Source organism: Haliotis rubra, unplaced genomic scaffold, assembly GCF_003918875.1.
Source record: "Haliotis rubra isolate DU_JTF1 unplaced genomic scaffold, ASM391887v1 Scf822, whole genome shotgun sequence".
NCBI lineage: Eukaryota > Metazoa > Mollusca > Gastropoda > Lepetellida > Haliotidae > Haliotis > Haliotis rubra.
Genome location: NW_025767549.1, coordinates 388,155 through 460,243, shown reverse-complemented (window position 1 = coordinate 460,243; position 72,089 = coordinate 388,155). Strand labels below are relative to the sequence as shown.

At 39.1% G+C, this 72,089-nt stretch overlaps 2 protein-coding genes across 2 annotated transcripts; both read right to left on the bottom strand.

Moving 5' to 3' along the window:
* Positions 1-24,951: 24,951 nt before the first annotated feature.
* Positions 24,952-30,672, bottom strand: LOC124262131 (chorion peroxidase-like). The gene is made up of 10 exons (XM_046696588.1): positions 30,610-30,672; positions 30,282-30,312; positions 28,443-28,557; positions 28,147-28,280; positions 27,615-27,788; positions 26,656-26,751; positions 26,429-26,521; positions 25,606-26,269; positions 25,319-25,488; positions 24,952-25,061 (listed from the first exon to the last, which is right to left on the bottom strand). The coding sequence occupies exons 1-10, from the start codon at positions 30,670-30,672 to the stop codon at positions 24,952-24,954; spliced, it is 1,650 nt and encodes a 549-aa protein (XP_046552544.1).
* Positions 30,673-38,805: 8,133 nt separating this feature from the next.
* Positions 38,806-43,460, bottom strand: LOC124262130 (chorion peroxidase-like). Its single transcript, XM_046696587.1, has 10 exons — positions 43,398-43,460; positions 43,086-43,116; positions 42,167-42,281; positions 41,913-42,046; positions 41,375-41,548; positions 40,410-40,505; positions 40,184-40,276; positions 39,365-40,028; positions 39,196-39,259; positions 38,806-38,832 (listed from the first exon to the last, which is right to left on the bottom strand). The coding sequence occupies exons 1-10, from the start codon at positions 43,458-43,460 to the stop codon at positions 38,806-38,808; spliced, it is 1,461 nt and encodes a 486-aa protein (XP_046552543.1).
* Between the last annotated feature and the right edge of the window lie 28,629 nt (positions 43,461-72,089).

Here is a 72,089-nt window from a genome sequence, read left to right as displayed (position 1 = left end):
CAAGACAAAGCCGAAGAATTTAATGGGGATAAACAATGGAATAAAATGGAAATGGAATGGACGGACAAGGAGACATGGAAGGAACAGGCCGGGAGCCTAATGGAATGGAATGGAAGAACGGAAGGAAAGGAAGAAAGTAGGTATTCCGGACGAATGGAAACCCCATCCCCAGTATTCGGTCTGAAAGTCTGGAATGAATGGAATGAAGGGAATGGAATGGAGTATGGACGAATAGGAAATGCATGGACAGGAAATGACAAGTAAATGGAACATGGACGGGAAGAAGGGTGAAGGAACAAATGGACCATTTGAACTGAATGGAAGCCTGAAACAATAAGAAATTAACTGAATTAGGTGCTTCTTTCTCCTCCTTTTCTCCTTCTTGTTCTTTTTTCTTCTCATCATCAAATTGTTTTGATGGAGGCATCTTCTAGAGTTAGTGACTTCTAGAAATGAAACATACAACTTCTATGGATACAACTTCTTTATGTAATGGTAAAGCTGTACTGATGTAGATCTTACATCGTTAGTTTTTGAGTTTGATAACGATGTAAGAATCTACATCGTAAACGCCGCTTTATGCAATAAATATAAGAAGGTTGTCATCCATAAAGTTGTATGTTTCATTTCTTCTCATCATCGTTATCATCATCATGATTATTGAATGTCTGTAGAAATCAGTATGTATCATGTCTATAGTTGCTTTAAAATACCACGCCTGTCCAAACCAGGAGTTGATTATTTAACCCATGTAACCTATTTTCCTTACAGGTTAACAACATAGAAGCCGTCATTAAGCAACGTGAGTATACTGTTCAAATGATTAAATCAAATCACTGCAAGCAATAATGAAAGACGGTATAGAACTATTTTAGTTGCCTGTACTTGGATATTCCAAAGGTAAATAATTCATTCATATACATGTATCATGCCAATTTTTACCTAATATCAAACTGGATAACTTCGATATACTGTGGATTATTTGCAACCATAATCTTCCCAAATATAAAGTTCTTTCATGTACAGACTTCATATTTCGTTATATCAAGCTGCTTGAATTATTTAATTACTCTGCAGTCAGGGCGAGGTACAATCAGATCTGGCTGGGATTGACCATAACACCAAAACGATTCACTGAACAAGAGACGAACTTCACCATCGACATCGGGTGACGAGCAAGGAAACAATAAATGGCCAAACGTCAGACAGAGAAAACAGTCTAATGGATATCAAGCGAAGGATTTTGAATGGTAAGAAGTTTCATTGTTTTAAAGAAGGGCTTCCAACAGTGTTTCCGCAATCATAATTCATAACTGACTGAATCTGATCATACAGTTGCCATTGTCAGGAACATCTAACCGGTTTCTACCTTGATTAAAGGAACGGCATAAGCATAGAGTCTCTATTTTTGCCCCGGATTTTGCGAATACCTTTAGATATCTTTAAAAACAGTGTAAGCTGTCAGTAAAAGGCTTTTCATATTTGACGTAAAGTGTGACTGATGTATGTTCAAATTCTGTTTTAAAGTATTTCGATGATACACCTCTTGAAACATCATTAGAAATTTAAGAAAGCAAACAGTTCAGATAACGTTAAATGACACTGACATTGTCCCATTCAGCTGACCCTGAGCTAATGCCTTTACCTTGATGTAGGTGATGATGAAGACAACAATTATGTTGTTTGTACACTGGCTGACGCCGCCGAGACGTCTCAGATCTCCTTGGAAGACATCAGCAAGTCCAAGTATCAAGAGAAGCCCATCATCAGGTCAGCTACGTGGCTATAAGATTTCAACTTCAGACAACTTCATTTGAAGGCTGAGTGTTTAATGTATTTGATTATTACCAGTTATTATTAGCCTTGACAATGCCATCTTCTTTCACAGAGTGCGCTTCACCGCCTGCCAACCAGGGCCCGCTACCGGACAATGGACGGAAGATGCAACAATGCTCGCTGGCAAACCTGGGGATCAACCAACCAGCCATTCAGGAGATTTCTTGATCCTGCTTATGATGATGGTAATGTTCCGGTAGCCTTGAAATTAAAAAGTTGCTAATAACCAAGGTAATTCATTATCCAACATTGAGGGTTTCTGTTGTATTAACCGTTCCTGGCAATGATTGGACTTTTCAAGTGGACAATCAGTTATTCCCGTTATTAGTATTGTAACTGACTACACGTTTTGCAGGCAAGTTTGTTCCTCGACTGAGGGGGCGTTGATGGTCATCCCTCCCAGTCCACGTGCTGTCAGTGTGGCCGTACATCCGGGTACTGACAGTCCTTCTGACGACAGCACAGTGATGGTGATGCAGTGGGGACAGTTCCTGGACCACGACCTCACCGGAACTCCCTCTCCACGCAGGTAGGGGGCAGGTGTCTACTATTCAGTATCCAAAAGATTGATTGCGAAGAATCCTCGTTGCTAAGAAAGATCAGTCAAGATCGTATTAAACTGGAGACTTCACGTTGTCCAGAAAGGTCGCGAAGGAAACTAAGATATTGAAATCAGACAAAATATTGTTCTATTTAGTTTTGTCCCCGCAGATTTCCACATCTTTCGATGCTCACCTTAATCTTTGCATTTGTTTTACTGATCTATATATTCTTTCAAGGTGATGTTCAAACTAAATGCTGCGATGGTCACTCACCTGGTCAGATGCATTCTGACGTAAGCAATGGGTAAGCATTTAACATTCTGTATTTTCCATACTTAATTCACGTTTACTTGGTTTTTATGTAAACAGAAATACCTCCTCGTTCCTGGAAACAGGAAGCTTTTTTCTAATTCTTTGTGATTCTGTTTGGGTAAACAGAAAAAAACTGATCCTCAAACCGCAAACGTCGCTTTAGTAAAAGTAAAATTATAATGAACTGTACGATTCTGATTATATAAGAAAGATGTGAAAATAACATCTAAGACTTATCCTAACATTTTTTGATTAGAACAAGAAAATTTCAGTCCTTTCACTCTTCCATATTCCAGGGGTCCTTGTTTCCCAATCACCATGCCATCCAATGAACTTCATTTCCAAAGGAACTGCATGGAGTTCAAAAGATCAGCTCCAGCACCCGGAACGAGTGAGTATATAAAGACTAAGATGTGGATATTACCCAGGCTGTGGATATTACCTAGGCTGTGATTATTACCTTAATATTGGATTGTACTACCATCAAAATCTCTCAAACACACAGGGTCAAGTAACAAACAACCCGAAAGCGGCACTGTATGATAATACCTATGTTTTGCTTGAAATCATGACACTTCCAGATACTCGGGAACAGTTGAACCTACTGACGGCGTTCGTGGACGCCTCTAACGTGTACGGCCTTAGTGAGGATCAGCTCAGTCATCTCAGGAACGGACGTAAGTCAAACAGTATCCTGAACCATATACTCATTGATGGAAAACCAAACAAACAGTAGAATGATCAATTTTGACAGAAGACCCTCGAAAATTAATTGGTGCACACAAATAAATGTCGTCATTCAACGTTTCAGCCTACATGAAAACCAAGGAGATAACCTGTTACCAGAATCAAACCATGGCAACTGCCAAACAGGCAATAGCAACGAATGGTGTTTTGAAGCGGGTGAGTACAAATGATTAACTCAAAACCGTTGTAGCATTCTCAGAGTCTGTTCATAATATTTTGCGCATGTGAATGACCGTAACTACTTTTGAATGATGAAGATTATAGGTTTCATAACATCATGACAACCTGTTTGTAATTTCATCTTCAGGTGACGACCGTGTGAATGTGTTTCCGGGTCTGTCCGTGCTACACACCGTGTTCGTTAGGGAACACAACCGTCTGGTCAAAGAACTTGCTGATGTCATGCCATCGACCACCCCAGATGATGTCCTGTTTGAAGAGGCCAGAAAGATCGTGTCAGCCATCATGCAACAAATCACCTACCGCGAGTGGCTGCCCATTATTGTAGGTAGAGACCTTTGGCCATGAGGAAGTACAGACTGACCCCTGGCTACAGCTTCAGGTACAACTTCACCCAGAACCCCACCATCTACAACGTCTTTGCCTCGGCCGCCTTCAGATACGGCCACTCCACCATTCCACGTTTCTTGACCTTGGGAGATCGACGTGTACCCATAGAACAACTTTTCAACAGACCTTCTGAAGTCATCAGAGATCTGGACACCGTGCTCGAGGCTCTCCTGAAGGACAGACGTCAAGAGGTTAACCGCTTCATCAACAGTGGTTTAACTGAGCACTTGTTTGAGACGTCTGAGAATAAGGGCTTCGACATCGTGTCCTTGAACATTCAGAGAGGTCGCGACCATGGTCTGCCTTCCTACAACAGCTTCCGCAAGGCATGTCGGCTACCGGAAGTGACGTCATTTGCAGACAGTGTATTTGGTAAAGCGGGAGCTGCTTTAAGAAGTGTATACAGGTATGTGTTTATCCAGTGACTGTGATATGGGTTTCTGACTTATTGTAACAGATCTATGAAATACATTTACACTAACCATTCCCTGTCATTTCTCGACCAACTTGAGTCTGTTCTTGCTTCAGATCCCCGGATGACATCGATGTCTTCACCGGTGCAGTAGCTGAAGAACACGTGTCTGACGGGGCAGTGGGCCCTCTACTGGCTTGTCTCATTGGTCAACAGTTTAATGATCTTAAATATGGCGACTCATTCTGGTTTGAAACATCACATCCCCAAAAGGCTTTTACACCAGGTACAATCTTGTCTGTGTTTACACTTGGTAAAATGCATGTCTTGGTAAAATGCATGTCAACATATGTGTAGATTGAAATATTTCATATACATTTAAGATGAATGCACCATACTGTTTTTTAAAGTTTGTTGGTGTGATTTCGTAAATCTAGACATCAAACAGTAGGTATGGCTCGCTGACGAAAGTGTGTAAAGTGATACTATCTGTTTCTCTGCACATGTACAGAAATTTATCAACTGCATCTGCTATTTCAGGTCAACTGTCTGAAATCCGACGAATGAGCTTTGCCAAAATTCTTTGTCGGAATTCGGGTCTGAGGTCCATCCAAAGAGATCCTTTTAAAGTTGACACACAAGACAGGTAGGCAGTGAAGATATTTATTTTTCCTTTTAATTAATTAATCACCTCAGTCAGAATACATTATAGTATCAGTATATAATTTCCTAATTTCATGCATTGATTAGAATGACATACATTTACGCGATATGTCATGAACTTTGAACTTTACTTAATTTAGGCTGATTCATTTCTGTTTGTTTTAGCAACCCCTTGGTGCCATGCAACGACCTTCCAACAATTGACTTAACAAACTGGCGGTGATGAGAAGATGTTTGGCCTCACCTCAGGTTGAACAAAACAGCAAGACTTCAAACATAACATTACCTTATTGAGATTTGTACACCCAGACTACTAGTTCTGGTTTGTAAGATGCACTCACTGAATAAGTTACAGTTTTAGCATTGTTGTTTGTTCATTATACTAAATATGTCATTCCAGTACATTGCGGTAACGCCTTTCACAAATAATGCTAAACCTGTTAACAGAATTCTCAGAGACATTTATAATAAGTTTTAATGTCTCAATCGTCATGAGTTGGTAACCAGTTAAGAGAACCATTAGTGTTAATGTTTAATCATGATGTACAATAAGTCATGTTATGAAGGAATAATGGCAGAATGAATATCTATGACGTTGTAAGACTTGCATTACTATCGTAGATATATGTAAGGCGACGTTGTTTTGTTATCTTGAGGTCTTGTATAGCGTTGTATAATTGTATAATACGTTGTCGTGTCCATATCGACTCTCGCTATGTGTGATCATGTGTACATTTCATACATTATGTTTAGTTAAACAATGTTGATAAATACTTGCGTTCCAACATGTAATAGATTCTAATATATTGGTTGATTTTACTTGTTGTTTCTTAATAAACACGTTCTCTCTTGCATTTATGTGTCATGGTTTCTTCTATGTATGCATGTATAAAAACTTATACATTACACTGGTCATGCCCTCTTTTCAACGACCCCTTCAGCTATACTTGGTGTATTCTTGCGAGCTTGTTCACAATATTTGTTCACAATGCAAAAACGACTTTATTGATTGTGAAAAATATATTTTGTGTGTTTACACAATCCCTTTCAATACTGGTTTCGTTGCAGCAAATACTACTTCGGCCTTTAGGCTAAAGGCTAAACAGCCAACCTGCTAAATTTTAGCCTGCGCCAACAACAACCCAACAGCCTCACAAATCGGAAATACTGCGTTGTGCTATTCGCACATCATTATATTAAGGATGATATCCTATGCAGTTCGTCCGTCTCAACGGTACCTGTTTACTGACGAAAGAAAGTCATCAAATCTCAAAAGCGTCGCCTCTTGTTTACAGTTTTCAAACTTGTCCGCCAATATGTACACTTCCGGTCACGTGGCACTATTTCTTAAACTGGATAAAGACAGGCGGAACACGAGTCGATTTGTGCGCAGTTTATATAGACTAACGCCCAGTTTATCCCAGTCGAAAAAGAAATGACAACGAAAGGCATGTTATATTTTCCTTTACCGTCTTACCTAATACCAGGGATAATCTACAACACCGTATATATTCTCCCTGTTAATACTAACAGAAAATGCCAAGAGGCAAAAGAGAGGGGAAAATATGTACCGGTAAATGAAATAAATATAACACCAATAGTAGAGAATGACAGACGAAGGCAAATAAAGGGAGTGGGTCTCATTTTAGTAATATATTTCATTTCTAATTTACGATTGAAAAAAATGGGAGATATATCGGAGTCAGTCAATGTTGATATGATAATTATGAATGTTTTGAGAGGGCATCACCGCTTGCACTTCCTTATGACCATATTTGTTTGTACAGTAATCTCTCTTGAAAGATGATTGGTGTATGGCGTGAAATTTGCATGTGTACGATTTTCATTAAAAAAAAAAATGAAAAAAGAAAATACAAAAAAATACACAAAAACAGAAAAAATATAATAAATAATAAAAACGGCTAGAAACCAACGCTAACAACTGTGCGATGCAAGATGATCGTCAGAATTAATGGTCTATAGTGATTTCTCGACCTTCTAAACCGTCGAAATCAAGAATGACACCCCATACACGTGTATGTATATGGGACTACTGTGTTGTGCCCGTGAATCCCATGCGTTGTGTTTGAGGTTGGTGATAAAGTGAAATGGTGGTGCGTTCATAAGATGTCTGTCTTTGAAAAGTTTGTTAACACTTACACTTACTATCCAAATCGAAAGTTCAGGTTCCCCTACATTTTTTTGGAAGAGTATATAATACCCAACGTTTACAATTGAGGTGTTTTTCTCAGCATATGTTTAAAAATCCATATTATTTATTTCAGGTCCTTGGAATCTACTCAGAATATCTGCATATAAAGATATGTACCCTGCAATACACTTATACAATGCATATTGTATGGACGACTTACCTTAAAATAATGTGTATAGACTCACTGCTTACATACAAAAATGTGTAGTATAGTCTCATATAATATGTCGTCGGATAAAGAGAGGTTGAATAGAATTGTTTATATACAGAAAACACTCAATACTCGGGAGTTCCACAAGGCCGGACTATCTGCTGACACAGAAAGAGGATTATGAGTTTATGGGACATACACAAACACACCTCCTCATGGAATGGCACCCCTGAAGCGATCACATCTGTACTTCATATGAAAATCATAACTGTATACATGTACACATCCTGCACTCGGGTAAACATGCACCTCTGTAACAAAACTTATTCGTTTTAACAAACTAGCCAGAAGGGATTCCGGGTGGGAGTTAGTAGCCTACCCCAAACAGCCCATGGTGGTAGTAAGAGGTAGAGCTTGGTCCGACTCGGCGACGTCGCTGAAGGTTTGTCTACGTATCCCGACGGATGAATCTTTGCTCATAATATTGATCACTTGACTGTCTGAGCCTGACTTAATTATTTACAAACATATTTTACACTGTTTTACTTATGTTTATACAGATTATATATCGATTGGCAAATTGTATACATTACATAATATTATATGCAGATCGTGAAACAAACTATTTCCCATTTCAACATCGCGTTGGATTGTCTGTCCAAGAGTCGATTGTTAACAAACCGCTGTCATGTATCTGAAACCATTGCTGAGTACGGCAAAACTGACTTATATCACAGTGAATAATCAAGGTGCGCGCACGCGCATGCACGCACACACACAAATGCACGCGTCAGCACCTAAACGCACGCACGCACGCACACACACACACACGCACACGCACTCACACACACACACACACACATACCAGCACCTAAAGGCACACAGGCACAGACACAGGCGCGCGGGCGCGCACGCACGCACACACACACACACATACACATGTACATGCACTCACACACACACACACACACACACACACACACACATGTACATGCACTCACTCAGGGACACCGTAAACATTTACTGTAAACTATTTTATTCAGATTAAAAGTAGAGGATTCTGTCCCACGTTGATCCATGATGAAATCAGCGTTGCTAACCTGAAGAAGGAACAAAATGTTTTTGTGTTAGAAAAGCAAATATTTGACAGAAGGGATGCGCATTTCTTTTTGCTGAAGCAATATGACAAAATTATTCTTTTGCTATATTCAATTCCATTATACCTGCCACATTCCTATTGCTTACAACTTCTAGAATGCCTCTCAAACAGTTCAAATGATGATGTCATATACAATGTTGGCCTATAGTTATATCATATGCAGAAATTGATTAACTCCAGGATGTAGAGCTGCAACTTTTAACTGCCCTCTCATTAAATACATTGTCATCTGATTGCATTATGGACCGAAGGCCTCTACTGAATAAACACTGTCTGTCTGTCTACAACAATACTTCTGTGTTCGTTTCTCTAGCAGTCACCACGGTCAAGATACACACATACAGCACCCCTTTCATTGGGCCTTTCATTGTATCCGCTACAGCCCAGTACACGGTGGGAATGTCTGATAAACAAAAGAATATGATCTCCCACATACATATTTAAACTCCTGAAGTAAGTCAACACATAATCCTTTATAATACACTACCAGTTGTGGTCATACTCTGGCGGTCAGATGTACATACATGAATGAGTAGCCTTGCTCCAAGGCTGTACTGAAGGCTAAGCCCATGGATATATAGTAATTCTATTGTTTAAAGAGGCAAGTCTAGATAAGCGGACATCTGAGGCCTAGGACGCCAGACTGTTGGAGTTTTATTCATATTTTTTTAAACAATTTACTATTAATTATTACCTTAGAGACTTGTGCAAGTCTAACCAATGAGCTAAAAGTGTCAATTGAGGCTAATTTATCCGCCATTGATGTTAGTGTAGTGTTCACACGCTGATAACACGAAACTTGGTGATCTGATTGCAATCTGGCGTTATTCAGGATGGTGTCGGTCAGGTATAGCAGAAATCGCCATTAGTGAAGTGCGCCTCCGCGAAGTAGGCCTGAGGCAGGAAGCGTGATTTCAAAACTTGTTTATGACGTAACTGCAAGCAGATGAAGACATTGATACCAGTGATAAGATAGTAAATGTATTTAATTGTCTGTAATTGAGACACCCGTAACCTTAATCTGTCAGCCAGACAGTTTGATGTTCTTGAGGGTAAATGTGTGTGATCAGAACAAATCGTGTTTTAAATTCGTGAACTGTGGCTAAAACAGTAGTAAGACATTTCTTTCTGAGTATTCAGATACCCAAACTGCTTAAATCGCAATTTTTATAACGGCAATTTGATTAATTATATTACATCACCAGCGTACATGGAGAAATGCAAATAACTAACTGTCTGCACATACACTGACCTAAAATATTGATGTCGATTCTTGACGTCTTTAACGCATTCATTCAAACTGTTGACAAGAGATTCATTCACTTAAATTTATATGTATACTGTTATTCCGGTCTCGTCCATTTCTGCGAATTGGCTGCTCAGGGTGAATATTCCGCTACTTGTTGTTGCCAAGCCTGATCGTATTCTTTTCATCTTGGGGCAGTGGAGAAGCCTAGTGGTTGAAGCGTTCGCTCCTCATGCTGTAGACCCGGGTTCGGTACCCCACATGGGTACAATGTGTGAAGCCGATTTCTGGTGTCCCCCGACGTGATATTGCTGGAATATTGTTAAAATCGGCTTAAAACTAAACTCACTCACTCACTCACACTTTTCAACCTATGGCTATATTCGCTGTTGACCTCGTTGTCTTTGATATTAACACCCTTGTATGGATGCCCCACATGAAAAGTAGTTTGTAGTTGTACCCACCGAAAAGTGGAAATCTCATCATTATAACTATTAATTGCTTGATTAAAGAATCACACTCACACACGCACGCTCACACACACACACACACACACACACACACACACACACACACACACACACTTAGTCTCTCTCTCACACACGAATACATACACACAAACAGACACACACACACGAATACACATAAACAAACGGACACACACACACGAATACACATAAACAAACGGACACACACACGACTACACATAAACAAACGCGCTGACACACACAAACGGGCACACAAGCACTGACAGGGGGATACATACATACCTACACACACGCGCGCGCACACACACATACAAAAACCCAAAAAAAACCAACAACAACAAAACAAAACGGATACGGACACACACAGAGATGGGTTTTTCGTGGTTTTTAAAAAAATCATATATGCATTGCAGTGTCACTTTTATGTAGCCTCTAAATGATTATTTCACACACCGTGATGACTTGATTTGACGGTAGTCACTCACTTTCTATTGATCAATGAACACGATGTGATGCCGTCCGTAGACCTGATTGTTACCTAATTATACCGGACTGGGCTGCCTCTCATGATCACCCATGACGGGGTTTATACTGTTAATCACTAATCTGGGATTATTTCATCGAATGGTGTTACTTTAGGGCGTGTCGTCATCAATTGTAATCGCTCTAAAGTGTTCTAAAATATTAGTAATGAGACAATTGGTAATCCGCTTTTCATCAGGAGTTGTTCTTGACTTGCAGGTGTTACAAATATAAATATATTGAAGTTGTTACAAGGTTTTATGCCTGGAAGATATTCCAGTCCAAGCAATAAGTGCAATAATACAAACAAATAATGTTTATCATAGATGATATAATAAAATGTCAGTCAAACAGTTCTTACAATTTCCAGTTTCCACTACCACTATCTAAAAGGTCCCCAAATCCCAAATAGTTTATAGACAAGAACAGCAACTACTACTACTACTACTACTACTACTACTACTACTACTACTACTACTACTACTACTACTACTACTACTACTACTACTGCTGCTGCTACTACTACTGCTACTACTACTACTTCTGTGGCAACCGTCATAAATATATTCTAATTGTAGCCAACTGCACACCTGAATTAATTCGGGAACGTATGGTATAAGTCGAAATAGGGAATTCATCATTTTTGTCACTGATGCATCAAATTTGGAATGTTGTAACACCATCTAAGCAAGAGTGGCATGAAGCTCTTTGAACCCTGATAAAGAGAGCACGCTTGATTGGGGATCAACCAAAAGTTGTGAAATGCAAACACCAAAGGCTGGAGCTGTTGGGATATTGCTGGACACAGAAGGGAGGTTTACTATTGGAAAGTTGAAATCACCTCTTTTGTCATACAGCCTTGTGGAGAGTCACCCCTTTTGTCATACAGCCTTGTGGAGAGTTTTTTTTGTTTTTGTCACTCTGAGTCTGTGTGCATACATCTAAATATGAAACAGGTGAAGCGGTCTCACTTGTCTTCTTTTGATTATGCCATTTGCTGGAATACTTTCTGCTCGAATCAGTTATAACCATTTAACTATGAGATATCTCTCAACGATGCATACCTCCTCAAGCGAATCAGATAACCAGCTGTCTTGCTATTGATGTTTACACAGGACACAAATAACCATGGCGGTAAAGACGCTGCTCCGGGATAATCAGCCTGCATCGACACAAAATGGTTAGCTCCCCCTATGTAGATATGTCGGATTATGCCCACCAGGGGTCGGTCGAACATATGGTAATCTTAATCCAGGAATATGAGTATATATAGAAGGCCCATATTATGGTGTATCAGACATTCCCACTGTGTACTGGTAGAAGCAGAAACGATGAAAGTGGTGTTGTTTGTGTGTATCTTGACGGTGGTGTCTGCCGGGGAGGCGGACACGGAGGTAAGCTGGTTCTTCTCTTCTTCTTCTTCATCTTCCCTGTTGTGTTTCCTTCTTCTTCTCCTTCTTGCTCTTCTGTTCGTTCTTGTTCTTTTTTCTCATCATCATTATCATCATCATGATGCGATTCTTCAATGTGTGTAGAAATCAGTATGTATTCATCATGGTATAGATTCTGGTTCTAAAGTTGCCTTCTCTCGTCACGTTCAACGTTCGTTACAGGTGGATATCTTGCTTTTTAAAAACACCACTTCTGTTTTATCCGAGATTATTTCACCCATGCAACCTATTTCCTTACAGGTTAACAACAAAGAAGCCGTCATTAAGCAACGTGAGTATACTGTTCAAAATGATAAAGGAATTCTTGGCAAGCAATGGTGAAAGATGGTATAAAACTATCTTAGTTCCCTGTCCTTTGGTATTTAAAGGTAAAAAAAATCATTCATAAATATGTCAACATTTTTACTTAATGTCATACTGACTGCTTCAATATATTTATAGATATTTTGTAACCATAATCTTCCCAAATATAACATGTGTTAATGTACAGATATAATATTTTGTGATATTAAGCATGGAGCAAATTATCTTCCCTTCAGTAATTTCAGTAGAATCAGATCTGGCTGGAATGGACCATGAGCCTCACACGACCATGGAACATGAGAGACGAACTTCACCATCGACTTTGAGTGAGCAGCAAGGAAACGTTAATGGCCAAACGTCAGACAGGGAAAATAGAAAAAGTTTCATTCTTTTACATTGAGGGCTTCCAACAGAGTTTCAGTGTTCATAATTTGACTCAGGGTTAACAGACGAATCAGATCATGGTCAGGAACAACTAATTACAGTCGACCATAAGAACAGTCTCTGTTCTTATGTAAGAAAGAATAAAATGCTTCAGACAGTCATTCTTTTAAAACCCGTGAAGGCCCGGGTTAGAATTGATCTTCAGTGACCCATCCTTGTCGTAAGAGACTAACGCGATCGGGTGGCCAGGCTCGCTGACTGGGTTGACACATGTCATCGTATCCCAATTGCGTAGATCGATGTTCATGCTGTTGATCCCTGGATTGTCTGGTCCATACTCGATTATTTACAGACCACCGCCATGTAGCTGGAATATTGCTGAGTGCGGCGTAAAACTAAACTCACTCACTCATTCTTTTAAAACACTATAACCTATTCCAGGAATGCAGTTGCTGGTGATCTATAGCCCATTTTTACAATGTATTGTTGTTTAATAATCTATTCTTCTAAATGCTATCAACTAGTTTTAACTTATACCTATGATGCTCCAGTACTCAACTGTCCATCGATGACAGATTTCTAAATCCTAATATATTAAGTATATATTCAAATTCTCGTAACGATATGCCTGAAAAATTGCCGATGTGACGTTAAATGTTAACATCAGAGTGACGAATTCTGTCTATTTTTAGAAGTATTTCACATACGCCTCTTGAAACATCATCAGAAAGTTTAGAATAGCAACAGTTCAGATATAATTGAAGGACACTGGCATTGTCCCTGTGAGCTGGCAATGAGCTAATGCCTTTACCTTGATGTAGGTGATGATGAAGACAACAATTATATTGTTTGTACACTGGCTGACGCCGCCGAGACGTCTCAGATCTCATTGGAAGACATCAGCAAGTCCAAGTATCAAGAGAAGCACATCATCAGGTCAGCTACATGGCTTCCGCTACTATCACTTTTAGATTTCAACTTCAGACAACTTCATTTGAAAGTTTAATGTATTTGGTACCAGTTATTATTAGCCTTGACAATGCCCCCTACTTTAACAGACGGCGCTCCACCGCCTGCCAACCAGGAGCCCGCTACCGGACAATGGACGGAAGATGCAACAATGCTCGTTGGCCAAACTGGGGATCAACCAACCAGCCATTCAGGAGATTTCTTGATCCTGCTTATGATGATGGTAATGTACAAGTTGTCTTTGATGTCCTATATTTTATGTGTAAGAACTTAAAGTTGACTGATTCATGCTAAAAACCAAGGTAATTCATTACGAAACCTGACAATCTGACCCCATAATGACGAGTTTCAGTTGTTTTAACCATTCCTGGCAATAACTGGACTTTTTCATGCGGACATTCAGCCATTCCGTTATTAGTATCATAACTGACTTCACGTTTTGCAGGCAAGTTTGTTCCTCGACTGAGGGGCGTTGATGGTCATCCCCTCCCGAGCCCACGTGCTGTCAGTGTGGCCGTACATCCGGGTACTGACCGTCCTTCTGGCGACAACACAGTGATGGTGATGCAGTGGGGGCAGTTCCTGGACCACGACCTCACCGGAACCCCCCTCCACGCAGGTAGGTGACAGGTGTCTACTATTCAGTATCCAAAGATAGATTGCGAAAAATCCTTGTTGGTAATAAAGATCAGTCAAGATCGTATTAAACTGGAGACTTCACGTTGTCCAGAAAGGTCGCGAGGGGAACTAAGCTATTGAAATCAGACAAACTGTAAATCTATTTGCTAAAATGGTGATGCAGTGGTTGCAGTTCCTGGAACACGACTTCACCGGAACTCCTTTCCACGCAGGTAGGTGGCAGGTGTCACTATCAATATTCACTATTTAAAGAAGAGTGAAGAGTCGTTGTAGATGATAGAGATCAGTCAGGTCGTCTTAAACTGGAGGTGGTTTTGTACACCACGAATTAATGTTGTCCAGAAAGGTCACGTGGGGAACCGAGATGAACTGTTTGGGAAGGATTCCAGAAGTTGAAAGTAATAGGAATAACAAGTGTTTATGGATGATCAACGTCTTTATTGTACAATAGCGACGTTTCGGTACAGATGATTATACCGTTTCATTCCTGGGAACTGAGATGTTGAAATCAGACAAACTATTGTTGTATTTCGTTTTTGTTCACACGATTTCCACATCTTTCAACATTATTATGTTTGAATCTTTGTATTCGGTTTTCTCATCCATATATTTTCCAAGGTGATGTTCAAACTAAATGCTGCGATGGTCACAGACCTGGTCAGATGCATTCTGATGTACGAACTGGGTAAGCAATTAACATTCTTTATTTTCCATTCCTTGTGATTCTTATTCCAATTAGCACATGAAACTTTAACAACGACGTAGTATTGACAATAGTAACATTTATATTATGTAATTAAAATCAAAGTCACAAAACACGTCACGGTCAGCTGTACGATTATGAATATATATAAAAAACATACATTTTGTGAAATAACATGTAAGCTTGGTCATATCATTGGATTGGAACAAGGAAACGTCTGTCCCTTTACTCTTTCACGTTCCAGGGGTCCTTGTTTCCCGATCACCATGCCATCGAATGAACGTCATTTCCCAAAGAACTGCATGGAGTTCAAAAGATCAGCTCCAGCACCTGGAACGAGTGAGTATATCAATACTAGGTTGGAAATATTGCCTTATACGATATTGGATTTTACTGCCATAGCTAATTTTTCAAATATACGTATTTAAAAGTAACGTTAACAAAAAAAGGACACCGTATGCCAACACCCATGTTTTAATCAAAAGGTTGTCACTTCCAGATACTCGAGAACAATTGAACACACTGACGGCGTTCGTGGACGCCTCTAACGTCTACGGCCACAGTGAGGATCAGCTCAGTCATCTCAGGAACGGACGTAAGTCAGTATTCTGAACCATATACTCATTGACGGAAAACCAAGTAAACAGAAGCATGGTAAATTTTGACAGAAGACCCTCGAAAGTCATTGGTACATACAAATAAATGTCGTCATTCAACTTTTCAGCATACATGAAAACCAAGGGAAATAACCTGTTGCCAGAATCAAACCATGGCAACTGCCAAACAGGCAATAGCAACGAATGGTGTTTTGAAGCTGGTGAGTACAAATTCGTAGTAACATTCTCAGATTCTTTTCATACTATTTGTCGTATGTGAATGACCATAACTATTATGTCCAGTTATGAAGATCATAGGTTTCATAACATTATCACAGCCTGTTTGTAACTTCATCTTCAGGCGACGACCGTGTGAACGTGTTCCCGGGTCTGGCCGTGCTACACACCGTGTTCGTTAGGGAACACAACCGTCTGGTCAAAGAACTCGCTGGTGTCATGCCATCCACCACCCCGGATGATGTTCTGTTTGAAGAGGCCAGAAAGATCGTGTCAGCCATCATGCAACAAATCACCTACCGCGAGTGGCTGCCCATTAATGTAGGGCCCTTGGCCATGAGGAAGTACAGACTGACCCCTGGCTACAGCTTCAGGTACAACTTCACCCAGAATCCCACCATCTACAACGTCTTTGCCTCGGCCGCCTTCAGATTCGGCCACTCAACCATTCCACGTTTCTTGACCCTGGGAGATCGGCGTGTACCCATAGAACAACTCTTCAACAGACCTTCTGAGGTCATCAGAGATCTGGATACCGTTCTGAAGGCTCTCCTGAAGGACAGACGTCAAGAGGTTAACCTCTTCATCAACAGTGGATTAACTGAGCATTTGTTTGAGACGTCTGACAAGAAGGGCTTTGACATCGTGTCCTTGAACATTCAGAGAGGTCGCGACCATGGTCTGCCATCATACAACAGCTTCCGCAAGGCATGTCGGCTACAGGAAGTGACGTCATTTGATGACAGTGTATTTGGTAAAGCGGGAGCTGCTTTAAGAAGTGTATACAGGTATGTGTTTATCCAGTGACTGTTATATGTGATTATTGTAACACATCTATGAAATACATTTATTTTAACCATTCCCTGTCATTTCTCAAGGCCTATTTGAGTCTGTTTTTGCTTCAGATCCCCGGATGACATCGATGTCTTCACCGGTGCAGTAGCTGAAGAACACGTGTATGACGGAGCAGTGGGCCCTCTACTGGCTTGTCTCATTGGTCAACAGTTTAATGATCTCAAATATGGCGACTCATTCTGGTTCGAAACATCACATCCCCAAAAAGGCTTTACACCAGGTACAATAGTGTCTGTTTTTGTACTTTTGTGCTAATTTCACATTGTTTGGTAGAATGCATGCAAAAATACGTGTATATTAAATTATTTAATATACATTTAAGATGAATTCGGGATGCTGTTATATAAATTGTGTTTGTGTGATTTCGTAAATCTAGACATCAAACAGTAGGTATGGTTCTTAGTCGATAGTGTGGAAAGTGAAGGTATCTTTTTCTCTGCAGAGAAATTTATCTACTGCATGTTTTTTTTCAGGTCAACTGTCTGAAATTCGACGAATTTGCTTTGCCAAAATTCTTTGTCGGAATTCGGGACTGACGTCCATCCAAAGAGATCCTTTTACAGTGTACTCAGAAGAAAGGTAGGCAGTGAAGACATCCACCTGTTCTCTTTGACATTAACTATCTCAGTCAGAATGCACCATAACATGAGTGAGTGAGTTTAGTTTTACGCCGCACTCAGCAATATTCCGGCTATGTGACGGCGGTCTGTGAATAATCGAGTCTGGACCAGACAATCCAGTGATCAACAGGTTGAGCACAGCTTGAGCAATTGGGATACGATGACATGTGACAACCATGTCAGCGAGCACCCGATCTCGTTATCCGCTTCTTACGACAAGCATGGATTACTGAAGATCAATTCGAACCCAGATCTTCACGGGTACCGTAGCATGAGGGTATATGTTCCTTATTTCATGCATTGGCTAGAACGTCAGACAGTCTTATATACAGAAAATACCTAGCGTCTTTCAGTTATTTAGTATACAAATGTAAAACAATATCATATGATATTTGCTTAGGGCAATGAATATATTATAATGGGGTGATACAATTCTGTATGTTTTAGCAATCCCATGGTGCACTGCAACGACCTTCCCACAATCGATTTAACAAAATGGCGGAGATGAGAAGATGTTTTACCTGCCCTGAGGGATGAACAAGACCCGAAGACTTCAAACATATTACCATAGTGTGAGTTGTATCGATATGGTCACCCACGCTAATGGTTCTGGTTCGTAAGATGCATCAATAACTGAAAATATTGAATCTTCATTAACACTAAATATGTAAATCCAAGTACCTTTAGGTATCGCCTTCCATAAATAATGCTAATATTAATAACTGAAATGTCAGATACAATTATAATTGTTTCTAATACTTACACTTCAAGAAACCATAATGAGTTGGCAACCAATTAAGTGAACCCTTCAGTGACGCTGTTTAATCATAGTGTACAATATGTCATTGGATGACTTTTCATAATGCTTATGTTAGTATTGAGGGTATAAATATTTGTGAAACTTTGTAATATCACCGAGGGTATAATCATATCCTAGATGTAAAACTAAAATCATTTTGTATATCTGTAAAAGGGTTACCGGTTTTATAATATCTCAAGGCCTTATAAGGTAATGTGTAATATATTGTTCATGTCGTTCCCATATCAAATATCAATATGTGTGATCACGTGTACAATTCATATATCATGTTGATAGAACCAATGTTGATAAATACTTGTGTTCCAATATGTATTAAAATGTATTATGTTAATTGATTTGACATGTCTATTTTTTAATAAACACGTTGTCATTTGCTTTTTTTTGTTTCATAGTCTTTTCATTTGCTGATTTTGTTTACTTCATCAACCTTTTGGTAGGTTTAATGGCGTCTTCATACGTTTCACATATGTTTGGTACCATAACATAGTTTTGCAGGGTCTGACTCAGGTAGAACAAAACCCTAAGAGTTCGAACTTTATATTACCTTATTGTGAGTTGTTCCGACCAGTACATCCACACTGCAGGTTCTGGTTTGTAAGATTAATCACTGAATAAGTGAAGTTTCAACATATTTGAATATCATCATACTATAAATGTAATTCCAAGTACATTTCGGTATCACCTTCCACAAATAATACTGACAATAATAACCGGCATCTAGGATAAAATTATATCTATTTTTAATATTTACGACTTACGAAACCGGAATGAGTTGGTAGTAACGACTGAACCATTAGTGACACCGTCAGAGTGTTTATTTATAGTGCAAAAGCAGCCATCGCATCTCGTTCAATGTTCTTAATATCTATATAGTGGCAGTATTAATATTTTTGTCAGTGTATATTAAAAGTAATTTCTCCGATGGTATAGTCATATTCTATTTGTAAAACTTAACATAATATTGTAGATCTATGTAAGGGGCATATTATATCTAAGAAATACAGTTCGCTCTACCACCATGTGTAGTGTAATGAAGCACACTTTTGCCCTGAACTATTATAGTTAAAGTTTGAGGACGCTTGCACCTGATAAAGTACAGTCGGTGCCTTTGATCTTTTAGCTAAACATCTTAGAATTATACATAATATATCAACTATGGCTATGTGTGATCGTGTGTACAATTCATGTATCATGTTTGAATCAATGTTGACACATCCTTGGTTTTACAAATTATATTTTGTAATAAACACATTATCGCTTGTATTTTTGTTTCATAGTCTCTTCATTTGTTCGGTTTTGTTAAATCCATCTTCTTTTTTCATTGTAACAAACGTGCTCTCTGTACATGTATAGGATACACAATATCCCAAACAGTGCTTCCTGTACAATCATGTAGTTTAAATTGTACCAAACAGTGCTTGATCTACAATCATTTAGTTTACATGTACCAAACAGTGCTCGATGTACAATCCTATAGTTCCTATCCAGTGGACTCGTTGTAGCCATAATATGCATGTATAGGAAGCAGTATCCTGGACAATGTGGGCTGTACAGAGGAAGCATTAGCTGGGAAAATCGAGACTTACAGGAACTGTTCTGTCTGGACAGTGTGTACTGTATGACTGAATAGAAATAATGTTTGGTACAATGTGTACGATATGAATTTATATTACGCACTATTTGGGGCGATGTACAGGAAGCACTGTTTGGTACAATGTAAACTATATGACTGTAGAGGAAGCACTGTTTGGTACAATGTGAACTATATGATTGTAGAGGAAGCACTGTTTGGTACAATGTAAACTATATGATTGTAGAGGAAGCACTGTTTGGTACAATGTAAACTATATGATTGTAGAGGAAGCACTGTTTGGTACAATGTGAACTATATGATTGTAAAGAAAGCACCGATTGTTACAATGTGCACTATATTGTTGAACAGGAAGCGCTGTCACAATGTGAAGTATATTGTTGAACAGGAAGAACTGTCACAATGTGAACTAAAGAAAGCAGCACTTGTTACAATATGAGGGTAACGCTATATTCCAGGGCATTATCATTTGCAGAAGCCCGAGGTTTTACATTAAGTGCCCGACGAAGGAGGGCAGTTGAAAAGACCGAGGGCTTCTGAAAATGATAATGCCCTGAAAAATAGCGTTACCCTCATATCCCGTTATTATAGCTTTATAATTTTCAATACAATGAATAAAAAGAAAAATCGGTATCGGTTTTGAAACATCTACTGCTAACAACAAACATTATAGAACAAAACAGATGACGTCACCGTTGAGCGTGACGACATTCGACCTTGACCTTCGCCCATACTACCAGCTGACATTTTCTTCAATGCTCAGTTCCAGTCGATGTTTTTATTGCTGCATGTTGTAATTTATGGTACAATTTTTAAGGTTGCACATGTGATGAATGTGAGTCAGAAATATTGTCAATATTGAACCCAAATTCAAACGAGCCGTAAATGATTGAACATCAAGAGCTGAGCTCCTTATGCCGTCAACTAACAACGGGCCTGATAATGGCCCGCCGTCAAGCAATTTGGGGGCATTATAAAGTGTCCGGCTCATTTCTGATAGCATGCGGGCGTTTTAATGATAATTCTATCCATTTTAGCTATAACGTGCACTATATTTTTCAACAGGAAGCACTGTTTGTTACCTTGTGAAGTTAGTATATTGTTGAACATGAAGCACTGTTTGGTACAATGTGAACTATATGATTGTGCAGGAAGCACTGTTTGGTACAATGTGAACTATATGATTGTGCAGGAAGCACTGTTTAATACAGTGCGAACTATATGATTGTGCAGGAAGCACCGTTTAAGACAATGTGAACTATATGATTGTACAGGAAGCACTGTTTGGTACAATGTGAACTATGTGATTGTACAGGAATCACAGTTTGGTACAGTGTGAACTATATGATTGTACAGGAAGCACTGTTTGATACAGTGTGAACTATATGATTGTACAATAAGCACTGTTTGATACAGATACAGTGTGAACTATATGATTATACAGGAAGCACTGTTTGGTACAATGTGAACTATATGATTGTACAGGAAGCACTGTTTGGTACATTGTGAACTATATGATTGTACAATAAGCACTGTTTGATACAGATGCAGTGTGAACTTTTTGATTGTACAGGAAGCACTGTTTGATACAGTGTGAACTTTTTGATTGTACAGGAAGCACTGTTTGATACAGTGTGAACTATATGATTGAACAGGAAGCACTGTTTGATACAGTGTGTACTATATGATTGTACAGGAAGCCCTGTTTCTTACAGTGTGAACTATATATTTGTACAGGAAGCATTGTTTGTTACAGTGTGAACTATATGATTGTACAGGAAGCATTGTTTGTTACAGTGTGAACTATATGATTGTACAGGAAGCCCTGTTTGATACATTGTGAACTATATTGTTGAACAGGAAGCCCTGTTTGATACAGTGTGAACTATATAGAGAATACTTTACTATATTACCTTAAAAGAAATTCGTTCTGGCCCACAGAACTTGAGAAAAATACAAATGAATAACAACATAAAATATGAATTACTGAAAATATAAAAAGAAATGAATATGTGCTTAAAAATAAGTGATAACTGGACATTCAACGTTTATTGAAAATTGCAATACTTAATAAAAGACGTTCGAGCTCGTTTAGCCGTGGTGATTGGCAGCGGCCAGAGGGTAAAAGCTTACTCTAGATTTAAAAAAAAATGTTTTGTCATCAATTATTTTTTCAGACGTTAAATGTACTTGCCGCTCATAAGGAAATGAAAGATTAGGGAGAAGATTAGAGAGAAGTGAAGCCCTTGTATACATGTACAGGAAACAATATCCTGGACAATGGGAACTACACAGAGGAAGCACTAGCTGGGTAAATGGAGACCAACAGGAACGAATAGAAAAACATACTGTACGATGTGTACCATATGAATCTACAGGCAGCACTGTTTGGGACAATGTACAGGAATCACTGTCTGGACAATGTGTACTATATGACTGTACAAGAAGCACTGTTTGGGACAATGTACAGGAATCACTGTCTGGACAATGTGTACTATATGACTGTACAAGAAGCACTGTTTAATACAACGTATACTATATGAACTTACATTAAGCACTGTTTTGGACAATTGGAAGCAATGCATGGGTCAATGTATACTACCGTATTTGCTTGGAAAGGAGGCACCCCCTATGCTAATGTACACACGATCTTATGCATGTGCGTATAGGAGTGAGTGTTAGAGAAAAGAGATGTGTATATAAGGTGTATTGTCAACAATTTGTTTCCTGGAAACTATGTTATGGTACCACACTTATGTGAAACATATGAAGGCGCCATTGAATCTACCAAACGGTAGATGGATTAATATAAATGGAAAAAAAGCACAAATGCAGCCATTGCTAGTTTATTACAAGTAAAATATGTAAAATCGACCAACATTTAATACATTATTGAACACAAAAATGTGTCAACATTGTTTCTATTCATAATGATATATGAATTGTACACACGATCACACTTAGCCATAGTTGACATGGGAACGACAGCAACAATTAATATACATTGATAGAGGATCTGGATATAATATACCCCTTACATACATCTACAACATAATGTAAAGTTTTACAAATAGTGAGTGAGTGTGTATAGTTTTCGCCGCTTTTTTTGCTATATTCCAGCAATATGACCAGAAATGGGTTTTACAATTAGAATATGAATATATGGAAGAATGTCAATATATATAATATGCAATGTCAGTATATTAATACTGTCAATATATAGATATTAGAGACATACGATGGCTAGCTGTACACTATGATGATACTTTCTGACGGCATCATTAATGATTTTATTTATCTGGTTACCAACTCATCCCGGTTTCTTAAGCTATTATAATTATGATTATAACAATTATATATAATTTTATCCGAAATGCCGGTTACTATATCAGCATTATTTGTAGAAGGTAATGAACCAAAACCATCAGTGTGGGTGTACATGTCGGAACAACTCACAATAAGGAAATATCATGGTCGAAGTCTTCGGGTTTTGTTCCACCCGAGTCAGACCCTTGAAACTGTGTTATGGTGCCAAACATATGTGAAACGTATCAACGCGCCATTCAACCTACCAATAGGCAGATGAAGTAAACAAAATCAACAAATAAAAAGACTATGAAACAGTAAAGCAAAAGACAACGTGTTTATTAAAAACATAACCATAATACAATTTAAAGCATGATGGAACACAAGTATTTATCAACACTATTTCTATTAAACATGATATATGAATGGTAGACAGGATCTCACATAGCGATACTTGATATGGGAACGACAGCAACAATATATTACACATTACCATATAAGGCCTTGAAATATTATATACACCTTAAATCCAAGTATAAGGTCTAGAACAAATGCAAGTCTTCCACCTAGAATATGATTACACTCTCGATGAAATTAAAATGTGTCATCAATATCAATACTGTAAATACTAATATAAGAAATCATCAACGCCATGCAATGGCTTATTGTAAACAATGATTAAATGGCATCACTGAATTTAATTGGTTATCAACTCAGTCAGGTATCTTGAAGTGTAAGTATCAGAAACAATCATAACTGGTTCTGAGCTTTCAATTAATAATTTTAGCAATATATTTGGAAAGCGGTTGCTAAATGTACTTTGAATTACATGTTTAGTATGGTGGAGATTCAAAGGTTTCAGTTATTGATACATCTTACGAACCAGGGTGCCGTTGTTCAAAACAACCTTAGCGCTAAGACTACCTTAAGTCTATGTTAATGTATGGGAGTTACGGTCACCTTAGCACTAAGATCGCTTTGTACAACGACACCCAGAACCATTAGCGTGGATGCACAAGTCGGTACAACTCACACTATGGTTATATATTATGTTGAAGTCTTCGGTTTTGACGTGAGAGCAGGTCAATCATCTCCGCCATTTGGTTAAATCGATTGTGGGAAGGTCGTTGCAGGGTACCATGGGATTGCTAAAACACACATTATGTGATATTGTTAGACATTTGTATACTCAATAATTGAAAGAAGCTATGCATATTCGGTATAGAATGGGTCCCGAGTACAATAATTATTATCTTTTACTGAAATATATATTGGTCACACATCAAGTGACTGTATGTCGTTCCAGCAAATGCATGAAATAATGAAAATATATCCTCATGCTACAGTACCCGTGAAGATCTGGGTTACAATTCATCTTCAGTAACCCATGCTTGTCGTAAGAGGCGACTAACGGGATCGGATGCTCGCTAACTTGCTTGACACGTCATGGTGTCCCAATTGCGTAGATCGATGCTCATGCTGTTGATCACTGGATTGTCTGGTCCAGACTCGATTATTTACAGACCGCCGCCATATAGCAGGATTATTGCTGAGTGCGCCGTAAAACTAAACTCACTCACTCATGCTTCGATGAGAACAGATAGATATCCTCATTGCCTACCTTTCTTCTGAGAACACTGTAAAAGGATCCCTTTGGATGGACGTGAGTCCCGAATTCCGACAAAGAATTTTGGCAAAGCTCATTCGTCGGATTTCAGACAGTTGACCTGAAACATAAGATGCAGTAGATAAATTTCTATACATGTGCAGAGAAACAGATATACAAACAAAATTCAAATAACAATATAGCACATTGATCTTAAAGGTATGTCAAATATCATTATCTACCATATTTTGACAAGCATTTACGGAGACATAATTTATTTATTTATTTATTTTTTATATATATCTTTTATTAATTATTATAGGATATTTATATAGCGCACATAAACGCTGAATAAGTGAAAAACAGACAGGATTGTACCTGGTGTAAAGCCTTTTCTTGGATGTGATGTTTCGAACCAGAATGAGTCGCCATATTTGAGATCATTAAACTGTTGACCAATGAGACAAGCCAGTAGAGGGCCCACTGCCCCATCAGACACGTGTTCTTCAGCTACTGCACCGGTGAAGACATCGATGTCATCCGGGGATCTGAAGCAAGAACAGACTCAAATAGGCCTTGAGAAAGGACAGGGAATGGTTAAAATAAATGTATTTCATAGACGTGTTACAATTATCACATATAACAGTCACTGGATAAACACATACCTGTATACACTTCTTAAAGCAGCTACAGCTTTACCAAATACACTGTCATCAAATGACGTCACTTCCGGTAGCCGGCATGCCTTGCGGAAGCTGTTGTATGATGGCAGACCATGGTCGCGACCTCTCTGAATGTTCAAGGACACGATGTCAAAGCCCTTATTGTCAGACGTCTCAAACAAGTGTTCAGTTAATCCACTGTTGATGAAACGGTTAACCTCTTGACGTCTGTCCTTCAGGAGAGCCTTCAGCACGGTGTCCAGATCTCTGATGACCTCAGAAGGTCTGTTGAAAAGTTGTTCTATGGGTACACGCCGATCTCCCAGGGTCAAGAAACGTGGAATGGTGGAGTGGCCGTATCTGAAGGCGGCCGATGCAAAGACGTTGTAGATGGTGGGGTTCTGGGTGAAGTTGTGCCTGAAGCTGTAGCCAGGGGTCAGTCTGTACTTCCTCATGGCCAAGGGCCCTACAATAATTGGCAGCCACTCGCGGTAGGTAATCTGTTGCATGATGGCTGACACGATCTTTCTGGCTTCTTCAAACAGAACATCATCTGGGATTGTCGATGGCATGACACCAGCAAGTTCTTTGACCAGACGATTGTGTTCCCTAACAAACACGGTGTGTAGCACGGACAGACCCGGGAACACGTTCACACGGTCGTCACCTGAAGATGAAATTACAAACAGGTTGTGATAATGTTATGAAACCAATAATCTACATTATTCAAAACTGGAGATGGTAATTGTTGTCATTCACTTAAGAAAAGTATTGTGAACAGACCCTCAGAATGTTACAACGATTAGAGTTAATCCTTTGTACTCACCCGCTTCAAAACACCATTCGTTGCTATTGTCTGTTTGGCAGTTGCCATGGTTTGATTCTGGCAACAGGTTATCTCCCTTGGTTCTCATGTAGGCTGAAAAGTTGAATGACGACATTTATTTGTATGTACCAATGATATTGGAGGGTCTTTTGTCAAAATTGATCATTGTATTGTTTGCTTTGGTTTTTCATAGAAGAGCATATGTTTAACAATACTGTCTGACTTACGTCCGTTCCTGAGATGACTGATTTGATCCTCACTAAGGCCGTACACGTTCGAGGCGTCCACGAACGCCGTCAATAGGTTCAACTGTTCCCGTGTATCTGGAAGTGACATGAAAATGAAACATGGGTGTTATAATGCAGTGTCGTTTTCGGTGTTTTGTTACTTAAACTCGTGTGTTTGAGAGATTGGTGATGGTAGTACAGTCCAATATGAAGCTAAGGAAATATCCACAGCCTAAGTAATATCCACATCTTAGTCTTTATATACTCACTCGTTCCAGGTGCTGGAGCTGATCTTTTGAACTCCATGCAGTTCTTTTTGAAATGAGGTTCATTGGATGGCATGGTGATAGGGAAACAAGGACCCCTGGAACATGGAAGAGTAAAAGGACAGTCGTTCCAATTAAACAATGTTATGGTAATGCTAACATGTTATTTTACACATGTCTTTTTGATATATTCAGAATAGTACAGTTGACGTTAATGCTAAGCTAAAGTGTTTTATGGCTTTAATTAACATTAATTCAAATAGTCTGTTTGTGATGTGGATGTTACAGCTTTGATAATCAGTAACTGTTGATGGTTTCAGTTGACCAACACAGAATCATAAAGAATGGAAAATACAGAATGTTCATTGCTTACCCAGTTCGTACATCAGAATGAAGCTGACCAGGTGAGTGACCATCGCAGCATTTAGTTTGAACATCACCTTGAAAAAAATTATGGATTAGAAAAATGAATACTCAGATTAAGGTGAACATCGTAATGATGAAAGTGATGGAAATTTGGTTTACAAAAAGGAAATAGATATGATTTCAATTTCTTAGGTCCCCTTCTGGACAACATCAAGTCATGGCAAACCACCTCCAGTTTAATACAATCTTGACTGATATACATATTACCAACAATGATTCTTCGCAATATTATCTTTTGATATTGGATATTAGACACCTGACACCCACCTGCATGGAGAGGAGTTCCGGTGAGGTCGTGGTCCAGGAACTGTCCCCACTGCATCACCATCACTGTGTTGTCGTCAGAAGGACGGTCAGTACCCGGATGTACGGCCACACTGACAGCACGTGGACTGGGGAGAGGATTACCATCAACGCCCCTGAGGCGAGGAACAAACATGCCTGCAAAACGTGTAGTCAGTTATAATACTAATAACGGAATGGCTGAATGTCCACATGAAAAAGTCCAATCATTGCCAGGAATGGTTAACACAACAGAAAACCTGCAGGTATGCAGTGTCAAATAGTCAGGTATGATCATGAATTACTTTGAGGGAGAAAATGTTCATTCCTTGCTTCATCATTCACGTTGTGTTCCTCATAATAAAGAAGTGGACATCCTTAAAAGACTCTCTACCCTATGTGTATCACTTCTAAATGCCATTCAAAGTCAAGAATCACCTTGATTATTAACATGAAATCATCAACTTTAAGTTCTTATACATGAAATATATGTTATTAAAGACAACCGATGCATTACCATCATCATAAGTAGGATCAATAAATCTCCTGAATGGTTGATTGGTTGATCCCCAGGTTGGCCATCGAGCATTGTTGCATCTTCCGTCCATTGTCCGGTAGCGGGCTCCTGGTTGGCAGTCGGTGGAGCGCCGTCTGTAAAAGTAGTTCGCATTGTCAAGGCTAATAGTAACTGGTATCAAATGCATTAAACACTCAGCTTTCAAATGAAGTTGTCTGAAGTTGAAATCTAAAAGTTATAGTAGCGGAAGCCATAACTTGAAATACAACTATCGTACCGGGAGATGCGTAACTGACCTGATGTTGTGTTTCTCTTGGTACTTGGACTTGCTGATGTCTTCCAGTGAGATCTGAGACGTCTCGGCAGCGTCAGCCAGTGTACAGACAACATAATTGTTGTCTTCATCATCACCTACGACAAGATAAAGGCATTAACTCACGACCCGCTGTCTTAACATCGCTGAACTGATGACTAGTCTTAAATTTAAAATTGATATGATGTTACAAGAGGCGTAATGTCAGAAATGTTCCAACCTCTGAAACAATTTGGAATACAATGTCCCTTATAAGTCATATTGCTTCAAAAGAGTTTTAGAGCTCATTTTAATTCGTTGCATACACGTAAGGGCTGCTTTAATATTGGCAGAGACTATTAAGAAGTTCCCGACAATAAGTAGAATATGACCAGTTTGATTTTTCAGTTAACCAAGTTGTCAGATTGTTAATAATGACACACTTTTCGAACGTCTTAATTAAGAAATACACTTCGCTCTACCACCATGTATAGTGTAATAAAACACACTTTTGCCCTGAACTATTATAGTTAAAGCACGAGGACGCTTGCGTCCGAGTGCTTTAACGTTATAATAGTTCAGGGCGAAAGTGTGTTTTATTACACTATACATGGTGGTAAGGCGAACTGTATTTCTTTTCTAAGATGCCAAATTTAATACTTTCTAAAGATAATTACGATTAATTTAAGGTAGAAAACAAACGACGGTGTCGGTGACCTAAATTAAGAATCCTCGCACAGGGCTAACTGGCGCGCTGTTCTATTGATGTGTCTGCCCCCTACGTTAAGACGAACGTTACCAGAAAAAAACAAATGATAACAGTTTGATGACGGTTTACGTTCGGATTAAATATCTTCTCTGAATTATTTTAATTACATCTGTCATTCACGTAAACCATATGGGGCAATATGAACGTTGCATTTCTACTACCAGCGTAAGTTTAGATCAGTACATCCAGAGGAAGTTGAGTAGTCAAGCGACATTCCACAATTGCATTGTGGGAATGTAAACATTACGAACGTAACCGTGTCGCTGAAAACTTGTGAGTCGAAATGACACATTTTAACCGTCGTAAAACATAAACGTAATGTTTCCACCAGTGATGTTAGCTGCGTGAAGCAACAGCAAACCAAGAAACTGGATGCAACGGTGTAGTTTACTGTAGGAGGCCGTACGAGGCGATGACAACTGACATGCATCGTGACGTCGCTTACATTGTGACGTAATGTAAAATGGTTCGATTACGAGGGGGCACACTAGAATGGCGCAGTGACGGGATAACGTCATGCAATTGTTACGTCATCAAAATACTATACCTTTATTGTCTGATAATGTATTTGTTTTCGATTGTTCTAACCGCTAGGCATCTTAGAATGTAGAACAATGAGACTTCTTACCATGCAGATTTCTTCGCATGATGTCCATTAGTCTATTTTCTCTATCTGACGATTGGCCATTAACGTTTCCTTGTCGGTCACCCGAAGTCGATGGTGAAGTTCGCCTCTCATGATCCATGGTTGTGTGGGTCTTATGGTTGATTCCAGCCAGGTCTGATTGTACCGCCCTGACTGAAGGGAATGTAAGTTACTCAATCAGCTGATACAGGCATGACATCAGTACATAAACACGTGTTCTATTTGGGAAGAAATATATTACAACATATAAAATATTCATATGTATATTGAAGCAGTCAGTATTATATTAAGCAGAAATGTTGACATATTTATAAATGAAATATTTAACATAATGCTTGCTGCGTCATATATTCCTAGGTACGGGGAGCTAAAATAGTTTTATAGTACGTGTTACTATTGCTTTCAAGTGTTAATAAAACTTTACTTACGCTGCTCAATGACGGAATCAATGTTGTTAACCTAAAAGGAAACAGGTAACATAGGTTTAACGATCAACCTGGGATAAAACAGAAGTGGTGTTTTTAAAAAAGCAAGATATCCACCTGTAACGTTGAACGTGACGAGAGAAGCCAACTTCAGAACCACAAATCTATACCATGATAAATACATACGGATTTCTACACACATTCAAGGACCGCATCATGATTATGATAACGATGATGACAAAGAAAGAACAAGAACGAACAGAAGACCAAGAAGGAGAAGAAGAAGGAAACACAACAGTGAAGATGAAGAAGAAGGGAAGATCCAGCTTACCTCCGTGTCCGCCTCCCCAGCAGACACCACCGTCAAGATGCACACAAACAACAGCACTTTCATCGTTTCTGCTTCTACCAGTACACAGTGGGAACGTCTGATGCACCATAATATGGGCCTTGTATATATACTCATATTCCTGGATTAAGTCGACACAGATTACCGTATGATCGACTGATCCCTGGTAGGCATAATCCGACATCTCTACACAGGGGGAGTCACACATCTTGGATTATGCCGACGCTGGCTGATTATCCCGGAGCTACGTCATTACCACTATTGTTCTTGGTGTCGTGAATCGACTTCAGTAGCTAGACAGTTGGTAATCTGATCCGCATCAGGAGGTGTTTGTGAGATGCATCGTTGAGAGATATCTCCTAGTTATGTGGCTGTAACGGAATCGAGTGAAAGTGTTCCAACAAATGTTTCAGTAACTGAATGATAAACTCATTTTTTGAGCCACGTTACCCGGAATATGTTATAAGAAAAGCACTTCCACACAAAATGTGTCGTTCTATCATATCATCTTAGCTTGCACATCAGTCATTTATGTCGACTTGAATATTACTTCTGCCTTCTGTGGTCTTGCTACATTGAGGATATATGGCTTTCTCTAGACAATAACTGTGAGATTACTGATGTAAAATTGGGAAATGAGTGCTCTGTGGGTACATCTTCAGTTGAACACCACACTTTTACCAAGCGACATCCCAGTGGGGATTTTTAGGGGGTCCGTTTAAATGGTAGTGGTAGTGGTAACTGGAAAACGTAAGGTCCTATTATCTATAAAATGTTTGATTGGCTTTTTCGTTATACCATCTATGATAGAACCATAGTTTATGGGAATTATTTCACTTATTGCTTTGACTGGAATATCCTTATGACATAAAACGTGGTAACAACTTTAATATATTTGTCTCCAAGCACCCGTCTTCAGTACACACCAACAACAACTCCTGATGAAAAGCGGATTTCCAGTTGTCACATTACTGATTTTTAATACCACACTTTTGAGCGGTTACAATTGATGAAAACACGCCCAAAGTAACACCATTCGATAAAATAATCCCTGACTTTTGATTAACGTTTGTTATCAAAACAGTGTGTAAACCTATCTCGGATTATCCTCAGTGACAGAGGATTAAGGCATATTCTGTTTCAGCAACAAGCAGTGCTGGAACACCGATGCATAACGACCATATATCGTTTTTACTGATTACCGGGAAATGATTCTTCACAGTCGTATGCGGATTAATGATATCAATTATAGTTATTTTTTCATTCAAAGGTACAGTCTGTAACCATGTTTCATTTGATCACAAGAAGTAACACAAGCTACTTATACCAATATATGTTGGTTCAAACACAAGTGTGGCGGTGGGGTAGCCTAGTGGTTAAAGCGTTCGCTCGTCACGCCGACGGCCCGGGTTCGATTCCCCACATGGGTACAATGTGTGAAGCCCATTCCTGGTATCCCCCGACGTGATATTGCTGGAATATTGCTAAAAGAGGCGTAAAACCTCACTCACTCACTCAAACACACGTTTACGTGCTTATTTAGAACTGAGAATATGTGACATGGTGACTTTGTACAGGACGTACTTTTGAACAGGTCTGACACATGTATTTACCATGGAATAAATTTTCATAAGAATCGGAAATAAAATACTGCCATTAATTCTCTAAGAGAACAAGGCCTGAAAGCAATGTTTTGGTAAAGCAAGAAATTTACACTTTTTAAAGCATTCGACCATATGGTTGTACCAATATTATCATATGCTTGTGAGATATGGGGCCCTTGTAGGTTTGAAAAGATTAGTTCATAGATTGTTTATTAAGAAGGTGTTTTATCTACGTAAAAGTACCCCGGCTTATATGTTATACGGCGAGACTGGACGCCTGCCTTTAAGTATTAATGTCCAAAAAGGAGTATTATCCCATTGGTGTAAAATTTTAGATAATGAAAACCAAAATAGACTTACACGTAAAGTGTACACTAATTTATTAGCAGTTGACAGTTGTACGGAATACCAACCAGCTTGGCAACATTATGTTAAACTATTTTAGATGACTGTGGATTATCATATATCTGGTATAATCAGAATTGTATTAATAGAAATTGGCTAATCTGTAAAGTTGAACAAAATCGAACAGATCAGTTTATAACACAATGGCAATACGAAAAATCTTGATCGTTTAAAGGTAAAACATATGATTGTATATAACCGTTTTTTAGGTGCTGAAGACTACATTTTATTACCATTTAGAGTTTCATAACCGCTTTTGAAGTTTAGAAGTGGTAACACTAGGCTCCCTGTTGAAGTAGGACGCTGGCATCATGTCCCTTTTAAATACCGAAAGTGTTTGATGAGTAACTCCGGTGAAGTGGGTGATGAGTACCACTATATATACTAGCCACATAAAGAAAGTGTGCATTGTCAAAATATTATCCCAGTCGATAAGTACGATAACAATGTCAAAGGTACATATAAACTTTAATGGAGGGATCATGAGACCATAACAAGTCGGGAGAATTTCAATTGAAAAGTCTATCACAATGACGTCACGAGTCCACAAGCGGGACAGGGGTCAAACGACCATGTCACAAGCTCAATAACGGGTATGTCCACATCGGCATTCAGAACAGCAGTGCATCGACGACGCATAGAGCCTATCAAACGTGCAAGGAAGGCTTGTGGGATGTCACGCCAGATTCTCTCAAGTTCTGTTGCAAGGTCAAGGACGTTATCTGGCGGATGAGGAAGACGGCGTAGACGTCGATCCATCTCGTCCAAAACATGCTCTATCGGGGAGAGATCCGATGAATTTGCAGGCCAAGTCAGTAAGTCAACGTTGTGGTGTTGCAAGAAATCCATAGCAACCCTTGCCGTATGAGGGCGGGTATTGTCCTGTTGGAATGTTAACCCAGGGCCATGACGTTGCAGAAAAGGAATTGCCACAGGTCGAAGAATCTGATCCCTGTAGCCCACACCAGTTAAGTTGCCCTGAACAATCACCAAAGGAGTTCTTTGGCGTGCTGTTATTCCACCCTAAATCATCACGGAACCACCACCAAAGCGATTCCTCTCCAAGACACAGGCCTGTGCATAACGTTCTCCCACGCGTCTATAGGCACGTTGACGTCCATCACTGTTGGGAATGTTAAACCTGGACTCATCTGTAAAAACAACATTTCTCCACCAAAACAAGGGTCTGCGGACATGATTTCGGCACCACATTCGGCGAGCTTGTCGATGACGTTTTGTCAGGATAGGCCGTATGGCGGGACGTCGTGGTCTGATCCCGTGTTGACGTAAACGTTGTCGAAATGTGTTGGGGTGGATACGGCGAAGTCCTGGGATGGTTCGGGCAGTCATCATTGCAGTCTGAAACCTGTGGCGCAGATGGGTCACCCTTATCCATCTGTCCTGACTTGGCGTTGTTACACGTGGACGTCCAGAACGTGGCAGATCGATGACGTCATTTGTGTTCTGGTAGCGTCTCACCAGTGCAGAAATGGTGTTCCGGTGGCAGTGGAAATGTGCAGCCACTTGTCATTGAGACATTCCCCCCACGGACCATCCCAATGGCATCATGACGTTGTGCAGACGTGAGCCTTGGCATGCTATGCGTTTCAATAGCCGTTTAATTTGAACGATCGCAAGGGCAGGGGTTGAGCTTTCCAAAGTGACAGTATTGTGTGGCATTCATTTGCTCTGTTTCTCCTTTCCCGGAATGCACGTGCAACAACGTATTGCACGTCTCAAGGACAAACACAATGACGTCACGGAACGTGGCACGTGCATGCCTGTTGGATACATGTCACTAATATCTGAGTTTGAATCCTTATGTGTCGACACAGGTTTGATAAATTTAGATTTTAAATTTTTGTATGCACAGTTTCTTTACGTGCCTAGTATATTTGAGTGTAATTCTTTATTAGCAGATATAGAAACAAGTTATTACCAAAGTATTGTTGTACAAGACCTCATTACTTTTAACTGCATTATCTCTTTATGGAAAGGAAATACACAATTGTAGATAAGCTAAGCAAATATATTACATGTATTTATGTAAAACTTTCAACATTTCAATGATATTGCCTCGTACCATTATTACATAATTGTAAAATTGTATACTGCATTACTGTATACTATATTACTGTATCACTATAACTGTACTATGTACCACTGTGAGTGGTCTTGGTGAATAAATGAACAGAACTGAACTGAACAATCCCACGAGACAAACTTAAGGAAAAACTGCATTCCTTTATGCATAGGGAATTTGTTTACAAACGTTAGGAGCTCAAAAATGAAGGCAAATGTCATTTCGACATGTATGTTTGTATACATAAAGGAAGCATTGTCTGTGGTTATGTTAACTACATGCATGTAGGCACCCTGTGTCAATGCATAAATTCCCCCTATGTACGTCCAGGAAGCATTGGCCTGGAAAATGGGAACTATTTGCAAGAAGTTATGTACGGAGCAATTTCTGGGGCAATGTGAACCATATGCATGGATTCATATGCCATCCAGGTGTTCTCAGAAGTGAACTGGACCATATCAAGAAAACCCTTCATTTCCAACGGTTATCCTGTCCACCTAGTCTCCCAAACCATCTGCAAGACCCCCAAGAACTCCGATCCTAGACCCAAACCATCCGCAACACCCCCAAGAACTCCGATCCTGGACCCAGAAATGCCCCGCCACCCTTCAGAATCACCATACCCTACCAAGGTACTGTCACTCAACAGATTTCACGTCTCATCAGGAACAAAGCCAATATGGATGTCATTTTTCTAGCGGCAACACCATCAAGACCTGTCTACGAATCAATGACGGAAGCCCCCGCAGCGCTAGCCCTAAGACCAGGGAATGTTTATACCAGATCCCCTGCAACCCTGTCCACCAATACAATGGAGAAACCCACAGACCCCATAACACCAGACTCAAAGAACATCTGTCCTCTGTTAACAAAGTAGATTTGAAATCCGCCAGCGCTTGGGACGTATTGCTTTGATTATTGTCTGTGTTAATTATTGGTTTTTGATTCCATTTGCCCATTTCTATTGTTCTTATCCATCAGTCATATTACCCGCTGCCTCCTGTTTACCCTTTTCTCATTGCCAATTATTGAAGACCCGGCTTCCAGCTATCCGTTGTCATCACCTATCAGCGCTAATTATCTGCTAAGTATTGGATTCCATTCAGCGCTAATTAACTGTTAAGCGTTGGCTTCCATTTGTCCTTTGCCAATCACCAATCAACGCCAGTTAACTGTTTGCGCCCTAGTGAAGCCTCCGCCTTTGTTGTCTTATTACTTTTGTTGTTCTTACATGTACATATCGTTAAATAGTCTCCCTGAATTACCTGATGAAGGATTAAGTATACACTCCGAAGGGTTGTGGTCCTCATAATAAAGAAATTTTCATCTATTCATCTATAAAGCTCTCTTCCTTATATGCACGTATGAAAAGTCTCTGGGGTTAGGTACAACACATGCGTGTATGGGAGACAATCTGTGATAATGCGAAAGTAAGCACCACTCTGTCTGACGATGTGGACTGTATACATTGGGACTGTTACAACTGCGTACACCAAGGCTGTTACGAGAAAAAGAGGTCGGTGAACTGAACCGTATCCCTCGTGAATTTCATAACAAATGCGAGTTTTTACTTGACTTTGGGTGTCTTTATCGAAGCAAGATATGCAAAATGGAATATATCCAAGCCAACAGGACTCACCATAACATTAATCAACACCTTTATATAGTTTATATAGCTTGACAGTAAAGTGGGCACTGGTCATTGACGTGATAAATTAACACTGTCAACAGAGTCAAAACAGGTCCAATAAGTATTTGGTATTGTTTCACTGAATGACATGTATACTGCTGCCTTCTATTATTGTATTTGTTACCTACCATATGGTAGATGAATTGAAATAATTGAAGAAAACAAAAATGCAAGCAATGATGTGTTTATTACAAGTAAAATATGTAAAATCAACCAACATGATAGAATTTAATACATTATTGAACACAAGAATGTCTTAACATTGTTTCTATTCAACATGATAATGAACTGTACATACGATTACACTTAGCCATAACTGATATGGAACGGCAGCAACAATTATTATACAAGGATAAAGGCCTTAGGTATAATAGCCCCTTACATAATGTAAAGTTTTTCAAATAGTGAGTGAGTGAGTGAGTGAGTATGGTTTTACGCCGCTTTTGGCAATATTCCAGCAATATGACGGCGGGGAACACCAGAAATGGGTTTTACAAACAGAATATGATTATACCATCGAAGACTTATACAATGTTATGGATATTAATACCGTCAATATGTAGTTATTAGAGACATTGAACGCCATACGATGGCTAGTTGTACACTATGATGAAACATTCTGACGGCATCATTAATGGTTCATTTAACTGGTTACCAACGCATTCCGGTTTCTTAAGCTGTAAATATTCATCCCAATTATAATTTTATCCGAGATGCCGGTTACTATTTTCAGTATTATTTGTAGAAGGTGATACCGAAATGTACTTGGAATTACATTTATAGTAAGACGATAATTCAAATATGTTGAAACTTCACTTATTCATTGATTAATGCATCTTACAAACCAGCTAGCAGTGGGCGTGTACATGTGGGAACAACTCACAATAAGATAATATTAAGTTCGAACTCTTCGGGTTTTGTTCTACCTGAGTCAGACCCTGGAAACTATGTTATGGTACCAAACATATGTGAAACGTATGAAGACGCCATTGAACTTAGTAGTATCAAAACGTAGATGAAGTAAAAGAGTAAACAAATGAAGAGACTATGAAAGCAGAAATACAAGCGATAATGTGTTCATTGCTAATAACATATGTAAAATGAACCAAAACAATAGAATTTAATACATTATTGAAACACAAGTATGAATCAACATTATTTCTATTTAACATGATATACGAATTGTCCACACAATCACACATACGATAGTTGATATGGGCACAACAGCAACAATGTATTTCATATTATTATGCAAGGCCTTAGGTTATTAATGCATCTTACAAACCAAAACCATTAACGTGGGTGTACATGTCGGTACAACTCACACTAAGGAAAACGCTTTCTTCAACGTGAGGGCAGGTCAAACATCTTCTCACCTCCGCCATTTGGTTAAATCGATTGTGGGTAGGTCGTTGCAGGGTACCAATGGATTGCTAAAACATACAGAATTGTATCACCACATTATAATATATTTATTGCCCTCAGCAAACATCGTGTGATATAGCTTTATACTAAATAACTGAAAGAAGCTATGTATACTACCCATCAAAAGTTTAGACTCACTAGTGTAAGTGTAGCCACTTACTTCAGTCAACTGTTCTAAACTAGATTTTGCAAAATATTCCATACTGTTTATAGGTACTGTTTACACATGAACTGATGCATTGTAAAACAAATTAGTAACGTTGAAAAGATTATGATCATGAGTTCAATAAATGATGAAACTCAGTGAAAATTGGCGAATTCTGAACAAAACTTTACACCAAAACACAGCTGTTCCCATGCACGATATTTGCACATGCTTTTCAGAAATTTGATGCATGATCCTTGTGCAATTCATCTGCATAAGGTTTGCAGTTGGTTCCCCCAAGTTAGTGAAAAATCCATCTTCGATTTAACCATATACATGTATATATACAGAACATATAGTGAGTGCTCTAAGTGAGTCTAAACTTTTGATGGGTAGTATATATTCAATGTGCATCAACTGTATAGAATGGATCTCAAATACCAAGATCAGGGTTACAATTGGTTTTCAGTAACCCACGCTTGTCGTAAGAGGCGACTAACGGGATCGGATGCTCGCTGACTTGCTTGACACATGTCATGGTATCCCAGTTGCGTAGATAGATGTTCAAACTGTTGATCATTGGATTGTCTGGTCCAGACTCGATTATTTACAGACCGCCGTCCTATTATGGCCGGAATCTTGCTGAGTACGGCGTAAAACCAAACTCACTCACTCATGCATGCTACGGTACATTCTGACTAGGATAATTAATGAGAAAGAAAGCATATGGATATCCTTATTGCCTACCTTTCTTCTGAGAACACTGTAAAAGGATCCCTTTGGATGGACCTGAGTCCTGAATTCCGACAAAGAATTTTGGCAAAGCTCATTCGTCGGATTTCAGACAGTTGGCCTGAAATAGAAGATGCAGTTGATAAATTTCTCTACATGTGCAGAGAAACAGATAGTATCACTTTCCACACTATTGTCAGCGAACCATACCTACTATTTGATGTCTAGATTTACGTAATCACATCAACAAAATTTAAATAACAGTAAAGTGCATTCATCTTAAATGTATATCAAATATTATAATCTACACATATCTTTACACATGCATTTTACCAAGACATACTCGCTGAATACGTGCAAACACAGACAAGATTGTACCTGGTGTAAAGCCTTTTTTTGGATGTGATGTTTCGAACCAGAATGAGTCGCCAAATTTAAGATCATTAAACTGTTGACCAATGAGACAAGCCAGTAAAGGGCCCACTGCTCCGTCAGACACGTGTTCTTCAGCTACTGCACCAGTAAAGACATCAATGTCATCCGGGGATCTGAAGCAAGAACAGATTCAAGTTGGTCGTGAGAAATGACAGGGAATGGTTAAAGTAAATGTATTTCATAGATGTGTTACGATAATTCACTGGATAAACACATACCTGTATACACTTCTTAAAGCAGCTCCCGCTTTACCAAATACACTGTCATGAAATGACGTCACTTCCGGTAGCCGACATGCCTTGCGGAAGCTGTTGTAGGAAGGCAGACCATGGTCGCGACCTCTCTGAATGTTCAAGGACACGATGTCAAAGCCCATATCGCCAGACGTCTCAAACAAGTGCTCAGTTAATCCACTGTTGATGAAGCGGTTAACCTCTTGACGTCTGTCCTTCAGGAGAGCCTTCAGAACGGTGTCCAGATCTCTGATGACCTCAGAAGGTCTGTTGAAAAGTTGTTCTATGGGTACACGTCGATCTCCCAGGGTCAAGAAACGTGGAATGGTGGAGTGGCCGTATCTGAAGGCGGCCGAGGCAAAGACGTTGTAGATGGTGGGGTTCTGGGTGAAGTTGTACCTGAAGCTGTAGCCAGGGGTCAGTCTGTACTTCCTCATGGCCAAGGGCCCTACAATAATGGGCAGCCACTCGCGGTAGGTAATCTGTTGCATAATGGCTGACACGATCTTTCTGGCCTCTTCAAACAGAACATCATCTGGGATTGTCGATGGCATGACATCAGCAAGTTCTTTGACCAGACGATTGTGTTCCCTAACGAACACGGTGTGTAGCACGGACAGACCCGGGAACACGTTCACACGGTCGTCACCTGAAGATGAAGTTACAGGTTTTCATGATGTTATGAAACCAATAATCTACATTATTCAAAACTGGAGATGGTAATTGTTGTCATTCACTTAAGAAAAATATTATGAACAGACCCTCAGAATGTTACAACGATTAGAGTTTATCCTTTGTACTCACCCGCTTCAAAACACCATTCGTTGCTATTGTCTGTTTGACAGCCGCCATGGTTTGATTCTGGCAACAGGTTATCTCCCTTGGTTCTCATGTAGGCTGAAAAGTTGAATGACGACATTTATTTGTATGTACCAATGATATTCGAGGGTCTTTTGTCAAAATTGATCATTGTATTGTTTGCTTTGGTTTTCATCAAAGAGCATATGTTTCAAAATACTGTCTGACTTACGTCCGTTCCTGAGATGACTGATTTGATCCTCACTAAGGCCGTACACGTTAGAGGCGTCCACGAACGCCGTCAGTAGGTTCAATTGTTCTCGAGTATCTGGAAGTGACATGAAAATGAAACATGGGTGTTATAATGCAGTGTCGTTTTACGGTGTTTTTTACTTAAACTCGTGTGTTTGAGAGATTAGTGATGGTAGTACAGTCCAATATGAAGCTAAGGTAATATCCACAGCCTAGGTAATATCCACATCTTAGTCTTTATATACTCACTCGTTCCAGGTGCTGGAGCTGATCTTTTGAACTCCATGCAGTTCTTTCGGAAATGAGGTTCATTGGATGGCATGGTGATAGGGAAACAAGGACCCTGGAACATGGAAGAGTAAAAGGACTGAGTCGTTCCAATTAAACAATGTTATGGTAATGTTAACATAATATTTTAGATCCCTTTTTTGATATATTCAGAATAGTACAGTTGATTATCAATGCTAAGCTTTCTGTTTTACCCAAACAGAATTATAAAGAAATTCAAATAGTCTGTTTCCTGTGGATGTTTCAACTTTGATAATCGAGTAACTCTGTTGATGGTAAAAGCAACCAACACAGAATCATAAAGAATGGAAAATACAGAATGTTCATTGCTTACCCAGTTCGTACATCAGAATGAAGCTGACCAGGTGAGTGACCATCGCAGCATTTAGTTTGAACATCACCTTGAAAAAATATACATGTATGGATTAGTAAAATGAATACTCAGATTAAGGTGAAAATCGTAATGATGAAAGCGATGGAAATTTGGTTAACAAATAGGAAATGGATCTGATTTCAACATCTCAGGTCTCCTTCTGGACAACATCAAGCCATGACAAACCACCTTCCATTTAATATTATCTTGACTGATCTATATTGCCAACAAAGATTCTTTGCTATCTATATTTGGATACAGGATATTAGACACCCAGCACCTACCTGCGTGGAGGGGAGTTCCGGTGAGGTCGTGGTCCAGGAACTGTCCCCACTGCATCACCATCACTGTGTTGTCGTCAGAAGGACTGTCAGTACCCGGATGTACAGCCACGCTGACAGCACGTGGACTGGGGAGGGGATGACCATCAACGCCCCTCAGTCGAGGAACAAACTTGCCTGCAAAACCACGTGTATTCAGTTATAATACAAATAACAAAAATGGCTGAATGTCCACATGAAAAAGTCCAATCATTGCCAGGAATGGTTAACACAACAGAAAACCTGCAGGTATGCAAGGTCAAATAGTCAGGTCTGATCATGAATTACCGTAAGGGAGAGAGTTGTTTCCTTCCTTCCTTCTTTATGCACGTTGTGTTCATGAAAATAAAAAAGTGGACATCCTTTAAAAACTCTCTCCCTTATGTGTATCACTTCTAAATGCCATTCAAAGTCAAGAATTACCTTGATTATTATCATGAAATTATCAACTTTAAGTTCTTATACCTGAAAAATATGATATTAAAAACTACTGATGCATTACCATCATCATAAGCAGGATCAATAAATCTCCTGAATGGTTGGTTGGTTGATCCCCAGGTTGGCCATCGAGCATTGTTGCATCTTCCATCCATTGTCCGGTAGCGGGCTTCTTGTTGGCAGGCGGTGGAGCGCCGTCTGTAAAAGTAGTTGGCATTGTCAAAACTAATAGTAACTGGTATCAACTACATTAAACACTCACTCTCAAGAGAAGGTGTCTTGAAATACAACTATCGTCCTGGGAAGTGTGTAACTGACCTGATGTTGTGTCGCTCTTGATACTTGGACTTGCTGATGTCTTCCAGTGAGATCTGAGACGTCTCGGCGGCGTCAGCCAGTGTACAAACAACATAATTGTTTTCTTCATCATCACCTACGTCAAGATAAAGGCATTAACTCATGACCCGCTGTCTTAACATAACGGAACTGATGACTAGTCTGAAATTAATATGATGTTTCAAGAGGCGTAATGTCAGAAATGTTCCAACCTCTGAAACAGTTTGGAATACAATGTCCCTTATAAGTCATATTGCTTCAAAAGAGTTTTAGAGGACATTTTAATTCGTTGCATACACGTAAGGGCTGCTTTAATATTGGCAGAGACTCTTAAGATGTCCCTGACAATAAGTAGAGTATGACCAGTTTGATTTGTCAGTTAACCAAGTTGTCAGATTGTTAATAATGAAACAGTTTTGGAAGGCCTCAATGTAGAACAATGAGACTTCTTACCATGCAGAATTCTTCGCATGATGTCCATTAGTCTATTTTCTCTATCTGACGATTGGCCATTAACGTTTCCTTGTCGGTCACCCGAAGTCGATGGCGAAGTTCGCCTCTCATGATCCATGGTTGTGTGGGTCTTATGGTTGATTCCAGCCAGATCTGATTGTACTGCCCTGACTGAAGGGAAGGTAAGTTACTCAATCAGCTGATACAGGCATGACATCAGTACATAAATACATGCTATATTTGGGAAGAGAAATATATTACAAAATATAAAATATTCATATGTATATCGAAGCAGTCAGTATTATATTTAGCAAAAATGTTGACATATTTATAAATGAAATATTTAACATAATGCTTGCTGCTTGAGATATACCTAAGTACGGGGAGCTAAAAAAGTTTGAAACAACATGTTACAGTTGCTTTCAAGAGTTAATAAAACTTTACTTACGCTGCTCAATGACGGAATCAATGTTGTTAACCTAAAAGGAAACAGGTAACAGAGGTTTAACGATCAACCTGGGATAAAACAGAAGTGGTGTTTTGAAAAAAGCAAGATATCCGCCTGTAACGTTGAACGTGACGAGAAAAGGCAACTTCAGAACCACAAATCTATAACCATGATAAATACATACTGATTTCTACACACATTCAAGAATCGCATCTTGATGATGCTAACGATGATGAGAAAAAAAAGAACAAGAAGGAGAAGAAGAAGGAAACACAACAGGGAAGATGAAGAAGAAGAGAAGAACCAGCTTACCTCTGTGTCCGCCTCCCCAGCAGACATCACCGTCAAGATACACACAAACAACAGCACTTTCATCGTTTCTGCTTCTGTCCAGTACGCTGTGGGAATGTCTGATACATGCCTTGTATATATACTCATATCGCTGGATTAAGTGGACACAGATTACGGAATGATCGGCTGACCCCTGGTGGGCATAATCCGACATCTTACACAGGAGGAGTCACACATCTTGGATTATGCCGACGCAGGCTGATTGTCCTGGAGCAGCGTCATTACCACTATTGTTCTTGGTGTCGTGAATCGACTTCAGTAGCAAGACAGTTGGTAATCTGATTCGCACCAGGAGGTGTTTGTGAGATGCATCTTTGAGAGCTATCTCCTTGTTGTTATAACGGAATCGAGTGAAAGTGTTCCAGCAAATGTTTCAGGATTTGAATGATGAACTCATTTTTGAGCCACGTTACTTGGAGTATGTTATGAGCATTTCCACACAAAATATAGCGTTCTGCCATGTCGTCTTAGCTTGCACATCATTCATTTATATCTACTTGAATATTACTTCTGTGGTCTTGCTACATTGAGGATATAGGGCTTTCTCTAGACAGTAACTGTGAGATTGCTGATGTGAAATTGGGAAGTCAGTGCTCTGTGGGTACATCTTCAGTTCGATATGGAGTTCCCTTGTTCCCCACGCTTTTACCAAGCGGGATTCCAGTAGAGATTTTTGCGTCTCTTTTGATGCTAGTGTTAGTGTTAGTGTTAGTGTCAGTGGTAGCAGCTTTTGTTAGTGTAGTCACTGGAAAATGGATCGGTTATTGTCTATAAACTGTTTCATTGAGATTTATATTTTACCATCTATGATAGACACATATTTTATGTGTATTACTTCACTCATCGCTTGGATTGGAATATCATTCAGACATAAAACGCGGTAAGAACTTCAGTATATTTGTCTCCCAACACCTGCCTACAATTCATGTCAAGAACTCTTGATGAGAAGCGGATTACTAACTGTCTCATTACTGATGGTTCACACCACACTTTACAGCGATTAAACTTGATGACGACACGCCGAAAGCGCATTCACTGAAATAGTCCCTCGTGTGTTATCAAAACAGTATGTAAACCTATCACGGGTTATTCTAAGTCACAGAGGATTACGGGATATTTTGCTTCCGCAACAAACATGGCTCGAGCACCGATCCACAACGGCCACATATCATTTATACTGATTTACTGGAAAATGATTCTTAACACTTAAATCATGTTATGCCCCATGTGGATTAATGATATCAATATCAAGTTATTTTCATTCAAATGTTACTATGTTTAACTTTACCTACCTATATAACACAAGCTACACACATCAATGTATGTCGGTTCGAGCATACGTCCAGATCATGTGACATGTTGACTTTGTACATCAGTTTCCAACACGAAAAACGTCAGGAAAAACTGCATTTCTTCATCCATAGGGAATTTGTTAACAAACTTTTGGAGCGCAAAAATGAAGGCAAATATTATTTCGACATGTATGTTTGTATACACGTAAAGGAAGCAATGTATGTGGTTATGTTAACTACATGCATGTAAAGGAGGCATTGCTGTGTCAATGCATACATCCTCATATGCACTTCCATAAAACAATGGTCTGCAAAATAGGAACCATTAGCAAGTAGTTATGTACTAAGCAATTCCTGGGAAAATGTGAACCAAATGCATGGATTCATTTGCCAGTTCCCTCAACAGTTACCAGGCCAATTAGTCTCCCAAACCATCCGCAAGACCCTCAAGAACTCCGATCCTGGACTCAAACCTGCCCCATGGCCCCTCAGAATCACCACACCCTACCAAAGTCCTGCCACTAATCAGATTTCCCGTCTCATCCAGAACAAATCTAACAATGATGACATTGACGTGATAAATCAACACTGTCAACAGAGTCAAAATAGGTCCAATAAGTATTGTGTTATTGTCTCACTGAGGGCATGAATGACATGTATACTGCTGCCTTGCTGTTGTATTTATTACACCGTATTCATGTCATATATCATATTCGCAACAGAGTGGATTCGTTGTAGCCCCTGTATACATGTAGAGGAAGCGATATCCTGGACAATGGGAACTATACTCAGGAAGCATTAGCTGGGAAAATCGAGACTAACAGGGTCTGTACTGTCTGGACAATGTGTACTGTATGATTGAATAGAAACACTGTTTGGTACAATGTGTACAATATGAATTTACATAAAACACTGTTTGGAACAATGTAAAGAAAGCACTGTCTGGACAATGTGTACTGTATAAATGAATAGAAACACTGTTTGGTACAATGTGTACAATGTGTTCAAAATGAATTTACATAAAACACTGTTTGGGACAATGTAAAGAAAGCACTGTCTGGACAATGTGTACTGTATAAATGAATAGAAACACTGTTTGGTACAATGTGTACAATATGAATTTACATAAAACACTGTTTGGGAGAATGTAAAGAAAGCACTACTTGGACAATGTGTACTGTATAGCTGAATAGAAACACTGTTTGGTACAATGTGTACAATATGAATTTACATAAAACACTGTTTGGGACAATGTAAAGGACGCACTGCTTGGACAATGTGTACTGTATGAATACATAGAAACACTGTTTGGTACAATGCGTCCTGTATGAATTTACATTAAACGCTGTCTGGACAATGTGTACCATATATGAATGAATAAAAACACAATGTGGAACAATATGAATTTACACGAAGCTTGGTAAAATATGTGGGGAACAAGGGAACATCGAACTGAACATGCACATGGTGACTTCAAAGTCACTGATTTGGGAATAAATCATCATTTCACATCAATAATTTCACAGTTACTGTATAGAAAAAGAAATTTATCTTCAGAGTCTAGCCAGACCACAGAAGGTGGGAGTAATATCGAAGAGAATATAATGCATGATGAGGAGGCTAAAACTACATGTATATGGTTGAATGGCATATTTTGTGGAAAAGCTCAAAACATATTACAGGGTACTTGACACATTTTGTATGTTAATTATTCAATTCATGAAATATTTGCTGGAACACATTCTCTCGATTCAGCTACAACCACTAGGAGATACTAGGTGATATACTAGGAGATATCTCTAAAGGATGCACACCACAAGCACCTCCTAATGCAAATCTGATTAAATCTGAGTAAATAATATTTATTACCTCGACTGATCAAAATCTTTATTTGTGTTTTATCTGCTGGATAGTTTTCTCTTCAGCTGTAATTGTTTCGGTTTCCTAAAAAGGTGATACTTCTGACTCGAAGAGTTATCGTGGACAAAATATTTGTCTCAATTCCGACTCTCTGCCCATAAGTTATATATTGAAACAGGAAGGTATAATAATATTGACATAAACATTGGAACATGCCTATACTGTTCCAGTGATATAGAGGATGAATTCCATTTTGTTTTAAAATGTCCTGTTTATCATTTAAGGAAATTATACATTTTGCCTTACTATTGGAAAAATCCATCAGTTTTCAAACTTGTGCAGCTCGTAAGTAACCAAAATGTTATACAACTCGGTAATCTTGGTAAATTTCCATTCAAGGCTTCAAAGTTAAGACGAAATTTATTGTAAAATGTGTTTGCACTAAATTCTCCATATGCTTATACCAAACCAACCACCCAGTCTGTACAAAGAATGTAAATTTTCATGTTCATCGCCGATTTGCTGTACAGCTAAACGTAAATAAAGAATTGACATTGACTGCCTTGTTATTGATGTTTGTACACGACACCAAGAACAATGGCGGTAATGGCGCTGCTCCGGGATAATCATCTTGCGTCAACCTCATCCAAGATGTTTAGCACCTCCTACGTGGATATGTCAGATTAAGCCCACCAGGGGTCAGCCGATGAAACGGTAATCTGTGTCGACTTAATCCAGGGATATGAGTATATATACAAGGTCTAAACTTTGGTGCGTCAGTATTTCCACTGTATACTGGACAGAAGCAGAAACGATGAAAGTGCTGTTGTTAGTGTGTATCCTGACGGTGGTGTCTGCTGGGGAGGCGGACACTGAGGTAAGCTGGTTCTTCTCATCCTCTTCAGTATTCGTCTGAAAGTCTGTATCTATGTACCATTAATGGTTCTTCTTCTTCTTCACCGATGTGTCTGCAGGGAATGTGAACAGTGAGTATGACGAAGAGGATCAGTTTTTATGGATAGGCAGCTTCTTTATTGCAATACATGTGACGTTTCGGTGTAGATGCTAACACAGTTATTAAGGTGATATCACTTGCATCTACAGCAAAACGTCGCATCTATTGCAATTAAAATTGCTCCTCTTCATCATACCGCTTGTAAATGCCACAGAAATTAACTGAATTGGGTGCTTCTTCTCCTCCTTTTCTCCTTCTTGTTCTTTTTCTTCTCATCATCATTGTTTGATGGGCATTCTAGAAGTTGGTGACTCAGAAATGAAACATACAACTTTATGGATGACAACTTCTTATGTATTGTGTAAAGCGACGTTTCGATGTAGATTCTTACATCGTTAGCTTTTAGCTTGATAACGATGTAAGAATCTACATCGAAACGTCGCTTTATGCAATAAATAAGAAGTTGTCATCCATAAAGTTGTATGTTTCATTTCTTCTCATCATCGTTATCATCCTCATGATGTGATTATTGAATGTCTGTAGAAATCAGTATGTATCATGTTCATAGTTGCTTTAAAAATACCACGCCTGTCCAAACCCAGGTTGATTATTTAACCCATGTAACCTATTTCCTTACAGGTTAACAACATAGAAGCCGTCATTAAGCAACGTGAGTATACTGTTCAAAAGATTAAATCAAATCACTGCAAGCAATAATGAAAGATGGTATAGAACTATTTTAGTTGCCTGTACTTTGATATTCCAAGGTAAATAATTCATTCATATACATGTATCATGCCAATTTTTTACCTAATATCAAACTGACAACTTCGATATACTGTGGATGGTTTGCAACCATAATCTTCCCAAATATAAAGTTCTTTCATGTACAGACTTCATATTTCGTTATATCAGCTGCTTGAATTATTTACCTACTCTGCAGTCAGGGCAGTACAATCAGATCTGGCTGGGATTGACCATAACACCAAAACGACCACTGAACAAGAGAGACGAACTTCACCATCGACATCGGGTGACGAGCAAGGAAACGTAAATGGCCAAACGTCAGACAGAGAAAACAGTCTAATGGACATCATGCGAAGGATTTTGAATGGTAAGAAGTTTCATTGTTTTAAAGAAGGGCTTCCAACAGTGTTTCCGTAATCATAATTCATAACTGACGAATCTGATCATGTTGTAGTTATTGTCAGGGACATCTAACTGCTCTCTACCTTGATTAAAGGAACGGCATAAGCAGGAGTCTCTATTTTTAAACGGATTTTATGAATACCTTAGATATCTTTAAAAACAGTGTAAGCTGTCAGTAAAAGGGTTTTCATATTTGACGTAAGTGTGACTGATGTATGTTCAAATTCTGTTTTTTTAAGTATTTCGATGATACACCTCTTGAAACATCATTAGAAATTTAAGAAAGCAAACAGTTCAGATAACGTTAAATGACACTGACATTGTCCCATTCAGCTGACCCTGAGCTAATGCCTTTACCTTGATGTAGGTGATGATGAAGACAACAATTATGTTGTTTGTACACTGGCTGACGCCGCCGAGACGTCTCAGATCTCCTTGGAAGACATCAGCAAGTCCAAGTATCAAGAGAAGCCCATCATCAGGTCAGCTACGTGGCTATAAGATTTCAACTTCAGACAACTTCATTTGAAGGCTGAGTGTTTAATGTATTTGATTATTACCAGTTATTATTAGCCTTGACAATGCCATCTTCTTTCACAGAGTGCGCTTCACCGCCTGCCAACCAGGAGCCCGCTACCGGACAATGGACGGAAGATGCAACAATGCTCGCTGGCAAACCTGGGGATCAACCAACCAGCCATTCAGGAGATTTCTTGATCCTGCTTATGATGATGGTAATGTTCCGGTAGCCTTGAAATTAAAAGTTGCTAATAACCAAGGTAATTCATTATCCAACCTTGAGGGTTTCTGTTGTATTAACCGTTCCTGGCAATGATTGGACTTTTTCAAGTGGACAATCAGTTATTCCGTTATTAGTATTGTAACTGACTACACGTTTTGCAGGCAAGTTTGTTCCTCGACTGAGGGGCGTTGATGGTCATCCCCTCCCCAGTCCACGTGCTGTCAGTGTGGCCGTACATCCGGGTACTGACAGTCCTTCTGACGACAGCACAGTGATGGTGATGCAGTGGGGACAGTTCCTGGACCACGACCTCACCGGAACTCCCCTCCACGCAGGTAGGGGGCAGGTGTCTACTATTCAGTATCCAAAGATAGATTGCGAAGAATCCTCGTTGCTAAGAAAGATCAGTCAAGATCGTATTAAACTGGAGACTTCACGTTGTCCAGAAAGGTCGCGAAGGAAACTAAGATATTGAAATCAGACAAAATATTGTTCTATTTAGTTTTTGTCCCCGCAGATTTCCACATCTTTCGATGCTCACCTTAATCTTTGCATTTGTTTTACTGATCTATATATTCTTTCAAGGTGATGTTCAAACTAAATGCTGCGATGGTCACTCACCTGGTCAGATGCATTCTGACGTAAGCAATGGGTAAGCATTTAACATTCTGTATTTTCCATACTTAATTCACGTTTACTTGGTTTTTATGTAAACAGAAATACCTCCTCGTTCCTGGAAACAGGAAGCTTTTTTCTAATTCTTTGTGATTCTGTTTGGGTAAACAGAAAAAAACTGATCCTCAAACCGCAAACGTCGCTTTAGTAAAAGTAAAATTATAATGAACTGTACGATTCTGATTATATAAGAAAGATGTGAAAATAACATCTAAGACTTATCCTAACATTTTTTTATTAGAACAAGAAAATTTCAGTCCTTTCACTCTTCCATATTCCAGGGGTCCTTGTTTCCCAATCACCATGCCATCCAATGAACTTCATTTCCAAAGGAACTGCATGGAGTTCAAAAGATCAGCTCCAGCACCCGGAACGAGTGAGTATATAAAGACTAAGATGTGGATATTACCCAGGCTGTGGATATTACCTAGGCTGTGATTATTACCTTAATATTGGATTGTACTACCATCAAAAATCTCTCAAACACACAGGGTCAAGTAACAAACAACCCGAAAGCGGCACTGTATGATAATACCTATGTTTTACTTGAAATCATGACACTTCCAGATACTCGGGAACAGTTGAACCTACTGACGGCGTTCGTGGACGCCTCTAACGTCTACGGCCTTAGTGAGGATCAGCTCAGTCATCTCAGGAACGGACGTAAGTCAAACAGTATCCTGAACCATATACTCATTGATGGAAAACCAAGCAAACAGTAGAATGATCAATTTTGACAGAAGACCCTCGAAAATTAATTGGTGCACACAAATAAATGTCGTCATTCAACGTTTCAGCCTACATGAAAACCAAGGGAGATAACCTGTTACCAGAATCAAACCATGGCAACTGCCAAACAGGCAATAGCAACGAATGGTGTTTTGAAGCGGGTGAGTACAAATGATTAACTCAAAACCGTTGTAGCATTCTCAGAGTCTGTTCATAATATTTTGCGCATGTGAATGACCGTAACTACTTTTGAATGATGAAGATTATAGGTTTCATAACATCATGACAACCTGTTTGTAATTTCATCTTCAGGTGACGACCGTGTGAATGTGTTTCCGGGTCTGTCCGTGCTACACACCGTGTTCGTTAGGGAACACAACCGTCTGGTCAAAGAACTTGCTGATGTCATGCCATCGACCACCCCAGATGATGTCCTGTTTGAAGAGGCCAGAAAGATCGTGTCAGCCATCATGCAACAAATCACCTACCGCGAGTGGCTGCCCATTATTGTAGGGCCTTTGGCCATGAGGAAGTACAGACTGACCCCTGGCTACAGCTTCAGGTACAACTTCACCCAGAACCCCACCATCTACAACGTCTTTGCCTCGGCCGCCTTCAGATACGGCCACTCCACCATTCCACGTTTCTTGACCTTGGGAGATCGACGTGTACCCATAGAACAACTTTTCAACAGACCTTCTGAAGTCATCAGAGATCTGGACACCGTGCTCGAGGCTCTCCTGAAGGACAGACGTCAAGAGGTTAACCGCTTCATCAACAGTGGTTTAACTGAGCACTTGTTTGAGACGTCTGACAATAAGGGCTTCGACATCGTGTCCTTGAACATTCAGAGAGGTCGCGACCATGGTCTGCCTTCCTACAACAGCTTCCGCAAGGCATGTCGGCTACCGGAAGTGACGTCATTTGCAGACAGTGTATTTGGTAAAGCGGGAGCTGCTTTAAGAAGTGTATACAGGTATGTGTTTATCCAGTGACTGTGATATGGGTTTCTGACTTATTGTAACAGATCTATGAAATACATTTACACTAACCATTCCCTGTCATTTCTCACGACCAACTTGAGTCTGTTCTTGCTTCAGATCCCCGGATGACATCGATGTCTTCACCGGTGCAGTAGCTGAAGAACACGTGTCTGACGGGGCAGTGGGCCCTCTACTGGCTTGTCTCATTGGTCAACAGTTTAATGATCTTAAATATGGCGACTCATTCTGGTTTGAAACATCACATCCCCAAAAAGGCTTTACACCAGGTACAATCTTGTCTGTGTTTACACTTGGTAAAATGCATGTCTTGGTAAAATGCATGTCAACATATGTGTAGATTGAAATATTTCATATACATTTAAGATGAATGCACCATACTGTTTTTTAAAGTTTGTTGGTGTGATTTCGTAAATCTAGACATCAAACAGTAGGTATGGCTCGCTGACGAAAGTGTGTAAAGTGATACTATCTGTTTCTCTGCACATGTACAGAAATTTATCAACTGCATCTGCTATTTCAGGTCAACTGTCTGAAATCCGACGAATGAGCTTTGCCAAAATTCTTTGTCGGAATTCGGGTCTGAGGTCCATCCAAAGAGATCCTTTTAAAGTTGACACACAAGACAGGTAGGCAGTGAAGATATTTATTTTTCCTTTTAATTAATTAATCACCTCAGTCAGAATACATTATAGTATCAGTATATAATTTCCTAATTTCATGCATTGATTAGAATGACATACATTTACGCGATATGTCATGAACTTTGAACTTTACTTAATTTAGGCTGATTCATTTCTGTTTGTTTTAGCAACCCCTTGGTGCCATGCAACGACCTTCCAACAATTGACTTAACAAACTGGCGGTGATGAGAAGATGTTTGGCCTCACCTCAGGTTGAACAAAACAGCAAGACTTCAAACATAACATTACCTTATTGAGATTTGTACACCCAGACTACTAGTTCTGGTTTGTAAGATGCACTCACTGAATAAGTTACAGTTTTAGCATTGTTGTTTGTTCATTATACTAAATATGTCATTCCAGTACATTGCGGTAACGCCTTTCACAAATAATGCTAAACCTGTTAACAGAATTCTCAGAGACATTTATAATAAGTTTTAATGTCTCAATCGTCATGAGTTGGTAACCAGTTAAGAGAACCATTAGTGTTAATGTTTAATCATGATGTACAATAAGTCATGTTATGAAGGAATAATGGCAGAATGAATATCTATGACGTTGTAAGACTTGCATTACTATCGTAGATATATGTAAGGCGACGTTGTTTTTTTATCTTGAGGTCTTGTATAGCGTTGTATAATTGTATAATACGTTGTCGTGTCCATATCGACTCTCGCTATGTGTGATCATGTGTACATTTCATACATTATGTTTAGTTAAACAATGTTGATAAATACTTGCGTTCCAACATGTAATAGATTCTAATATATTGGTTGATTTTACTTGTTGTTTCTTAATAAACACGTTCTCTCTTGCATTTATGTGTCATGGTTTCTTCTATGTATGCATGTATAAAAACTTATACATTACACTGGTCATGCCCTCTTTTCAACGACCCCTTCAGCTATACTTGGTGTATTCTTGCGAGCTTGTTCACAATATTTGTTCACAATGCAAAAAAACGACTTTATTGATTGTGAAAAATATATTTTGTGTGTTTACACAATCCCTTTCAATACTGGTTTCGTTGCAGCAAATACTACTTCGGCCTTTAGGCTAAAGGCTAAACAGCCAACCTGCTAAATTTTAGCCTGCGCCAACAACAACCCAACAGCCTCACAAATCGGAAATACTGCGTTGTGCTATTCGCACATCATTATATTAAGGATGATATCCTATGCAGTTCGTCCGTCTCAACGGTACCTGTTTACTGACGAAAGAAAGTCATCAAATCTCAAAAGCGTCGCCTCTTGTTTACAGTTTTCAAACTTGTCCGCCAATATGTACACTTCCGGTCACGTGGCACTATTTCTTAAACTGGATAAAGACAGGCGGAACACGAGTCGATTTGTGCGCAGTTTATATAGACTAACGCCCAGTTTATCCCAGTCGAAAAAGAAATGACAACGAAAGGCATGTTATATTTTCCTTTACCGTCTTACCTAATACCAGGGATAATCTACAACACCGTATATATTCTCCCTGTCAATACTAACAGAAAATGCCAAGAGGCAAAAGAGAGGGGAAAATATGTACCGGTAAATGAAATAAATATAACACCAATAGTAGAGAATGACAGACGAAGGCAAATAAAGGGAGTGGGTCTCATTTTAGTAATATATTTCATTTCTAATTTACGATTGAAAAAAATGGGAGATATATCGGAGTCAGTCAATGTTGATATGATAATTATGAATGTTTTGAGAGGGCATCACCGCTTGCACTTCCTTATGACCATATTTGTTTGTACAGTAATCTCTCTTGAAAGATGATTGGTGTATGGCGTGAAATTTGCATGTGTACGATTTTCATTAAAAAAAAAAATGAAAAAGAAAATACAAAAAAATACACAAAAACAGAAAAAATTAAATAAATAATAAAAACGGCTAGAAACCAACGCTAACAACTGTGCGATGCAAGATGATCGTCAGAATTAATGGTCTATAGTGATTTCTCGACCTTGTAAACCGTCGAAATCAAGAATGACACCCCATACACGTGTATGTATATGGGACTACTGTGTTGTGCCCGTGAATCCCATGCGTTGTGTTTGAGGTTGGTGATAAAGTGAAATGGTGGTGCGTTCATAAGATGTCTGTCTTTGAAAAGTTTGTTAACACTTACACTTACTACCCAAATCGAAAGTTCAGGTTCCCCTACATTTTTTTGGAAGAGTATATAATACCCAACGTTTACAATTGAGGTTTTTTTCTCAGCATATGTTTAAAAATCCATATTGTTTATTTCAGGTCCTTGGAATCTACACAGAATATCTGCATATAAAGATATATACCCTGCAATACACTTATACAATGCATATTGTATGGACGACTTACCTTAAAATAATGTGTATAGACTCACTGCTTACATACAAAAATGTGTAGTATAGTCTCATATAATATGTCGTCGGATAAAGAGGTTGAATAGAATTGTTTATATACAGAAAACAGTCACAACTCGGGAGTTCCACAAGGCCGGACTATCTGCTGACACAGAAAGAGGATTATGAGTTTATGGGACATACACAAACACACCTCCTCATGGAATGGCACCCCTGAAGCGATCACATCTGTACTTCATATGAAAATCATAAGTGTATACATGTACACATCCTGCACTCGGGTAAACATGCACCTCTGTAACAAAACTTATTCGTTTTAACAAACTAGCCAGAAGGGATTCCGGGTGGGAGTTAGTAGCCTACCCCAAACAGCCCATGGTGGTAGTAAGAGGTAGAGCTTGGTCCGACTCGGCGACGTCGCTGAAGGTTTGTCTACGTATCCCGACGGATGAATCTTTGCTCATAATATTTACAAACATATTTTACACTGTTTTACTTATGTTTATACAGATTATATATCGATTGGCAAATTGTATACATTACATAATATTATATGTAGATCGTGAAACAAACAAACTATTTCTCATTTCAACATCGCGTTGGATTGTCTGTCCAAGAGTCGATTGTTTACAAACCGCTGTCATGTATCTGAAACCATTGCTGAGTACGGCAAAACTGACTTATATCACAGTGAGTAATCAAGGTGCGCGCACGCACATGCACGCACACACACATGCACGCATCAGCACCAAAACGCACGCACGCACACACACACACACACACACACACACACACACACACATACCAGCACCTAAACGCACACAGGCACAGACACAGGCGCGCGCACACGCACACACACACACACACACACACACACACACACACACACACACATGTACATGCACTCACTCAGGGACACCGTAAACATTTACTGTAAACTATTTTATTCAGATTAAAAGTAGAGGATTCTGTCCCACGTTGATCCATGATGAAATCAGCGTTGCTGACCTGAAGAAGGAACAAAATGTTTTTGTGTTAGAAAAGCAAATGTATTTGACAGAAGGGATGCGCATTTCTTTTTGCTGAAGCAATATGACAAAATTATTCTTTCGCTATATTCAATTCCATTATACCTGCCACATTCCTATTGCTTACAACTTCTAGAATGCCTCTCAAACAGTTCAAATGATGATGTCATATACAATGTTGGCCTATAGTTATATCATATGCAGAAATAGATTAACTCCAGGATGTAGAGCTGCAACTTTTAACTGCCCTCTCATTAAATACATTGTCATCTGATTGCATTATGGACCGAAGGCCTCTACTGAATAAACACTGTCTGTCTGTCTGTCTACAACAATACTTCTGTGTTCGTTTCTCTAGCAGTCACCACGGTCAAGATACACACATACAGCACCCCTTTCATTGGGCCTTTCATTGTATCCGCTACAGCCCAGTACACGGTGGGAATGTCTGATAAACAAAAGAATATGATCTCCCACATACATATTTAAACTCCTGAAGTAAGTCAACACATAATCCTTTATAATACACTACCAGTTGTGGTCATACTCTGGCGGTCAGATGTACATACATGAATGAGTAGCCTTGCTCCAAGGCTGTACTGAAGGCTAAGCCCATGGATATATAGTAATTCTATTGTTTAAAGAGGCAAGTCTAGATAAGCGGACATCTGAGGCCTAGGACGCCAGACTGTTGGAGTTTTATTCATATTTTTTTAAACAATTTACTATTAATTATTACCTTAGAGACTTGTGCAAGTCTAACCAATGAGCTAAAAGTGTCAATTGAGGCTAATTTATCCGCCATTGATGTTAGTGTAGTGTTCACACGCTGATAACACGAAACTTGGTGATCTGATTGCAATCTGGCGTTATTCAGGATGGTGTCGGTCAGGTATAGCAGAAATCGCCATTAGTGAAGTGCGCCTCCGCGAAGTAGGCCTGAGGCAGGAAGCGTGATTTCAAAACTTGTTTATGACGTAACTGCAAGCAGATGAAGACATTGATACCAGTGATAAGATAGTAAATGTATTTAATTGTCTGTAATTGAGACACCCGTAACCTTAATCTGTCAGCCAGACAGTTTGATGTTCTTGAGGGTAAATGTGTGTGATCAGAACAAATCGTGTTTTAAATTCGTGAACTGTGGCTAAAACAGTAGTAAGACATTTCTTTCTGAGTATTCAGATACCCAAACTGCTTAAATCGCAATTTTTATAACGGCAATTTGATTAATTATATTACATCACCAGCGTACATGGAGAAATGCAAATAACTAACTGTCTGCACATACACTGACCTAAAATATTGATGTCGATTCTTGACGTCTTTAACGCATTCATTCAAACTGTTGACAAGAGATTCATTCACTTAAATTTATATGTATACTGTTATTCCGGTCTCGTCCATTTCTGCGAATTGGCTGCTCAGGGTGAATATTCCGCTACTTGTTGTTGCCAAGCCTGATCGTATTCTTTTCATCTTGGGGCAGTGGAGAAGCCTAGTGGTTGAAGCGTTCGCTCCTCATGCTGTAGACCCGGGTTCGGTACCCCACATGGGTACAATGTGTGAAGCCGATTTCTGGTGTCCCCCGACGTGATATTGCTGGAATATTGTTAAAATCGGCTTAAAACTAAACTCACTCACTCACTCACACTTTTCAACCTATGGCTATATTCGCTGTTGACCTCGTTGTCTTTGATATTAACACCCTTGTATGGATGCCCCACATGAAAAGTAGTTTGTAGTTGTACCCACCGAAAAGTGGAAATCTCATCATTATAACTATTAATTGCTTGATTAAAGAATCACACTCACACACGCACGCTCACACACACACACACACACACACACACACACACACACACACACACACACACACACACACACACACACACACACACTTAGTCTCTCTCACACACGAATACATACACACAAACAGACACACACACACGAATACACATAAACAAACGGACACACACACACGAATACACATAAACAAACGGACACACACACGACTACACATAAACAAACGCGCTGACACACACAAACGGGCACACAAGCACTGACAGGGGGGACACATACATACCTACACACACGCGCGCGCACACACACACACAAAAACAAAACAAAAAACAACAACAAAACAAAACGGATACGGACACACACAGAGATGGGTTTGTCGTGGTTTTCAAAAAAATCATATATGCATTGCAGTGTCACTTTTATGTAGCCTCTAAATGATTATTTCACACACCGTGATGACTTGATTTGACGGTAGTCACTCACTTTCTATTGATCAATGAACACGATGTGATGCCGTCCGTAGACCTGATTGTTACCTAATTATACCGGACTGGGCTGCCTCTCATGATCACCCATGACGGGGTTTATACTGTTAATCACTAATCTGGGATTATTTCATCGAATGGTGTTACTTAGGGCGTGTCGTCATCAATTGTAATCACTCAAAAGTGTTCTAAAATATTAGTAATGAGACAATTGGTAATCCGCTTTTCATCAGGAGTTGTTCTTGACTTGCAGGTGTTACAAATATAAATATATTGAAGTTGTTACAAGGTTTTATGCCTGGAAGATATTCCAGTCCAAGCAATAAGTGCAATAATACAAACAAATAATGTTTATCATAGATGATATAATAAAATGTCAGTCAAACAGTTCTTACAATTTCCAGTTTCCACTACCACTATCTAAAAGGTCCCCAAATCCCAAATAGTTTATAGACAAGAACAGCAACTACTACTACTACTACTACTACTACTACTACTACTACTACTACTACTACTACTACTACTACTACTACTACTACTACTACTACTGCTGCTACTACTACTACTACTACTACTACTACTACTACTTCTGTGGCAACCGTCATAAATATATTCTAATTGTAGCCAACTGCACACCTGAATTAATTCGGGAACGTATGGTATAAGTCGAAATAGGGAATTCATCATTTTTGTCACTGATGCATCAAATTTTGAATGTTGTAACAACATCTAAGCAAGAGTGGCATGAAGCTCTTTGAACCCTGATAAAGAGAGCACGCTTGATTGGGGATCAACCAAAAGTTGTGAAATGTAAACACCAAAGGCTGGAGCTGTTGGAATATTGCTGGACACGGAAGGGAGGTTGACTATTGGGAAGTTGAAATCACCCCTTTTGTATACAGCCTTGTGGAGAGTCACCCCTTTTGTCATACAGCCTTGTGGAGAGTCACCCCTTTTGTCATACAGCCTTGTGGAGAGTCACCCCTTTTGTCATACAGCCTTGTGGAGAGTCACCCCTTTTGTCATACAGCCTTGTGGAGAGTCACCCCTTTTGTCATACAGCCTTGTGGAGAGTATTTTTTGTTTGTCACTCTGAGTCTGTGTGCATACATCTAAATATGAAACAGGTGAGGCGGTCTCACTTGTCTTCTTTTGATTATGCCATTAGCTGGAATACTTTCTGCTCGAATCAGTTATAACCATTTAACTATGAGATATCTCTCAACGATGCATACCTCCTGAAGCGAATCAGATAACCAGCTGTCTTGCTATTGATGTTTACACAGGACACAAATAACCATGGCGGTAAAGACGCTGCTCCGGGATAATCAGCCTGCATCGACACAAAATGGTTAGCTCCCCCTATGTAGATATGTCGGATTATGCCCACCAGGGGTCGGTCGAACATATGGTAATCTTAATCCAGGAATACGAGTATATATAGAAGGCCCATATTATGGTGTATCAGACATTCCCACAGCGTACTGGACAGAAGCAGAAACGATGAAAGTGGTGTTGTTTGTGTGTATCTTGACGGTGGTGTCTGCCGGGGAGGCGGACACGGAGGTAAGCTGGTTCTTCTCTTCTTCTTCATCTTCACTGTTGTGTTTCCTTCTTCTTCTCCTTCTTGGTCTTCTGTTCGTTCTTGTTCTTTTTTCTCATCATCGTTATCAGCATCACGATGCGATTCTTGAATGTGTGTAGAAATCAGTATGTATTCATCATGGTATAGATTCTGGTTCTGAAGTCGCCTTCTCTCGTCACGTTCAACGTTCGTTACAGGTGGATATCTTGCTTTTTTAAAAACACCACTTCTGTTTTATCCGAGATTATTTCACCCATGCAACCTATTTCCTTTTAGGTTAACAACAAAGAATCCGTCATTAAGCAACGTGAGTATACTGTTCAAAATGATAAAGGAATTCTTGGCAAGCAATGGTGAAAGATGGTATAAAACTATCTTAGTTCCCTGTCCTTTGGTATTTAAAGGTAAAAAAAATCATTCATAAATATGTCAACATTTTTACTTAATGTCATACTGACTGCTTCAATATATTTATAGATATTTTGTAACCATAATCTTCCCAAATATAACATGTGTTAATGTACAGATATAATATTTTGTGATATTAAGCATGGAGCAAATTATGTTCCCTTCAGTAATTTCAGTAGAATCAGATCTGGCTGGAATGGACCATGAGCCTCACACGACCATGGAACATGAGAGACGAACTTCACCATCGACTTTGAGTGAGCAGCAAGGAAACGTTAATGGCCAAACGTCAGACAGGGAAAATAGAAAATGTTTCATTCTTTTACATTGAGGGCTTCCAACAGAGTTTCAGTGTTTATAATTTGACTCAGGGTTAACAGACGAATCAGATCATGGTCAGGAACAACTAATTACAGTCGACCATAAGAACAGTCTCTGTTCTTATGTAAGAAAGAATAAAATGCTTCAGACAGTCATTCTTTTAAAAGCCGTGAAGGCCCGGGTTAGAATTGATCTTCAGTGACCCATCCTTGTCGTAAGAGACTAACGCGATCGGGTGGCCAGGCTCGCTGACTGGGTTGACACATGTCATCGTATCCCAATTGCGTAGATCGATGTTCATGCTGTTGATCCCTGGATTGTCTGGTCCATACTCGATTATTTACAGACCACCGCCATGTAGCTGGAATATTGCTGAGTGCGGCGTAAAACTAAACTCACTCACTCATTCTTTTAAAACACTATAACCTATTCCAGGAATGCAGTTGCTGGTGATCTATAGCCCATTTTTACAATGTATTGTTGTTTAATAATCTATTCTTCTAAATGCTATCAACTAGTTTTAACTTATACCTATGATGCTCCAGTACTCAACTGTCCATCGATGACAGATTTCTAAATCCTAATATATTAAGTATATATTCAAATTCTCGTAACGATATGCCTGAAAAATTGCCGATGTGACGTTAAATGTTAACATCAGAGTGACGAATTCTGTCTATTTTTAGAAGTATTTCACATACGCCTCTTGAAACATCATCAGAAAGTTTAGAATAGCAACAGTTCAGATATAATTGAAGGACACTGGCATTGTCCCTGTGAGCTGGCAATGAGCTAATGCCTTTACCTTGATGTAGGTGATGATGAAGACAACAATTATATTGTTTGTACACTGGCTGACGCCGCCGAGACGTCTCAGATCTCATTGGAAGACATCAGCAAGTCCAAGTATCAAGAGAAGCACATCATCAGGTCAGCTACATGGCTTCCGCTACTATCACTTTTAGATTTCAACTTCAGACAACTTCATTTGAAAGTTTAATGTATTTGGTACCAGTTATTATTAGCCTTGACAATGCCCCCTACTTTAACAGACGGCGCTCCACCGCCTGCCAACCAGGAGCCCGCTACCGGACAATGGACGGAAGATGCAACAATGCTCGTTGGCCAAACTGGGGATCAACCAACCAGCCATTCAGGAGATTTCTTGATCCTGCTTATGATGATGGTAATGTACAAGTTGTCTTTGATGTCCTATATTTTATGTGTAAGAACTTAAAGTTGACTGATTCATGCTAAAAACCAAGGTAATTCATTACGAAACCTGACAATCTGACCCCATAATGACGAGTTTCAGTTGTTTTAACCATTCCTGGCAATAACTGGACTTTTCATGCGGACATTCAGCCATTCCGTTATTAGTATCATAACTGACTTCACGTTTTGCAGGCAAGTTTGTTCCTCGACTGAGGGGCGTTGATGGTCATCCCCTCCCGAGCCCACGTGCTGTCAGTGTGGCCGTACATCCGGGTACTGACCGTCCTTCTGGCGACAACACAGTGATGGTGATGCAGTGGGGGCAGTTCCTGGACCACGACCTCACCGGAACCCCCCTCCACGCAGGTAGGTGACAGGTGTCTACTATTCAGTATCCAAAGATAGATTGCGAAAAATCCTTGTTGGTAATAAAGATCAGTCAAGATCGTATTAAACTGGAGACTTCACGTTGTCCAGAAAGGTCGCGAGGGGAACTAAGCTATTGAAATCTGACAAACTGTAAATCTATTTGCTAAAATGGTGATGCAGTGGTTGCAGTTCCTGGAACACGACTTCACCGGAACTCCTTTCCACGCAGGTAGGTGGCAGGTGTCACTATCAATATTCACTATTTAAAGAAGAGTGAAGAGTCGTTGTAGATGATAGAGATCAGTCAGGTCGTCTTAAACTGGAGGTGGTTTTGTACACCACGAATTAATGTTGTCCAGAAAGGTCACGTGGGGAACCGAGATGAACTGTTTGGGAAGGATTCCAGAAGTTGAAAGTAATAGGAATAACAAGTGTTTATGGATGATCAACGTCTTTATTGTACAATAGCGACGTTTCGGTACAGATGATTATACCGTTTCATTCCTGGGAACTGAGATGTTGAAATCAGACAAACTATTGTTGTATTTCGTTTTTGTTCACACGATTTCCACATCTTTCAACATTATTATGTTTGAATCTTTGTATTCGGTTTTCTCATCCATATATTTTCCAAGGTGATGTTCAAACTAAATGCTGCGATGGTCACAGACCTGGTCAGATGCATTCTGATGTACGAACTGGGTAAGCAATTAACATTCTTTATTTTCCATTCCTTGTGATTCTTATTCCAATTAGCACATGAAACTTTAACAACGACGTAGTATTGACAATAGTAACATTTATATTATGTAATTAAAATCAAAGTCACAAAACACGTCACGGTCAGCTGTACGATTATGAATATATATAAAAAACATACATTTTGTGAAATAACATGTAAGCTTGGTCATATCATTGGATTGGAACAAGGAAACGTCTGTCCCTTTACTCTTTCACGTTCCAGGGGTCCTTGTTTCCCGATCACCATGCCATCGAATGAACGTCATTTCCCAAAGAACTGCATGGAGTTCAAAAGATCAGCTCCAGCACCTGGAACGAGTGAGTATATCAATACTAGGTTGGAAATATTGCCTTATACGATATTGGATTTTACTGCCATAGCTAATTTTTCAAATATACGTATTTAAAAGTAACGTTAACAAAAAGGACACCGTATGCCAACACCCATGTTTTAATCAAAGGTTGTCACTTCCAGATACTCGAGAACAATTGAACACACTGACGGCGTTCGTGGACGCCTCTAACGTCTACGGCCACAGTGAGGATCAGCTCAGTCATCTCAGGAACGGACGTAAGTCAGTATTCTGAACCATATACTCATTGACGGAAAACCAAGTAAACAGAAGCATGGTAAATTTTGACAGAAGACCCTCGAAAGTCATTGGTACATACAAATAAATGTCGTCATTCAACTTTTCAGCATACATGAAAACCAAGGAAATAACCTGTTGCCAGAATCAAACCATGGCAACTGCCAAACAGGCAATAGCAACGAATGGTGTTTTGAAGCTGGTGAGTACAAATTCGTAGTAACATTCTCAGATTCTTTTCATACTATTTGTCGTATGTGAATGACCATAACTATTATGTCCAGTTATGAAGATCATAGGTTTCATAACATTATCACAGCCTGTTTGTAACTTCATCTTCAGGCGACGACCGTGTGAACGTGTTCCCGGGTCTGGCCGTGCTACACACCGTGTTCGTTAGGGGAACACAACCGTCTGGTCAAAGAACTCGCTGGTGTCATGCCATCCACCACCCCGGATGATGTTCTGTTTGAAGAGGCCAGAAAGATCGTGTCAGCCATCATGCAACAAATCACCTACCGCGAGTGGCTGCCCATTAATGTAGGGCCCTTGGCCATGAGGAAGTACAGACTGACCCCTGGCTACAGCTTCAGGTACAACTTCACCCAGAATCCCACCATCTACAACGTCTTTGCCTCGGCCGCCTTCAGATTCGGCCACTCAACCATTCCACGTTTCTTGACCCTGGGAGATCGGCGTGTACCCATAGAACAACTCTTCAACAGACCTTCTGAGGTCATCAGAGATCTGGATACCGTTCTGAAGGCTCTCCTGAAGGACAGACGTCAAGAGGTTAACCTCTTCATCAACAGTGGATTAACTGAACATTTATTTGAGACGTCTGACAAGAAGGGCTTTGACATCGTGTCCTTGAACATTCAGAGAGGTCGCGACCATGGTCTGCCATCATACAACAGCTTCCGCAAGGCATGTCGGCTACCGGAAGTGACGTCATTTGATGACAGTGTATTTGGTAAAGCTGGAGCTGCTTTAAGAAGTGTATACAGGTATGTGTTTATCCAGTGACTGTTATATGTGATTATTGTAACACATCTATGAAATACATATATTTTAACCATTCCCTGTCATTTCTCAAGGCCTATTTGAGTCTGTTTTTGCTTCAGATCCCCGGATGACATCGATGTCTTCACCGGTGCAGTAGCTGAAGAACACGTGTATGACGGAGCAGTGGGACCTCTACTGGCTTGTCTCATTGGTCAACAGTTTAATGATCTCAAATATGGCGACTCATTCTGGTTCGAAACATCACATCCCCAAAAAGGCTTTACACCAGGTACAATAGTGTCTGTTTTTGTACTTTTGTGCTAATTTCACATTGTTTGGTAGAATACATGCAAAAATACGTGTATATTAAATTATTTAATATACATTTAAGATGAATTCGGGATGCTGTTATATAAATTGTGTTTGTGTGATTTCGTAAATCTAGACATCAAACAGTAGGTATGGTTCTTAGTCGATAGTGTGGAAAGTGAAGGTATCTTTTTCTCTGCAGAGAAATTTATCTACTGCATGTTTTTTTTCAGGTCAACTGGCTGAAATTCGACGAATTTGCTTTGCCAAAATTCTTTGTCGGAATTCGGGACTGACGTCCATCCAAAGAGATCCTTTTACAGTGTACTCAGAAGAAAGGTAGGCAGTGAAGACATCCACCTGTTCTCTTTGACATTAACTATCTCAGTCAGAATGCACCATAACATGAGTGAGTGAGTTTAGTTTTACGCCGCACTCAGCAATATTCCGGCTATGTGACGGCGGTCTGTGAATAATCGAGTCTGGACCAGACAATCCAGTGATCAACAGGTTGAGCACAGCTTGAGCAATTGGGATACGATGACATGTGACAACCATGTCAGCGAGCACCCGATCTCGTTATCCGCTTCTTACGACAAGCATGGATTACTGAAGATCAATTCGAACCCAGATCTTCACGGGTACCGTAGCATGAGGGTATATGTTCCTTATTTCATGCATTGGCTAGAACGTCAGACAGTCTTATATACAGAAAATACCTAGCGTCTTTCAGTTATTTAGTATACAAATGTAAAACAATATCATATGATATTTGCTTAGGGCAATGAATATATTATAATGGGGTGATACAATTCTGTATGTTTTAGCAATCCCATGGTGCACTGCAACGACCTTCCCACAATCGATTTAACAAAATGGCGGAGATGAGAAGATGTTTTACCTGCCCTGAGGGATGAACAAGACCCGAAGACTTCAAACATATTACCATAGTGTGAGTTGTATCGATATGGTCACCCACGCTAATGGTTCTGGTTCGTAAGATGCATCAATAACTGAAAATATTGAATCTTCATTAACACTAAATATGTAAATCCAAGTACCTTTAGGTATCGCCTTCCATAAATAATGCTAATATTAATAACTGAAATGTCAGATACAATTATAATTGTTTCTAATACTTACACTTCAAGAAACCATTATGAGTTGGCAACCAAGTGAACCCTTCAGTGACGCTGTTTAATCATAGTGTACAATATGTCATTGGATGACTTTTCATAATGCTTATGTTAGTATTGAGGGTATAAATATTTGTGAAACTTTGTAATATCACCGAGGGTATAATCATATCCTAGATGTAAAACTAAAATCATTTTGTATATCTGTAAAAGGGTTACCGGTTTTATAATATCTCAAGGCCTTATAAGGTAATGTGTAATATATTGTTCATGTCGTTCCCATATCAAATATCAATATGTGTGATCACGTGTACAATTCATATATCATGTTGATAGAACCAATGTTGATAAATACTTGTGTTCCAATATGTATTAAAATGTATTATGTTAATTGATTTGACATGTCTATTTTTTTAATAAACACGTTGTCATTTGCTTTTTTTGTTTCATAGTCTTTTCATTTGCTGATTTTGTTTACTTCATCAACCTTTTGGTAGGTTTAATGGCGTCTTCATACGTTTCACATATGTTTGGTACCATAACATAGTTTTGCAGGGTCTGACTCAGGTAGAACAAAACCCTAAGAGTTCGAACTTTATATTACCTTATTGTGAGTTGTTCCGACCAGTACATCCACACTGCTCGTTCTGGTTTGTAAGATTAATCACTGAATAAGTGAAGTTTTAACATATTTGAATATCATCATACTATACACGTAATTCCAAGTACATTTCGGTATCACCTTCCACAAATAATACTGACAATAATAACCGGCATCTAAGATAAAATTATATTTATTTTTTAATATTTACGACTTACGAAACCGGAATGAGTTGGTAGTAACAACTGAACCATTAGTGACACCGTCAGAGTGTTTAATTATAGTGCAAAAGCAGCCATCGCATCTCGTTCAATGTTCCTCATATCTATAAAGTGGCAGCATTAATATTTATGACATTGCATATGAAATATTTTTTTTCCGATGGTATAGTCATATTCTATTTGTAAAACTTTACATTATATTGTAGATCTATGTAAGGGGGTATATTATATCTAAGAAATACAGTTCGCTCTACTACCATGTATAGTGTAATGAAGCACACTTTTGCCCTGAACTATTATAGTTAAAGTATGAGGACGCTTGCACCTGATAAAGTACAGTCGGTGCCTTTGATCTTTTAGCTAAACATCTTAGAATTATACATAATATATCAAATATGGCTATGTGTGATCGTGTGTACAATTCATGTATCATGTTTGAATCAATGTTGACACATACTTGGTTTTACAAATTATATTTTGTAATAAACACATTATCGCTTGTATTTTTGTTTCATAGTCTCTTCATTTGTTCGGTTTTGTTAAATCCATCTTCTTTTTTCATTGTACCAAACGTGCTCTCTGTACATGTATAGGATACACAATATCCCAAACAGTGCTTCCTGTACAATCATGTAGTTTAAATTGTACCAAAAACAGTGCTTGATCTACAATCATTTAGTTTACATGTACGAAACAGTGCTCGATGTACAATCCTATAGTTCCTATCCAGTGGACTCGTTGTAGCCATAATGTGCATGTATAGGAAGCAGTATCCTGGACAATGTGGGCTGTACAGAGGAAGCATTAGCTGGGAAAATCGAGACTTACAGGAACTGTTCTGTCTGGACAGTGTGTACTGTATGACTGAATAGAAATAATGTTTGGTACAATGTGTACGATATGAATTTATATTACGCACTGTTTGGGGCGATGTACAGGAAGCACTGTTTGGTACAATGTAAACTATATGACTGTAGAGGAAGCACTGTTTGGTACAATGTGAACTATATGATTGTAGAGGTAGCACTGTTTGGTACAATGTAAACTATATGATTGTAGAGGAAGCACTGTTTGGTACAATGTGAACTATATGATTGTAGAGGAAGCACTGTTTGGTACAATGTAAACTATATGATTGTAGAGGAAGCACTGTTTGGTACAATGTGAACTATATGATTGTAAAGAAAGCACCGATTGTTACAATGTGCACTATATTGTTGAACAGGAAGCGCTGTCACAATGTGAAGTATATTGTTGAACAGGAAGAACTGTCACAATGTGAACTAAGGAAAGCAGCACTTGTTACAATATGAGGGTAACGCTATATTCCAGGGCATTATCATTTGCAGAAGCCCGAGGTCTTACATTAAGTGCCCGACGAAAGAAGGGCAGTTGAAAAGACCGAGGGCTTCTGAAAATGATAATGCCCTGAAAAATAGCGTTACCCTCATATACCGTTATTATAGCTTTATAATTTTCAATACAATGAATAAAAAGAAAAATCGGTATCGGTTTTGAAACATCTACTGCTAACAACAAACATAATAGAACAAAACAGATGACGTCACCGTTGAGCGTGACGACATTCGACCTTGACCTTCGCCCATACTACCAGCCGACATTTTCTTCAATGCTCAACAACGCTAGAGTTCCAGTCGATGTTTTTATTGCTGCATGTTGTAATTTATGGTACAATTTTTAAGGTTGCACATGTGATGAATGTGAGTCAGAAATATTGTCAATATTGAACCCAAATTCAAACGAGCCGTAAATGATTGAACATCAAGAGCTGAGCTCCTTATGCCGTCAACTAACAACGGGCCTGATAATGGCCCGCCGTCAAGCAATTTGGGGGCATTATAAAGTTACAGTGTCCGGCTCATTTCTGATAGCATGCGGGCGTTTTAATGATAATTCTATCCATTTTAGCTATAACGTGCACCATATTTTTCAACAGGAAGCACTGTTTGTTACCTTGTGAAGTTAGTATATTGTTGAACAGGAAGCACTGTTTGGTACAGTGTGAACTATATGATTGTGCAGGAAGCACTGTTTGGTACAATGTGAACTATACGATTGTGCAGTAAGCACTGTTTAATACAGTGCGAACTATATGATTGTGCAGGAAGCACTGTTTAAGACAATGTGAACTATATGATTGTACAGGAAGCACTGTTTGGTACAATGTGAACTATGTGATTATACAGGAAGCACTGTTTTGTACAATGTGAACTATATGATTGTACAGGAAGCACTGTTTGGTACAGTGTGAACTATATGATTGTACAATAAGCACTGTTTGATACAGATACAGTGTGAACTATATCATTGTACAGGAAGCACTGTTTGATACAGTGTGAACTTTATGATTGTACAGGAAGCACTGTTTGATACAGTGTGAACTATATGATTGTACAGGAAGCCCTGTTTCTTACAGTGTGAACTATATATTTGTACAGGAAGCATTGTTTGTTACAGTGTGAACTATATGATTGTACAGGAAGCATTGTTTGTTACAGTGTGAACTATATGATTGTACAGGAAGCCCTGTTTGATACATTGTGAACTATTTTGTTGAACAGGAAGCCCTGTTTGATACAGTGTGAACTATATAGAGAATACTTTACTATATTACCTTAAAAGAAATTCGTTCTGGCCCACAGAACTTGAGAAAAATACAAATGAATCACAACATAAAATATGAATTACTGAAAATATAAAAAGAAATAAATATGTGCTTAAAAATAAGTGATAACTGGACATTCAACGTTTATTTAAAATTGCAATACTTAATAAAAGACGTTCGAGCTCGTTTAGTCGTGGTGATTGGCAGCGGCCAGAGGGTAAAAGCTTATACTCTAGATTTAAAAAAAAATGTTTTGTCATCAATTATTTTTTCAGACGTTAAATGTACTTGCCGCTCATAAGGAAATGAAAGATTAGGGAGAAGATTAGAGAGAAGTGAAACCCTTGTATACATGTACAGGAAACAATATCCTGGACAATGGGAACTACACGGAGGAAGCACTAGCTGGGTAAATGGAGACCAACAGGAACGAATAGAAAAACATACTGTACGATGTGTACCATATGAATCTACAGGCAGCACTGTTTGGGACAATGTACAGGAATCACTGTCTGGACAATGTGTACTATATGACTGTACAAGAAGCACTGTTTGGGACAATGTACAGGAATCACTGTCTGGACAATGTGTACTATATGACTGTACAAGAAGCACTGTTTGGGACAATGTACAGGAATCACTGTCTGGACAATGTGTACTATATGACTGTACAAGAAGCACTGTTTAATACAACGTATACTATATGAACTTACATTAAGCACTGTTTTGGACAATTGGAAGCAATGCATGGGTCAATGTATGCTACCGTATTTGCTTGGAAAGGAGGCACCCCCTATGCTAATGTACACACGATCTTATGCATGTGCGTATAGGAGTGAGTGTTAGAGAAAAGAGATGTGTATATAAGGTGTATTGTCAACAATTTGTTTCCTGGAAACTATGTTATGGTACCACACTTATGTGAAACATATGAAGGCGCCATTGAATCTACCAAACGGTAGATGGATTAATATAAATGGGAAATAAGCACAAATGCAGCCATTGCTAGTTTATTACAAGTAAAAAATGTAAAATCGACCAACATTTAATACATTATTGAACACAAAAATGTGTCAACATTGTTTCTATTCATAATGATACATGAATTGTACACACGATCACACTTAGCTATAGTTGACATGGGAACGACAGCAACAATTATTATACAATGATAAAGGATTTGGATATAATATACCCTTACATACATCTACAACATAATGTAAAGTTTTACAAATAGTGAGTGAGTGAGTATGGTTTTTCGCCGCTTTTAGCTTTATTCCAGCAGTATGACCAGAAATGGGTTTTACAATTAGAATATGATTATATCGAAGAATGTCAATATATATAATATGCAATGTCAGTATATTAATACTGTCAATATATAGATATTAGAGACATACGATGGCTAGCTGTACACTATGATGAAACATTCTGATGGCATCATTAATGATTATATTCATCTGGTTAAACTCATCCCGGTTTCTTAAGCTGTTATAATTATGATTATACGAATTATATATAATTTTATCCGAGATGCCGGTTACTATATCAGCATTATTTGTAGAAGGTAATAATGCATCTTAAGAACCAGAACCATCAGTGTGGGTGTACATGTCGGAACAACTCACAATAAGGAAATATCATGGTCGAAGTCTTCGGGTTTTGTTCCACCCGAGTCAGATCCATGAAACTGTGCTATGGTGCCAAACATATGTGAAACGTATCAAGGCGCCATTCAACCTACCAATAGGCAAATGAAGTAAACAAAATCAACAAATGAAAAGACTATGAAACAGTAAAGCAACAGACAACGTGTTTATTAAAAAAATAACCATAATACAATTTAATGCATGATGGAACACAAGTATTTATCAACACTATTTCTATTAAACATGATATATGAATGGTTGACAGGATCTCACTTAGCGATACTTGATATGGGAACGACAGCAACAATATATTACACATTACCATATAAGGCCTTGACATATTATATACACCTTAAAATCCAAGTATAAGGTCTAGAACAAATGCAAGTCTTCCACCTAGAATATGATTACACTCTCGATGAAATTAACATGTGTCATCAATACTTATACCGTAAATACTAATATAAGAAATCATCAACGCCATGCAATGGCTTATTGTAAACAATGATTAAATGGCATCACTGAATTTAATTGGTTATCAACTCATTCAGGTATCTTGAAGTGTAAGTATCAGAAACAATCATAATTGTTTCTGAGCTTTCAGTTAATAATTTTAGCAAAAATTTTGGAAAGCGGTTGCTAAATGTACTTTGAATTACATGTTTAGTATGGTGGAGATTCAAAGGTTTCAGTTATTGAGCATCTACGAACCAGAACCATTAGCTTGGATGCACAAGTCGGTACAACTCACACTAAGGTTATATATTATGTTGAAGTCTTCGGATTTTGACGTGAGAGCGGGTCAATCATCTCCGCCATTTGGTTAAATCGATTGTAGGAAGGTCGTTGCAGGGTACCATGGGATTGCTAAAACACACATTATGTGATATTGTTAGACATTTGTATACTCAATAACTGAAGAAGCTATGCATATTCAACAGGCCTACCAAAGAAAACTTTCCCACTGTGCAGAAAAACGCAGAAAAGCCCACATTAATCGTGGAAAGAGCAACATAAACATCATACCTCGCTACTGAAACAGTGAAAACGGCAACTTTAAATCGCTAACACTGCATCATAAAACGAGGAGCCCGCAACTTCGATTTTGCGCATGCGCACATGGAAGAGGAATTC

Coding starts and splice junctions, on each gene's coding strand:
- LOC124262130 (XM_046696587.1), bottom strand. CDS start 43,460: ATGAAAGTGCTGTTGTTTGTGTGTATCTTGACGGTGATGTCTGCTGGG. Junction 42,282..43,085: donor TGATTCCGTCATTGAGCAGC/GTAAGTAAAGTT, acceptor ATCTTGACGTAG/GTGATGATGAAGAAAACAAT. Junction 39,260..39,364: donor GCTTTAAGAAGTGTATACAG/GTATGTGTTTAT, acceptor TTCTTGCTTCAG/ATCCCCGGATGACATTGATG.
- LOC124262131 (XM_046696588.1), bottom strand. CDS start 30,672: ATGAAAGTGCTGTTGTTTGTGTGCATCTTGACGGTGGTGTCTGCTGGG. Junction 26,522..26,655: donor CAGTCATCTCAGGAACGGAC/GTAAGTCAGACA, acceptor TCAACTTTTCAG/CCTACATGAGAACCAAGGGA. Junction 25,489..25,605: donor GCTTTAAGAAGTGTATACAG/GTATGTGTTTAT, acceptor TTCTTGCTTCAG/ATCCCCGGATGACATCGATG.